This window comes from Theobroma umbraticum, unplaced genomic scaffold (assembly GCF_002168275.2).
Source record: "Theobroma umbraticum cultivar Fairchild unplaced genomic scaffold, ASM216827v3 scaffold_44.0, whole genome shotgun sequence".
NCBI classification, from domain to species: Eukaryota; Viridiplantae; Streptophyta; class Magnoliopsida; order Malvales; family Malvaceae; genus Theobroma; species Theobroma umbraticum.
Window position 1 is genome coordinate 2,148,626 of NW_018397255.1, and position 62,003 is coordinate 2,210,628.

A 62,003-nucleotide genomic window follows, 5' to 3' on the forward strand; every position below is an offset into this window, starting at 1 on the left:
TATTTTTAAAAATTATTTTTTAAAATATCTCTTTTTTTTATGAAGAATTGATCAAGTTGGCATTAGTAAAATCACAAAACACGTGATCGCAAGTTGTTTAATGTATTTTTACAATTTTTGTTTGGAGCAAACATGACTACCCACTGCAACTCGATCCCTCTCCTCTGGAGGAGTCTGTCACAATGAAGAAGAATTGGAAGCCACAACTATTTGTCCTTTAGTTGTCGGGGCTTGGTATAATTTTAAAACTGACGAACATCGAGCATTAGCTAGCTGCTAGAGTCTTTTGCGACCCAAAATTCTATAAGGCTTTGTTTTCCCCTCAACTAATAAAAGAAAATCTACGGACTTAGCTTTAGACCATGATCCTCAACCACAGCAGTTAGAGACTGCTAAAAGCCTAAAAGGGTCGCACATGCAGAAGTTTTTGACCGTTAATCCAACTCCTGCGAGCTATCTCCTTAATGGCCTTGGCCTGAGCCTCCAGATTCCCTTGGTCTTCTGACAACTTGTCCGATGTCCTACTCCTAAAGGGTTGTTAAGGACGATAACATAATTTTATCACTGCTTATTTCTTTGCTCAATAATCGAGGAATCTTTGCCAACAAATGGTTAGGGTACAAGATTCTATGGGAATCTGCCCTTCAAAAGATTTGCGGCTGCTTCCAAGCAATAAAATAAATCTACTTTTGCGCAGCCAGTGGCTGTTTACGCATGCGCGATGATGAACCTCGGCGGCGGTCGCTTGTTGGTTTACGTCGCTTTCGTCGAGCAAATTAACAGGACAGCTAGGCTATTTAGGGTTGGACTGGACAGCTTGTTAACGAGAAAAAAAACATTTTTTTATAACCCTCACTTAATTGTAAGAAAATTTTATGGATAACAAAAGTCCAAATAAGTGTTTAACTCAAGTCACTTTTTTTGTTTTTGCTTAGTCAATTTGAGTTTAGATAGTTCAGAGAGAGAATACCCTTAAAAAACTTGTAATTAGTTTAGCTCGTTAGAGTACTCCCTTAACATATATATTGCTTCAACAATATATATTATATACATTATATTTGAATTTGTTTTCATTAGGAAACTTGTAGCAAGTGAATATAGCCTTGCGAAAATGGTTGAAAAGAAAAACTTGCTGTCTTTTCAAGGCTTGGGGAGTCTTTTGGATAGCCATCTTGAAATTTCATTGATCACGAAAGGGAGAAATTACATGAGCAGTTATTACGTACAAAACAGAGGATTGAAAATCCAACCAGACAGGGGAATTCATGTACAGGGGAAGGTGTATGTCTGTATGTGCTCGATTGGAAATTGCTGGGATTTTGAGGATTTATACCCAGATTCAAAGTGTGGGCTTAAGCTTCAGAATCTCATGCTTCTTGTAAGATTTTGCATGATGGCTTCGAGGAGAACTCTTCTTCTCCCCGGCTTTAATGAAACTCCAAATTTTCAAAAGAAAGAAAATCTAACCAGACAGAAAATGGAGTTACCTTGGTGCAAACTAGCGAAACCCAACACAGAACACCAACACTGATGCCTGTACTCTCCAAATTGATGCAGTTCATTTAGTTGAACCAACTAATTTTGTGTCCTAATTGATGAATTTGTGAGTTAACAAAGAAATATAAAAGTACTACTAATATATATAATCAGAGTTCTGGTAAAGATGTCTTATAAAGAAATTGGGAGAATGAGATTTGACCTTCAAGCAGTAACGCATGCTTTATAATTTATTAATTTTTGGTTATGGCCTACTTTATAGTTAATAAATAACTTTTAATCTAAAAGCTTTGTTCTCTTTATTCTCCTTGGGTTAAATATAATAAACTAAAATATATATCTTAGGGACAATTTTATTTTAGTCATTTTGGAAAATAACTTTTTTTTAATTTTAATTGTTTTTAATTAAGAGAAAAGATTTTTAGATGAAATTATTTTTAATAAAACTTCCTCATATTCAAGCGTACGTGTTGAAGAAAATATTATTACATGTCATGTTGAAAAAAAATTATTACACATCATATTTAAAGGATTAAACCCCAAGAGTTTATATCTTAGTGAAATATAAGGATAAAGACCAAACTACACTTTATGTTTAAAAAATATTATTATTACAAGTTATATTTAAAAAAATATTGTCACACACAATGTTAAAAACAAAAATTATTACATATCATGCTTAATATGTTTAATTTCAAGAGTTTATATTTTTATAAAATACAAATATAGAAACTAAGTTATACTCCAAGTTAAAAAAAATGTTACTGGTCATGTTTAAGGTGTTTAACTCTAAGAGTTTATTTTATTAATGAAATACAAAGATAAAGATCAAGTTACACGTCATATTAAAAAAAAAGTTATTATACATCGTGTGTGAATTGCATGGATAGAGATTAAATTACATGTTATGTTTAAACCATGCCATATTTAATAGATTGTTACATTTTTTTTATTTAGGGGAAGGGGGATTCGAACCCTGCTTTTTAAGAAAGGAGATCATGCACCAACTAATGAGTCAAAGTTCAGGTACAATAGATTTGTTACATGTTAGAGATCATGCACCAACCAATGAGTCAAAGTTCAAGTACAATAGATTTGTTACATGTTAAATGTATTGGAGTTGTTATATGCAGACATAATGTGTAACAATTTTGAACAGTGTTCTAATTTATAGATTTCATTTATAACTTCAAACCATCAACTTTGGTATTATGTGAAGGTAAACTGATAGCATACATTGTCTCTACTCTTTGGTTTGTAAATCAATGATAATATGACGAGAAATACATAGAGAAATGACAATGGTGGTAAAATTAGAAAAAACTAGATGACGTAAGAGAGAAATCTTGAGCATAGCAGACGGATGTGGAAGAGAAAAATCAATAAACTTAGAGAGAGTTGGATGGCAAGAGAGAAATCGAGAGCACAATAGATGGATGCAAAAGAGAAATCAAAAGAAAAAATTGTGATAAATAGTTTAATTTGTCTAAAATGACTTCAATAATATTTTTGTCAAGTCATAACAAAATTTAGATAAAAACAATTAATTTTATATTTGAAGTTTTTTTTTGATAAAATATTAGAGATCATTTTTAAATCATCTTATAAAGTTAATCATTTCTCACAATTTTCTCTATATCTTAAGGTGACTTTTACCTATTTAGAATGTATTATACTAAATCATCCTAATAAATTAATTGGAGCCCTTTTTTCTTTTATATCTTGAACATAAATTTAATACTAAGTTGATGAAAATAAAGAGTAAGGAGTTAGTTAACTTTTGGCATTCTTTTCCCTTAATGATTACTTTAGGCACACTCTTTGAGCCATTTTTCATCTCCCTTCTCCTTAGAATATTATCAAGAAAAAGTGCTTGATTGGCTCTTCTTCCGGGGACCCTTTTCATCTCCATTTCTTATAACACTATTGAATTTCCAAATATATGTTAGCTTGCATACTTTCTTGGATTTCATTAATCTATGTATCTTTAGGGTTGTTCTGGCCCCAAATGGAAAAGCTTTATTTACTTTATTGATGGTCCTTATACACCCGTGCACTCATGTATATATATATATACATAAAATTATTTTGAAATTAAGTACATGCAAAAAGGTATTAAAGCCGTTTTATTGTTTCTTTTAATAGTTTAGTTAAATTAATTAATGCTGATCATATGCAGGACCACAGGAGGAAAAGAAAGAGAGGGAAAAGAGTTTAGTTGATTAAACAAGATGCAAGCTCTGAAAGTAATTAAGATTAAAAATGGCGGCTGCTCCACATGGGTGGTGGTGCTCGATCTTACTTTCTTTTTTTTTTTTTTAATATCAGAAACAATTTATTAAGATGATTGAAAGAAGAAGACAATGCAAAGAGTAGTATACACATGATCACATGGTGGCATACACAGGGATATGATCACTAGATAGTTACAAACATCAAACAGGTTGCTTTAGGGGCAATTATTTTTTTACAGCTGAATTCGAATCTCTTGTTTTTAGACCTAGGACTCATGCAAGTCCTACGTGAATGTAATACATAACAGTAACAGACTAACAGGTTCTTTCTGATCCAATTATTTCAATTTAGGAGATTGAGGAAATATACCTAAATCAATGTAACTGTGGAGGGGCATTAATTTACATGTCTATGGATTTGTTTCTGAATTTTTGCTTAGAAAAACATGACCAACTCCAGGGCTGTGTCCCGGGTTGGTAGGTCGGAAATCTTCTTTACCTCCTGCACTTCCTGATTTTTGCTCAACGTCTTCATCATCTTCTACGAACTTATGTCCAACTCCAGGGCTGTTCCCTGGTGTGGTAGGTCGGAAATCATCCTTGTACCCAGCAAGTGAATCACCAAAATCTGAGCTCTTAGTTGGTATAGCGGGTGGCAATACTTCCTTCTTTCCTGATACTGAATGGTGGGAAACATTAGGAATGTAACTTGGGGCTGCTGGTTGATGATCTTCATTGTGCATGGCAGAGTTGTCAGTCTGGCTGCTTTGCTTTAACTCCTTTTTGTTCACTAATTTTAGCTGTCTTCCCTCGACCGAGAGAACTAAATGGCAGGCAATTAGTGCAAGAAGAAAAACAGCACATTTATGCATGGCTCGGAATTCCATAAGTAGCAAATAAACTTGAACGTCTAGCTCAAGGAAATTTGATCAAACTGCCAGAGATAGGATCAAGAGATGAGAGGGCAGATGGTAGAACTAAGCACAATGAAGTGAGCTCTGATCTCCCTGGAATTTATAATGTCAGGAATTAGGGCCCTTTTAGGATCCTAACCGCTAATTATTCATCACCTAAGTGGGTGGTGTGGCATCCATTGCAATAATGGACGGTTTGAATTCTAGAAATTAACTTTAAAAGATCCTCTTTTTCTCAAGAACATTTTTTTAAACAATAATGTGGAAATGTGTTGCCTCTCTTGAAGATCATCCTCCATTGCATATCTCTCACAAGTATTCTTCTATGTCCCACCAAATGCATTATTTGCCTCTCCTTGAAGACTATATCTTCCATATTTTTGCATAACTGTGGTCTTCTTCTCTGTGCCCCACTTGTTCTGCTCTTATTATATAAAAATTTCGTAAGAGTGAAGTATGACTTCCTCAACACTTCTTTCCTTTTATTTTTTCAAGAACAATGCTATCTGATGAAGCTTGAAGCTCCATCCTTGACCTTTCATAGTGCTGAAATGTTATCTTATCGTTTGAATTGTGTAAGGACGGCAATCTATTTAATCAAAATTTCTAGTGACAGACATACATCAGAAGCTAACCGTGTTGGTCTGTAAACCCTATTCCCTAGGAATAGCAATATTTGGGAAATGGCCTTCCCCACCACCGAAATGCACCGCCAAAAGGTAGGGATTCCCCCCAGTACTTGCCACTTTGCAAAATGCATAAATAGTATTATATACTGATGGCTGTTGTGCAAGCTTAGAACTCTTTTGGTCGACAAATTCAAGTGAAACACATCTGTCCTAGCTCTTTTGTTGAACCTCCATTGTTTATGGTAGTTATTGCAGACTTTCAATTTAATGGGTGGAATGATTGCTTGGCTGCTGAATGTTGAAGGTTCCCTGGTGGTGGAAACCATAAATAATAAGAAGACCTCTCTTTGAATATGAAGTTAATTTCTTGAATCCCCTGCAGAGATTTTCCAGTTAATTCTGGGGTGCATTTATAAGCTTATTGATTGGGCATCAAAATATGAGTCATCAAAATATGAGTGACAGCTTCAATATTTTGATTTTTATTAGAAAGAGCAAGATCTCATCATATGACTGGTTGAACCAAATATCCTCTCCTACTTGTGCCACTAGGTGTTCAAATCGAATTTCTCAATATTTTGCTTTGCTGGTGTTACTATTTGCAAGATGAAATCATAAGACTTCAGCAACTTCGGAAAAATAAATTAATTGGAATGAGAGGACAGCATTATCTCTCCAACTTTACTTTTCAAAAAAAATATATCTCTCCAACTTTACCATTTTTTTATACCTAAACTTTCGCTTTCCAACCAATATTCCTCAAGTTAAGAATATAGTCAAAACTCAAAAGTATCAATTAGTATAAACCAAAGGCAGTAGGTTTACTCCCCTGGTAACAACACCAGCAATCTAAAAGTGCTGATTAGCATCTCTTATATACTCAGAAATTGCATTTGAAGAATAAAAACGGGCATCTGGTTTAGCAGTAAATTTTAAATTGCACATTAGCACCAACAGAATATGTAGTTTCAGAACCTAAGAACCTTAACTATACTAAGGCCAGCCTAAACAATAATTAATGCAACAGTAGTGAAAGCACTATAGTCATAGTAAATGTTTTAATTAAGAAAACTGGGTTCTAATTGGCTTCCACTAATGGAAATAAGTGTCACGGGGATCATAATGGATGGTTCATACAACAGCCGGAATTTGACCAAAAATCAGTGTCATAAGTTGATATTGATATGAATCTTGCTTTTTGAGGTTTCTAAATGCAAAAAATTTGACCGTTCAATGCTTTCATGGAATTTGAACTATAGCTTTGACTCTCTCTCTCTCTCCAGGGGGGTGGGAGCTCATTCTTTATCAAATTCAAGGACATGTCATGCCATCAAAAAAAATCAAGGCATGTCACATCAACAATCGAGATCCGTCCACTATCGGAAAAGCAAGGCTGTTCTGCTAGGTACCTTAAACAAAATCATACAGTACTAAAGACAACCCTTGAGTGAGACAGTTTTTTGTATAGTTTAATTATACTAGGGAATACTCCACTCAACTTTTACAGTGGCTGGAGCTCTCTGGAATTGATTATTCAAATAATCCACTCTCAATAACTATTTGGCAACATAATTACTCTTGGACATGAAACTTAGTTTCTGCAAAACAATCAACTGAGGATCTTCCTCAACCTATCCCAGAGATTAAAATATCACAACAACTTGAAGCTGCAACCAGAATACGAAAATTTGAATTCATTGTGGTTTAATTTGCAGAAAAACAGAATGTTCAAACTCGTCATTACATATAGTGATCATACTCCATTAGTAAATATCTATATGCATAGTTGATGCTTTTGTAAGAAACAGATACTCTTGGTATTTGGTGTGATCGATTGTTTGTCTATAGTTGATGCTTTTGTAAGAAACAGATACTCTTGGTATTTGGTGTGATCGATTGTTTGTCTTGCTCTTACCTGTTAGCATGCTTATAATTTGTTTTTTAGGTTAAGTATCAGCATGCTCATAATTAATCAAAAAGTCAAGAGCACCAACCAAAGAGAGGTCCCCTCCACTTACAATTATCACTAAAGAAACCATTTTTTTTTTGTCTGGATCGATCAAGGTCAAATGAAGCAAGGCTCCAATTCGCAGTCCCTCAACCCTCTTCTCCCCCTCCATTATGAATTTAAGAATCTTGCGAAAAGGGCTTTTTGTTGGTTGGTTCCTGCATCTGAGGAAGTCCCCAGCCTCTGGCAGTCAACGTTTAACAGTGTTTTTATATACAGAAAATTTGAGACTGGTAGTAACTTTTTTACCCTCATAAAGTCACAACTGGGGAGCAAAGACATTTTGATTCTCTAATTAACGTGCTAGGCTGTATTGCAACTGCAGTCGTTAAAAGTTAAAAGGTTATAACATAAACTGTAACAACGTGCATTTGAATTGTGTTCGAGTAAAAGGAATCTCCCATGGATATCTTTTGATCCCTAGCTCTTCCAGGCACTTCAATTCTTTAACTATGTCCAGGTTCATTGTACAGAGTGTTGCAGTACATATACATAGGGTATGCTCTGTTTACTACAGAGTTACCATCCTCTATTCTTTTGACTTCCTTTCTCATCGATCATGTCAAATCAAAATGTTCATATTTTTCTTAAATTACACGACTTACAGTAAACGTGAAACCCCAAAATGCATGAACTTAGAAGAGTTAGACATTTTAAGTGGAATAAATTAAGGATAAGAAGTAACTACGGTTCAAACTTGTCTTGAGGGAGTGCCTTTGGATCTTTACCAGAATGTCCAGATTCGCCCATCCATAAACATGTCCACATTCATCCAAATTGAGCCATCAACAAGTGAGGACTCTCGTGATCATGTAGAATTTTATACCCAAGTGGCGTAATTTTATTAATTACGACATTTCTTCTTCCTCTTTCTTCTTCTTTTTTCTAAGGAGTACTGCGCTGCATTCATGCTCGAGAAATGGATCTTCTGTTGACTAATGATCACACTTCTGTCGAATATTTGTTCGAGATATATAGCTGACCGGGTCTTATTATTATTTTATTGAAAGTATATATATATTAATCGCAGCATTAATAGTTACGGATTGGATCAAGATGTCTAGTCTCTGTGTCATTAAGCTGCATCTGATTCATGGAATTTGACAGTGATCCATCAGTTAAATGGAAAAATACATGTACTTCATCTGTGTTATTTCCCCCTTTATAATACAAACTTGGATGAACTACAAAATATTTATCAGATATAACATAAATGAAAGGTGATATCACTTGTTCTTCAATCTTTTGAATTTCAAATTTTATTAAATTTTAGATAGATATTCAACATAAAATTATTTGACAATAAATAAAGAGCTCTTTATTATATTTAAAATTTCAAAATACCATTCAATACTCTCTGTCATATGTAATAATAATGGATCTATCATGTGTCAACTTACATACAAATACCTACTATGGTAGTTTACATATTATATTTTTAAAAATGAATATTTAATTTAAAATCAATTGATTATAGGTAAAAGGTTTCTTATTATATTTATATTTCCAAAATACCTCCAATTTAACTGATTGTGTAATTTTTTTTTAAACCACTTATTTGCCCTGAGAAGCCAATTTTAGGAGCAACGGAATACTAATGAAACAAGTTATTTTTTTTATAAAGGTAAATACTAATGAAACAAGTTATATATATTTTAAAATTTGAGTAATAAGATGCTAATAAAGCCACAGTACGCAAAGGACTAGCTATAAAAACCAATGAATTTCATTGGTTCATTGCATTGACCAATAATTATTATTACAAACACTAAATAGGGACATAACAATTAAAACAGCAATTTTTTTTTTTGGTCTTGGACTACACAACAGTGAGAGGTAGTCTCTCTCGTTCCATAATCCCAGTCCTTTCTTTTCAAGATTCCTGCTTAATTTATCTACATCACACAAATGATTATTTGCCCCACGCCAAACCATACTTAAACCTAAGGAACCTCAAACTGAAATTGAAATCGAGACAAATATTAGAGAAACCACAGCTGAAGCCTTTCCGACAATATAGTACCATGCAGCACATTGTAAGAAGCTTTTGCCCTAGTTTTGAATGGAATGGCCGACACCAGGACTGTGTCCAGGAGCTGTGGGCCTGAAGTCGTCTACGGGTTTTGGAGGCGGGGCCTGGGATGCTCCTACAACCACATTTGGTGGTGAAGGTGGAGACTGCGTGCTGGCGTCAGCTGCGTTAATGTTAACACCATGCAAGTTAACCTTGCCATCAAGAATAGCCTCTGTTTCCTTCGCTAGGACTCTACCGTGAGTTTGGACCTTCTGGAATTTGGGTTTTTGGTCCAATATCAAAGGCCTTCCTGCAATGCACTGCATTTCCTGGAAGAAAACAAGCAAAAGGAGAACAAGAATGGAGAGTAGTTTGTTTTGGGCCATAACGATCGCTCTCCAAGTTTCGGATGATGCCTACCTGTATATAAGAGTGTGAGAAAGGAAGGGAATGTAGCTAAGCAATACTACGCAAAGCTTGACTTAAGTATGAAAAACAGGGAAGAAAGACACCTAGATAGCAATTTGCATATGGACCTCTTCCTCCGCAGGGTGCTATTTATAGGGGAAGAGAGCTCCTGAGCTAGCCATGGAGGTGTCAAAAAATACAACAGTTACTACTAACAAATAGGATTTCTTTGTGTGACAATGTACTGAAATTAAATAAAAAGGGGTTAAAAAGTTCCCACATCTTTCTCACATGCGCCCACAACATAGCTTATGGTCGCACTCTCAGTTTGCATGGGCCATGCAACTGTTCATTATATATTTAATCTCCTTTTCGTTTCTTCTTAACAATTAAAGAGTGATCTAGTGCGAATCACCCTTGCAGTTTCTGGTGTGGACTAATTACTACAACCAACAGTCTATTCAATGCTGAGATGATTAAGGTTATGACGGGAAAATTAAATATTAAGATTTATTAGAGTTGTATTTAAATACTTAGACTGCAAGTTTTTTCTTTTTGGGTGATAGACTGTGGAGAAGTAATGTGTGCTTAGTCCCCAGTAGGCACCATTAAGGTTTATAAAAACATTTAGTGTCTAGAATCTTTTATTGTTTTGTTGGTGTACCACGCACATTTTCGTTCAGACAAGATGATCAGCTTTCCAACTGGAAATCCTAGCTGTGCTTTGTAACCCCAGTCTCTCTCTCTATAGGTATCTTTGTAGCTTTAAAAAGTGAAACTCTCTAGGTTTTTAGAAGCCCAAAACCCACTTGCAACGCAAGTTGGTTTTGCTTTATGCAATGTGTGTCTTGCTGTCGGCAGAAGATAATCTGGGTTTTACATTATAGCTTTCAATAGTATTTGTCACAACCACAACCTCGCCGGCCGGCTTTTCTTACTCGTTGAATATTTCAGCCTAGCGAATCTGGCCCGGAATTTCATTTAGGAAAATTGGAAAAAAAATTGTTGGATACTTTTGATCTCCTCTCCTTAATTCCACAATAAATTGGGCTTGTGGCCTGCTTAAAATCGTTGCTTCGTCATACTGGCCCAACATCAAAATATAAATGTTTGCTTCTTGTCTTGAACATGTTTAGAGAAATAATATTCCCTTCTTCCTGTTGACAGGATTTATATTTTGATTAAATTGAAAATATCTATTCGGGTCTTTAGGTGGAAGGTCTGTTCAGAATAACATGCTTCTTGTTTTCCCTACGAATTGAAACTAAAGTTCTTGTTGACTATTACCCTATTAGTAGTTAATTTTCTGGAACATGTTAATGGGTGTCTATTAATACGAGTTAAAATAATATTTATGGAAAAAAATATAATTAATATGTATATATTTTTTTAATTTGACAAAAATAATATATTAAATAAAAATTTAAAATATTATTTTAATTATAATTTTGTTGATGAGAGCCCTAACTTATTAGGAAAAACCCTTTTAATTATTCTTAATAAGTGTTATTTATAAATTTTTGAAATCCATCGTTAGAGAAAAAATAAGGCAAAGGACATTGACAAGTGGAATGAAAAGAAAAAGACAAAGCCTTCTGAATGGATTTTTTTTTATAATTAGAGAAGAGAGATTCGAACCTTATTCTTTAAATAGAGAGATTATACACCAACCAATAAATTAAATACTCAGATGTATTAATTGCTTTTATTTGGTTCCATCACTTGACAGAACTTCATGGCTGGCAATGAGACCAAGAACAGCAACACATTTCCATACTGCTTTAAAATCCATAATGTAAGGAAGAAATAGCTCAATTTGCAACGGCAGTTAGATAGAACTGAGCACAATAAAGCAATTAAGCTCTCTGCTCTTCCAATCGTTGTTGTTTATAGGCTCATGGAATAGACGGTAGACCCTAAGAGGATCATGACCATTTGATTATTTCAAAGTATGTGATTGGGCATTCATTAATTAAGTACAAACTATCTTTCTATATGCATGCCGCCTGCTCGTAAATATCAAATTCTATATCAATTACTAACGCATGCTTTATAATTTTTTAATTTTTGGTTAAGGCCTAATTGATAGTTTATGTATAACTTTGAATCAAAAGTTCTCCTCTCTTTATTCGCATCGAGTTGAATGTAAAGAACTAAGATATACATGTTAAGGTGACTTTTACCTTCTTTCATATGTATTTTATTAAATTATCATGATAATTTAATTAGAGTCTTTTTTTTATATATATGGAACATAAATTTAATATTAAGTTTATGGAAATGAAGAGTAAGAAGTTTGTTCGCTTTTGGCCTTCGTTTGCACAAAGTCACTTTCGGCACACTCTTACTGGATATATCGTCTCCCTTTCTCCTTAGTATATAATCAAGAAAAGTGCTTGATTGGCTAATCTATCTGTACTCATGGATATATGCACATATATACATACATGGGAAAAGGTATTAAAGCCATGTTATTGTTCCTTTCTCTTTCCCTTTTTTTTTTTTTGGTTTTTGTTGATACTGATATTTGCAGTGAAGAACATAGCTACCTCAATATGTTATTGTTCTTGTCATTCTGTTTTTGTATTGTTCTATCAGGTTGCAAGTTGTTATGTCAGTGTCTCAGCAGCATGCATAGACTAGAAATCTGCCTTCTGCTTTTGGTTAGTGTAATGCAGAAGAAAGATAATGTTTTAATGTGTCATTTGCTTCATTTGCTTGGTAGTTTTTAAACTGTTATTGCAATGAAATGAGTTAGATCCTGTTCTTCCTTTTCAATGCTACTTTGCTCGCATTCACTGCATACTGGAGTTTCCAATAATGCATTGATTCATTCTCTTAAAAGCTCAACAGTTTTCAAATATCAGAAACAATCTATTAGATGATTGAAAGAAGTAGACGTTGCAGAGAGTAGTACACACAGGATCACATGGATAAAATAACTAGTTACAAGCATCAAACCAGTTGCTTTCGGGACAATTATTTTTGTACAACTAAATTCAAATCTCTCTGTCCATAGACCTAGGACTCATGCAAGTCCTCCATGAATGTAATCCATAACAGTAACAGATGTTTCTGAGCCAATTATTACAATTTAGGAGATTAAGGAAATATATCTATTTCAATGCACCTCTCGGGCCGGGCCATTAATTTACATGTCTATGGCTTTGGTTCCGAACTTAGAAAAGTATGACCAACTCCAGCGCTCTGTCCTGGTTTGGTAAGTTGGAAATCTTGTTTACCTCCTGCAGTAGAATGCCTGTCATTACTCCAGCTAATGCTTCCTGATTTTTGTATATTAACTTTGCCATCAGGAAAAATCCCCATTTCCCTCGCCTGGATTCTACCGTGAGTTTGGACCTTCTGGAATTTGTGTTTTTGGTCCAATATCAAATGCCTTCCTACAATGCACTGCGTATCCTGGAAGAAAACAAGCAAAAGGAGAACCAGAATCGAAAGTAGTTTGTTTTGGGCCATAACGAGCGCACACCAAGTTTCGAATGATGCCTGCCTCTATGTATGAGTGTGAGAAAGGGACGGAAGATCGCTAAGTAATACTAAGCAAAGCTTGATTTAAGTAGTGGAAAACAGGGGAAGAAAGACACCTAGTTAGCAACTTGCTTATGGACCTCTTCCCTCCCCAGGGTGCTATTTATAGAGGAAGAGAGCTCCTGAGATAGCCATGGAGGTGTCAAAAATACTACAGTTACTACTAACAAATAGGATTTCTTTGTGTGACAATGTGGGAAAATTAAATAAAAAGGCGTTAAAACTTCCCATATCTTTCTCCACATGCGCGCACAACATAGCTTATGGTCACACTCTCAGTTTGCATGGGCCATGCAACTGTTCATCATATATTTAATCTCCTTTCGTTTCTTTTTAACAATTAAAGAGCGATGTAGTGAGAATCACCCTCAAAGTTTCTCGTGCGGACTAATTACTACAACCAACAATCTATTCCATGGTCAGATGATTAAGGTTATGACGGGAAATTAAATATTAAGATTTATTAGAGTTATATTTAAATACTTACTCTGTGTAGAAGTTTTTTCTTTTATGGTGATAGACTGTCGAGAAGTAATGGTGTACTTAACATAGCCAAGTCGCTAAGGTTTATAATAACATTTGGTGTCTAGAATCTTTTATTCTTTTGATGTGCACCATGTACATTTTCGTTCAGACAAGGTGATCAGTTTTCCAACTGGAAATCTTAGCTGTGCTTTTAACCCCACTCTCTCTCTTTTGTAGCTTTGTAGCTTTATCGTCGAATATTTCAGCCTAGTGAATCTGGCCCGGAAATTGATTTAGGAAATTTGGAAGAAAAATGGTTGGTTACTTTTGATCTCCTCGCCTTTGCTTCTTGTACTTGTAGTTTTCAAACTGTTATTGCCATGAAATGAGTTAGTTCCTGTTCATCCTTTTCAATGCTTCTTTGCTCTCATTCACTGCATAGTGCAGTTTCCATTAATACTTCTTTTTTCCTGATACTGAATGCTGGGCAACATTAGGAATGTAACTTGGGGCTGATGCTTGATGATCTTTATTGTGCATCGCAGAGTTGTCAATCTGTTTTCAATCCTTTTTGTTCATTAATTTTACTTGTCTGAAGTAAATGGCAGGCAATTAGAGCAGGAAGAAAATGTGCTTGCATGGCTTGGAATTCCAGAAGTAGGAAATAAACTTGAATGTCACTTGTAAAGTGAGTTCTGATCTTCCCTGGTAATTTGATAACGTCAAGGATCCTAACCGCTAATTATTCAAATATTAAATGGGTGGTGTGGCATCAATTGCATTAATGGACGATTTGAATTGTTTTTTATGGGCGCACTTTCTTCCTCGTTTTCTCCCTTTTCTCCCCGGATTTAGGGACTCAGAAACAGGTTTGATTATAAAACCAAAGCTACCAAATGAAAGTCGGCAGACCTCTCCAACACCGAATTGCACCAAAAAGATATAGGGATTCCCCTGTTCTCCACTTCACTCATGGACGTATTATCATATATTGATGGCTCTTGTCCAAGTAACTTAGAGCTCCTTTTCATCGACAAGTTCAAGTGAAACACGCATCTAATCTCACTCTTTCACACAATTTTAGACATATCCAATGTTGTTTATAGGTGGTGCTTATATTGCAAACTTTAAATAAGTTGAATGATCACAATTGACTGCTCAAAAGTAATGATTCCTAGCTAGGTTACGAAGAAACCACATGCTAACGATTCTTGATTAAAAGAAGGCGAAAAACAGAAAAATTCGTATTACTAGAAGACTGGTTGGAATCACAACAATAAACATGGACTTTCTGATCAATGTCGATAACATGCAGTAATGCATTATAATTATGACACTAGCTAATAGGATTAAGAAGATGCATGAGCTGATTTTTATACCAATTTGGCCTAATTAATATTCTTAATGAATCTTGCTTTTGACGTTTTTTTTTATTCAAGATTTTCATCCTTTTCTCCTATGGAATCTGGTCTTGTATAAAGATGTGTAGCTTTGACTCAGGTTGTTTCTTCGGAAACAAGGCAAACCGCAAATTCACTCTAAATAGTGCCAAAAGTCTAATTAGGTTTGTGTTGGTAAAATATATTATAATACTTAAAAGAAGCTCATGAGTTTATAATTGAAAAGGCAATGTATAGGGATACCAAAAATGGAGGAAGAGAAAGGTCATTCCTTATGACTAATTAATAAGGATTTCTTGTAAAAGTACTGGGCATGGATCGGGTCTCCTACTTCGTTGAAGCCATCGAACCTTAGTGTCCTCCCACTAATGACTAATTGACTGATTTAGCTATGCCACTAAGCAATATGTATGTGTATTCATTATGCAAAATGCATGGTACTGAAGTCAACACTAAAAAGGTCGAATTGTCGAGAAAAACTACATAAGAAGCCAAAGTTATAATGACCGAGATGTAATTAGCATGTGGAAATTTTCCCTAAAAAGGAGGTTTTTTTATTCCAATCCTCACTCTTATTAGGAAGGGCGTGTTTATAAAAATGCATAGTATTAGAAAAAATTCTTGAATTATTAAAAAATTTTAAATAAATTCTTTTTTATTACATTCAATTAAAGTTTTATTTTTTAAAATAAAATAAATTTTTATAATTAATAGTTGATTTAATTAAAGTATCACTTATTATTTTATATCATATGACATTGATGTGAATAGGTAAAAAATCACATTACCATGTCATAAAGCTATATTAAAATGCCGGATAACATATTTACATTTTACGTTAATATCAACGTAATATAGAATAATAAATAATATTTTAATAAAATTAATCATAAAGCTTATGTGACTTAAAATAAAATTTATTTAATTTTTAAAAAATAATTTAAAAGTTTTTTAAGTTTAGTGACTTATAAAAGCTTCCCTCTCTGATTTTTTCCCACGGATGTTTTTGTAATTTATCCGAAAGAAACAAATAGAAAAAGAATTGGGTCAATGCCTAAACGAAAGAGCCCATTCAATTGGGTGAAAAAAGTTAGTCCATAAACGCTAAGTTTACAGGACTGCTGCCCAGGATTAAACCCACAGCCTAGTTTCTACCTTCTTTACCTTCAGATAGGACCATGCTTGTGAGAAACAGAAAGGCCAGAAGAGAACAGCCTTCTCTCTCTCTCTCTCTCTCTCTCTGTGTCTTCTTTTTCTCTTTTCCTTTCTCCCCATGAGTTAAGAGTGTTGAAGAAGGGTTGATAACTGGCACCAATGGGCAATAAGAAACACTGACAAAGGGAAGAAAGGAGAAAGAGAAGAAAAACCATACCCAAGGCCAGCTTTAAAGAGTTTCTTTTTCTGAGTGTGAGAGACTTTCAATCGATGCCATGTCCATGTATATATACTACAAAATAACAAGCAACATGAGTGTAGACTTGCTCACGCTCATCACATCTATTTCATTTGGTTATGATCAAAACTTAGGCACGGATGACAACTGATATTAGCGCTTGCAATAACCTTTGAAAAGAAATCTTCAAGAGTTTTCTCTCCAAGCCCAGTTCCACAAGTCTTGTGCTCTTGGTTTGTGAGTGTGGCACACCAAGGGAACAGGAAATGTAAAAATCAAAGCCTGATGGAGATAAAGGGATAAAAACACTATTTTGAGGATGAACAATTGATTCACCCAAATTTTCATTAGCTCAATATACAAGCTGTCTATATGATCAATTCAAATAAATCAAAACAAGAAATGGTACATGGCTCAATGCAGCATCGATCACCTGCATCAACGGGGTGTTGATCACCTGAGTGTTGCCAGCATGGAGAACATCATGCCTTCATGGCAGCCAAAATTTTGAAACAGGGTGAATGTCTGGTCAGCTTCAGTAATAAAAATTAGTTGAAGATGGTATCCACACCATTTTTTTGTTAGCAATGCAGTCATTCTTAATAGTCAGCACGGAGGAAACTCTCATATTCTGTTCCATTTAATGTCTTGTTCACATCATCCCAGTTCTTCACAAAATCAGATAATGAACCTTTGTGTATTTTAACCTGGCGACTGGTTAATTTCATCCGTGGAAGGCCTAGAAACTCTTGAACATCTTTTAGTTTCTGGAACAAGTATAACATGGAGCGAAGGCACACATTAGTTAAGAAGGCTTACATGAACATGCCATTAGCATAGATACACAGTTGATGAAATATAGGGAAAAAGTAATGCATCTAAGTTCCAAGTGAAATTTATTATATCTAACTTAGCCCACAAAAGTCTAAGAATTCAATTTAATCCCTTTTATGAATTCTAATAAAAAATCATTGAAAAAAATTATAAAACAAATGGTATTTGGTTATGGGGGTGGCAAATCATTTAGGAGAGAAGATACATATGCTAGGATTTTGGTATCTTGGCAATTTATACATTAATAAAAGTTGTTTAGCAATCAGGAACTATTTTAAATATTTAATGAAAACTTGGCATTATCCTTACCGTATGATTTGTGACAAGATCCTCATAGTACAAAACCATGTGACGGGTGCTATTGAAGTATTCTAAAGCCTTGACAGCAGCCATCTCCACATCTTTCAGATCACTTATTAATGATGTAGAATTGATCATTGGCTTGTAACTTGAAAGAGCAGCAGCCTACATCAAGTGATTAGCAATAAGTTCAAGATTTTGTGAGTGGGAAAAAGCAAACAAATGGGTGAATGAGTGACTCTGATAGAAAGCAGGGGGAGAAGGTGGGGTAGGGAGAGAGACCTCGTCCTGTGAATGAACATGAGACTTATGGGTTCCATTTAATAGCTTAGCATAGCGATCATACGAATTGGCAAGCACTGAAACCATCCTTCGAAGCAAATTTCTTCGGAAGAGAAATATGGCAGAAACACCCCGATGATTGAAGTATTCTACTATTTCTTTATGGTGCTGCATCAATCCCTGGAGAAAAATACATCAAGCAGTTAGCTATAGAACGCCAGGCAGCTCCTTAAATGCAAATAATTTTGATCCATCACATAGAATTGCCACCATCTCAATTTAAAAGTTCTATCGCATGGTTGCTTCTATGGCTAATCATGGTACAGAGTTTGAGGACATGAAAATCAGATATCTAGAAAAAAGTCCAACTTTCTCAGCTAATCCTGATAGATAAAACATACAAAGATTAGTAAACCAGAACTGCACACCCTTTAACAAGATTTTACCTGAAATTACGTAAAGATAAGAGAATTGAGATCTACTAACCACAACCTTATCAATTCACTTCTTTTAGGAAGGGAATTCATTAAAACCTTTTTATATATTAAAAAAAATAATACATGACAGAACTAACAGGAAGATACATCATGCTAACACCAAATAGACCATTAGCTTCAATCCTTCCTCACTCAATTCCAGCAAATTGACAATGAACTAATACTTCTCTCACTTGGACTTCATAAATCACTTGGGTAAGACTAAAAGGAAAATAAGAAAAATATGAACCTACAATCTAAATGAATCAAATTTCAAAGTTATAAGGCAGTTTGACAGTTGGTGTACACCTGCAATAGCTAAGCCTCTGACTACAAACAACGTGTGGGGGCAAGAAAAATGGAAGAGAGCATCAACTGCTAATAATGATATTAGAGCCAGGAATGAACGAAAGTAAAGTCTTAACCACATATCTGCTCTATAGTGATGACTGCAACAGTTTCAAATACAATCATAGTGGAAAATTCAACTACGTTTTTTACCTGATTCAACATCCACTTGAAGCCAACTGCAGCAGAGCACTCATTCTTGGAAGCACTAGTAAACCAGTCTAAATTATAAACTTTCTCCAAAGTCTGTATAATAGTCGAAATATTTTTCCTTCTATCCATTACAGAGAATATCTCCCCATTTGAGCTTACATTAATATGACTATTTAGCAAAGTCTCAAACCATCCACTTCCTGACCTTTGCATTGACAATATGGCAAAGAAACGCACCGGATTCTGTGTGCATTCACCCCTGGCAAAGTATCAATAGCAAAACTTAAGCAAATTTGACAAAACCCAAAATCCCATAAAAAAATTCAAAATACAAGTATTCTTGCTTACCTGCTAAAGGTTTCAGGTTTAGGATAATGCAAGGTAGGAATTTGAGCTTCTAGTTCTGTAATTATGATACTATCTGGAGATGGCCTCTCAATGACTTGGATGTTCTGAAATTTGATCTTGGTGACGGTACCTATCTGCTTTAAACAGATTGTACAGATATAAACACCACACACCATAGCAAACAGCAAAACTATTGTCCTTAAGAAACATGGAGATTTCTTAGGAGGCTTTATAATTAGAGTATCCTGCATGGAAAAGAGAACATATGAAACCCAAATTATCGTCAAGAAGGAGATAACAAGAAGAGGTTAAAAAATTGGCATGCGAGCAAACACTTTTAGTAGAAAATAAGGGGAAAATACTAAGAGACATAATTCAAACTAACGTAAACTAGGCAAGCGAAAAGGTAAAGGTGCCTGGAAAAGAAAAAGAAACAATACAATAGAAGAGTAAAGTTAAATCAGTAGCAAATTGAGTAATTCTACACTAAAAAAATAAACTAAAAACAGTCCTTTAACAGAAAAAATAAATGAAATACTGGTTTTAAACAGGTAGATAATAGTTACACATAAAACTCCAAATTTAAGTATGCAAACAAGCATGAAACCAGTGAAAAGAAAACCCAGATCCAAATATGCAGAGAGTTAAATAAAGCATTATCCTTCAAACCCAGCAAGATGTTATTTATAAAGCTGAAATATTAACTTCAAATAAATAACAAAGAAAAAGCTTGAATAGGAAATAAAGAAAAATCGAACATTTTCCTCAAGAAAAAAAAAAATTGAGCTTTAACACCAACCGACACAATCCAGGGCCATTCAACAAAAATTTGAGTCTTCGTTAAGCATTACAAAAGAACCCCACTTCTTCTTAGAAAACAAAAGGCATATTACTAACCCAACAAAGCAAAAAAAAAAAAACCCAGAAAGAAAATAAGTGAAAAATAAAGGGTACCTTGTTAACTAAATAGATATACTCAGCCATTGCTATTTTGCAGAAGCTGAAGCAATCCCTGAAGAAAAAAGCAAGAGATTACAGTATATATAATCACAAAGCCGAAGAAAAAGAGGCTTCATTGGTACCATCCATCTGCTTTTCCTTCGTATTCTCAGCTACTAAAACAATCCCAAGGAAACAAAAAAAAAAAACACCGGAAGAATGGAAAGAGAAGAAGAAGCCAAAGAGAAAAGGTAAAATCCTTGTTATGTTTGGACTTGTGGAACAAAGTAACGCCTTTTTTTTTTCTTCCCTTGTTTGGTTTTGCCTCGTGGAAGACAACGACATGAAAGTGAAACAGCTGTTTTTTACTTGTTTTCTTAGTTTTTATCTACAAACTTTTTTCTTGTTTATTGTTCGTACAGATTTAACAGAAATAATTCATGTGTAAATACTAAATAGTAATAAATAATTTAAAAGAAAAAACACATTTTTGTACGAAATAAACAGATGCCTGAAATCTGGCTAACGTCCCAGCATGAAACTGGAATCTAACTAAAGCGCACGGCCTCAAGCCGTGTCAAGTGGAGGTTGCAGAGTCTTCCTTGACTTTTGACTTTTATTTATTGATTATGATAATTAATTACTTTATTTTTAATTTTGTAATCTAATTAAAACTGAACTTTTCTTCTTCTTTTTTTAAGTAGACGTAATAGTATTTTAATTAATTAATTTATTTATGTTCTCTATGCTGCGATGTGCACTTTCTAAATATTTTTATAATAAAATTGATGGCAACTGGTTGAAATAATGTAATTAGATAGTAGGCATGATATATACAATGTTAGTATTTTTTTTTTAATGATTTCATCGATGCTTTCTACTTTTGATATAAAGGGTTAGAACTTAGGTTTATTTTACTGATGCTAAAATATTATAATACATGGTACTACATTTGTATAAAACTTATACCCGTTTCATCAATGCTTTCTACTATTGATATTGAGGGTTAAAACTTAAGTTCATTCTATCAATCTTAAAATGTTATAATACATGACCATACATTTGTATAAAAGTTATACTTGAGCATACGCAATGGAGCTGTATACAATTAAGTGAACTCTAATTCCATAAAATAATTTGATTTATAAATAACATGATCGTGATAAAAGATCATAATGTTAAAGAAATTACTATTGCAAGATATAGTGAGGTAGGTCATGAGCCTCTATAGTCTATACTATAAATCGATTTTTAACGAAATAAAAAAGACGTACATTGTAAAATCGTAAGCATAGAATATGATTTGAATTGAAATGTATACATTTATCTCATACATTGTAGGATGGTAAAAATAGCAAAAATTAATTTAATTTTTGTTGTTTTTCTTAATTTCTCTTAATAAGATTTGAGTATTTTATTTGTATTATACAAACAATAACCACCCATAGAAAGTAATTTTAGTATGAAGTTATTTGATGTTTATTACTTCATTAGAATATTACTAATTATAGCAAAAAAAATCACTCTATTTTAGGTAACAAGATCTCATCAGAAAATATAATTTATTGATTTTTCCATAAAATTAATTGCTGACTAATTAAGGGTAGGAATTTATATATTTGTTGTCACCATCTTCATAAGCAGTGGAAATTTCAAAGCTTTGAATGTTTCCATTTGTCACGGATAAAAGCAAACGAAAATCCTCTTTCCATTCAACCAAATTTCCAAAGCCTATTTAATGTCAAAACCAAAACCAAGTTGCCTAAGCAACAATTTTGTTTGGAAAAGAATTCGTCTGGTTGGTGGATATGTCTTGATCATCCATGAGAGTTCTCGCTCCGAGCAAGTACGAAATCATGACTTGACTTCTTCTTAACTATCATTTCCTTCTTCCCTTTTTTTCTTTTCCCTTTTCTCTCACCAAATTCTTTGAGTAATTCTTTATGGATTAAGTTTATTATAATGGATGGAAGGAAATTAATTTCGAACTGTTTAGCCTGGGGTCGAGTTTGCATTTAATTGTAATCATCAAATTTAATCAGAAATACAATATTAAATTAAACACTAAATTTCAATTACAATAAATTCGTACTTAACTAATCGCAAAACTAGATAATTCCCAATGATATCGGTTTCTTAATTATAAGATCAAGTATCATTTTAATCATGTAAAGTATAAGATGAAGATCTGAAAGTCGAGAGATGGCTGCTAGCTAATTTCCAAATCTTTGTTTGCTTTCTTAGCAATGATAAGGTCAACTGGTCACAGATTCACAGGATAACAATGGAGGGCTGGGTAAAATAATGGGATTAACATTTATGGAAAATAAATGCCTTCAGTAATCATTTTACTTAAAGAAATAATTGCTTTGACTTGGTTATATAGGAGCCCCCATGCAGATATCGTCACTTCTTCCCGCCCAGATAGTGGACGAAAGATTAAACTAAAAATTTGAATAACTAATATACGTGTCTTTGAAAAGACATTTATTATCTTCTGCAAGATTTACATTTATTACTGTATTTAAAAACAATAATCTTACATGTTACATCATGAACATGATATGATTTAATTTATTAAAACATGTGCAGAAAGAGCAGGCAGCTGTTATAGTGTCGGAGGATTAGTAAGAGATTAGCTATCGCTTCGAATGCTTCTTGCTGAATTATGAGCACATTTTGATCTTGGTCAAACAATTAAGACTTAAGTTTTGTCTAAGCTTAATCTCTATTTCGTATGATTATAAGAATGTAATTTTTTTTATTGATTTAATACATTCAAAATTTACCTTATTTTGATTTATCTAAAAAATAAAAAAAAAATCTCTTCTATTCCACCATTGGACTAACTCGTGTAGTGGCTATGATTCAAACACATTTAAGAATATAGCCACAGCCTCAAATTTTGAAAGAATATGAAAGAGTGATGGAAATCCTTTTGCAGCGGCGTGCATCATGGACTCAAACTCATGGTATTAAATTATTGATGAGGACAAGCCAGACGCGCAGTACTCTACCCAACACCTAAAACTGAGCATGGCTTGCTTAAATTGGTCCCATTCCATCCCTCCAAAGAGACCGTCTACCTCAATTGTTAATTAATTAATTAATTAATTCCTTGACTTTAATACTCACCGGGCATCAATTCCATGAAACCTAATCTAGTCTATTTTTTCCTTTTTAGTAAAACATAATGTTTAAAGCAAATTCTTACTTACATAGTGACATTATAACAAACCCACCCGAATTCATCAAAACCAATGGCAAAGATTAAGGGAGGTTAATAAAGTTATCTATCTATATATACAAATTATGCTATTGGCATCCATGGTGTCACGCATGGCAGCATGGCCATCATTAATGACAGTGAGTTGTCCTTCAACCTTTTTCCATAAAGGAATTTTGATGATTGATGAATGGAAAGGGTGCATGTTCATGACTTAGATGAATAATTCTTTGCCAACACCTTTTTTTTTTTTTTCAATTAGCAAAGAAGAAGAAGTGGGGAAGAGAAGAGAACAAAGTCAGCATCTGTGAAAGGGTTAAGGTTTCATACAGATTTCTATAAAGTTGCGTTTCTATCACGGACATTGAAAGTTTAGACCCTTTTCAAGGAAGTTAAGGTTTTCTTGCTACATGTGTCTCTAGTTGATGTAACATTAATCTCTCCCATTAGTGAAATATAATGAGAAAACGATTTATTTTGACTTGTAGTGGATGGAAGACTTTTCTTAATTTCTCTGTACTTGTAAGAGAAATTTTCCTTTAGTGTATGAGACTAATCTAATTTAATAAGATCTTAGGCTTGGTAATTATGAATATGACATGAAAAAATATAAAATTATATAAAATAAGATTTATTTTTTTGTATTTTATGTGTTAATCATGCTGAGATGTTTAATTTGATTTAACTCTTTTTCATAAAAAATTGTCAGACAAATAAAAATTTTTACATAAAAAGCTCACATGTACGCATATATTTTCTTAAGGAAAAAAAAGGTACATTTTTTCAGAGAATTTATCTACTTGGTTTAGGGGGTCAACCCCCTAATGTAGGATTAGAAATTTAAACCCTAAATTAACAACTCGTATTAACTTTTCTCCTTACAAAAAGCAATTGTATAGTTGTAAGCTGAGCAGTGTCTTTTTCTCCCTCGCAGCTCATGGAGCATATAGTGGCAGCTAGCACCGACAAAAGCATTTCTCGGAATGAAAACAATTATTATAACTTGACCAACACTCGAAAAGTATGGTCCTTTGGCCTCCAGCCAGCGCCTCGTCTAAGCAAACGCAGTGGTCTTATTTTTTGTTTTTTTTTTTTGACAGCCTATCCGATTCATATGTTTTTTCCAACCCTTTTCCTTGAATTTGAAGTTTCAAAGAAAGGATCCAAAATAATCACAAAAGCCCAAAAAAGGAAAATCATTAAAGATTTAGATATCTCATGTCCGCCGACGTGAACCCCACGCCGGTGTGTATTTGTGGCATCTAGGCAAGTTTAAACATTTGATTTTTATATATTGTGGGAAGTCATTGATGACCAGAAATAAAATAGGAAACATAATCTATCATGGACGTCTTTGTTTTTTGGTTGGGGTGGGGTTTCGGGGAGGGACGAAGGAGGTTGTGGGAAATTAATAACATTCTTAACAAAAAACAAAACATAATTAAGGAGTGTTTATTGGGAGTTTAACAATCATTAAGAACTGCTGTTGGAGATTCCGTCCAAAATTATTGTCCCACATGGGACATGGCTTGCGTTTGAAACCGTCTATCAAGCATGACACATTTTAACACTTGTCAGAGTAAAAAGAGAAATAAAAAAAAAATATTTGTAGGTTTTGATTGTGTCGGTGAAATGCAGTTCTATGGTGAAAGAAGAGATGAGCTGGACTTGCAGACGTGACATTTAAGTGATTCTAATCTCTCTTTTTTAATATGATCAGATATATACTACTGTTTTTTATTGTTCCATAAATTTAGAAAACTTTATTAAGGTGTAAGCTATCCCTTTTTATAAAGAGAAAAAAAGCAAAATTTTGGGTATAAATAGCTTGAAATGTGAATTATAAGAAATATGTTAGAAAAGTATTTGGTACAAAGACAAATGGAGAGAAAAAGAAAAGTGTTCAGATGTTTTATAGGTAGAATGAAGGAGGGAGAATAGAACCAAAGAAGGAAAAAATTTTAACAAAAGATATTAAAGACAAGAAAAAATGAATTATAAAAAAAATGAGATTATCACATGATTATTTTGTAATATCATATTATTGTTATTTATTGTAATAAATTAATATATTATATCAATATCACATGATATTAAATGATAAATATTATTTTAATTAATTATAGTTAACTAATTTTTAATTATAAATTTTGTTTAAATATAATAAATAAGAATTTATTTGTAAAATTGTAAATAATTTTAAATTTTTTAATGTATTATTCCAAAAACATAAAAAAAAAGAAAGGCACTTGATTAAAGGCACTTGATGAGACCGAAAGGAAACCTAGGGCAGCGTAGTAATGGACCTTGAAGCCGCCCATGGAGTTAATGGGCTTTCCTAAGAGGTAATCTAGGCCTACAAAAAATAAGCACTAAACAGCAGTTTTCTTTGGTCCATTTTAAAGTACAATGGGCCTTGGTAGAGAGCCCATAACATTGGATTTTCTTCTTCATTGCCATGGATCTTACACTAGAAAAATAAGACTTCTAATCCGACTCAGCTGCGATTAATTATAAAACAAAGAAGAATAAAATAAAATAAAAAATGGGTCAAGGCATGAAGCGTTCATATTCTTTAAGGGATAATAGAGAAATTTTAGTTTCTAAAGATATTGAACTTGATTGATCAAATCTTATAAATTCAAAACTTCCATCTTCAAAAGTCAATTATATTTTTATTTTGAAGAGTCAAGAGTAAGAAACAAGAAACCTATTTTCTAATTTTTCATTACGAAAACATTCCAATCTCTCTCTCCTTATTATATTTTATTTTAATCATTTAATAATGCGGTTCAAGTTCTCATGTATATCCTAGTTTATCTATAATCTTAGTTTAGAATTTATTAATTAGAATATAAACAGGGAACTAAACCAATTCAACAAACCCTATATTATTTTTGAGAGAATTGAAGGTTTAGTCATAATCTAATCACAAAAAATTTTGCATTAAATTAACTACTCAAATTGTGCAAAGCATGACTATGATAATCATGTAATTAATTAATCGTACCACCCACATTATCCTTAATTCCTTTGCTTGCCGACATGTGACTTGCATCCATGTAGTGTAGCCCATCTTGTCATAATCCAAATTAGAGGAATATTAATTCATGCTATACCTTTCTTTTTTCTTTCTTTTCGTTTTGGCATGTAATTAAAGAAGTTTATGGAGTTACTTGCTAAAAGAACTAGCTTAATTACTCTTGATATATTGATGGATTATAGGTAGTTGTTACCGGTAAATCATAGGCAGTGCTGCCATTAATTATGCACATGCAAGAAGTAATCTACATACGTTCACATAATTTCTTTATGCAAATAATAAACGTCCCCAGCTAAATTTCCCATGGAGAAAAGTAATTTCTAAACACAAAGAAGTCAAAGCAGCGCATGGTTAATTAGCTTAAATAATTATTACAGTGGAAGATTTTACGTGAGGAAAATGATTGAACAAATTAGACAAGCATTTATTTCATTATAATAACCTAATGATTATTAGTATATATTTATTTGGTGACAACCCTTTTGATAAGTATTGAAAATTCTCCAGGTGGAATGGTAGATGAGTGAAGGAAGTAAGCATGGGGACGGAATTGAAGTCAATTAATTAAGAAAGAAAATGGCGTGCGGGAGGGAAACGAAGATTTCATCACTCTTGTATTTAATTATTATAGGATTAAGCAACAAGTTTAACATAAGGAAGACACTCCTTTTGTTTGAATAGATTCAAAGCTTGACGGCTCTAAATATTAGTGAGCATGATGAAAGAGTCTAGATATGGCATTGACAATAAACTCTCCATGTGTTTTTACTCTTTAATCTTACCCTTGCTTTGTTTAATCCTAACATGACTAGAGCATGTACTATCATCCCTTCTCATAAACTACAAACCTCAATAATAAATCTGTTGGATATTTGACCTCTAAGAGTTGCATCAGTCCATATTCCCACTGCAAATGGAGAAAAGTACATTCCACCAAGAACTTCAAATGAGCATTCTCCAAGAATCATGGCTTCGAGTTGATCTTGATTCGACCAGATCATTAGGCAAAGGTTTTCCATCTTTATTTCTAGTTTTTCTTTTTGACCAACAAGCTGGATCTAGCTAATATGTAGATTGAGGAGCAAGGCGACCATTTGATAAACTGGAGAGAGTACTGAAAAGGTTTGAATGTTTAAATATCATATCATAGTACATTGAAGAATATATAATAGATTTTTAAATAAAAAAAAATAAGTGTTGAATTAATCCTTTACACAATGTTTATTACTGTACATGAAAGTAAAAGTACATTAAAGTAAGTACAAGTTATCAAGATTATCTATATCTCAACTAGTATTAAAATGTACATCATTTTCCATATAATTAGTACTGAACCAGTGATATTTTTTGTATGAAGATAACAACATGATGGTAACATATCAATTGATTACACTACGGGTTCTAGAACAGGGCTCCTAGCTAGGTGACAAGAGATCATGGACGACAAGCTTGGATTTCCTTTTCCCTTGCACTTTTTCTCCATTCAAATTAAAATAAATTTGAAAGTACAATACTTGATTCAGTAACGTTTTGTCTTAGGGTTAAACTAAGCATTTGGAGTAGAATTCTAATTTCCAAATTAAAATTATGAGGAGAGTGAAGAATAATCTTTATCAATTGACTATCTATATCACATGACTAGAACTTCATATTAAGAAAAACATTATTTTCTGAATGGCCAAATTATGTACGAATATGAAGGTTACATTCCAAGTTTGAAACTGAATCTTTCTAATTTGGCCAAGTAGCTAGCTAGGAATGGTGGAATGTGACTCAATCATGGTATATATTAATGCTATACAAAATAAAAATACAATTTTCATATATACGAGAGCATGGTGATTTTGGTTTAAAAGGCCAACTTCAGGTATCTCTTAGGTTAGCTTAGTAGTACACCCTAAGCATAGTAATTTTGGTTTTGACCAGGATTTCTTTTTCATCTTACTTATGAGACGGTCATTTTCTATGATTCATTAATGGAAGTCTTCTTCTTTTACTTAAAAAACTAGATTAAGAAATGTGAACCTCAACCCGAACTCAATTGGTCCAGGTCAGCTTTGTGTCATTTTTTAAGCACTGGCAAGCCAGGTTGCGGGCCGAGATTGCACGCCAACGCTTAAAGGTTTCGAAGTTCACCAACTCGCCAAATTTTTGGATATTCAAATCAAATTCCATTCACCAGCTAAGCGGTCGACAAAATATGCAATCTCTCTATAAATACATTTGTGTTTGCTGATAATTTCAATCATCTGCTCTTCTTTAAGTTGCCTGAATACAAAATATAAGTTATCCTTTCTCGCAAATCTGTTTCCTTTTAACATTTTTCAGGTCCTGATTTGATTTCCAAGTTGCCGAAGAAACAAAACCATGGAGAGAAGATTATCCTCTTTAAAAATCCAACCACCAACGTATGGAAATCTTATCACTATACTCAGTATTGATGGAGGGGGTGTAAGAGGAATCATTCCTGGAGTTGTTCTTGCTAAACTCGAATCCGAACTTCAGGTAACAAATTAACATGTCACCATATATACACATATCCAACCAGAATTCATAGCCAAAATTATGCACTACCGTCAGTCATTTTGTTTGTTAATTTGGTTCTGACTCTGAGGCTTTCATTGTGATGAAAAACAGAATATCGATGGTGCGGATGCTAGGCTTGTAGATTATTTCGACATGATTGCAGGAACTAGTACTGGTGGTCTCATAACAACCATGGTAGCTGCCCCAAATGAAAAAGGCCGTCCTCTATATGCTGCCAAAGATATAGTGCCTTTTTACCTTGAAAACAGCCCTAAAATTTTTCCACAGATAAGGTAACCAAAGGAAGAACATATAAATACCTCGGTGCATTTTAGTAACTTTGAAATTAAACGTACACTAATTTTTCTTTCTCTTGTTTTCAATTCCGGTAAGCAATTTAAGCTGTTCTTTTATTCATATTCCTGGCTCTTCGATGACACAGTGGGGTGCTGGGTTCGGTTGTAAAGCTATTAAAAGTTCTAACAGGACCAAGGTACGACGGGAAGTATCTTCACAAGCTGATAAGAGGCATCCTGGGGACGACAAAACTGCATCAAACCTTGACCAGTGTTGCTATCCCTACTTTTGACATCAAGAAACTCCAGCCTACAATCTTTTCCACTTACCAGGTTGTTAATTTCCCATGCCTGCAGACCTTCTCAATTTCTAGTTGTTTGCGCTGTAATTTGCAAAGGGAAGTTAAGCTTTCCTTTTCGTTTTGATCACTTGCTAATTGATTCTTTAATATTTATACCTGTTTAGACCCTTCTGTGTTTTTTCAAATTCAGGAGTGAATAATTGTTCCGATCTTTTCCAATTTGAGCAGTATAACCTTTTTCTGTGGGTTGAAGAAGGGTTTAGTTAATTAGATATTAAATTTTTTGCGTGGTCAACACTATAAGCTCAGCAATAACAAAGTTGAGAATTTGGCCATGCAGATTCCTATCAATCCAGACATGGACGCTCCCTTAGCAGACGTATGCATAGGCACGTCTGCAGCACCAACTTATTTCCCTCCTTATTATTTCAAGAACAACGAAGAAGAATTCAACCTTATCGACGGAGGCATTGCAGCTAACAATCCCGTAAGTAAAATATTTTAGATTCCAAAGTAAATAGCAGAAACATAAATCAAACGGAGTTTCGACAGTCCGATCAATGGACTGACAACCTATTGGCCTTTGATCTCAGACATTGGTTGCCATCCGAGAAGTGACCAAACAGATAATGAACGAGAATCCTAATTTTTCCGGTATGGATCCCTTGGACTATAAACGCTTCCTTGTGATCTCATTAGGGGGAGGCTCGAACAGACTTGAAAAGAAATACAACGCTAAAGAAGCCTCCAAATGGGGTGTAATAAGTTGGTTATTTGAAAACAATAACACTCCAATAATAGATTGTTATAGCGAAGCAAGCAAGGATATGGTTGACTACCATAACTCTGTGGTTTTCCAAGCCCTCCACTCAGAGGACAAGTATCTCCGGATCGATGTAAGCTTCCACTTTTGTATTCTTTTATCCAAATATAATCAAAGTACAATTAGCAATACATGGTAAATAACTTTATCCCAAATCTCACTGTCCTAGAATAAGAATATCCAATGTTTTTTTTTTTTTAATTTTGTTCTTATAAATGGAAAACCAGGATGACACGCTACGTGGTGAGTTGGCCTCCGTTGATGTAGCTACGAAGAAGAATATGGACAACCTTGTAAAAGTAGGTGAGGACTTGCTCAAGAAAACTGTTACTCGCGTTAATCTGGACACCGGTCTATATGACCCAGTTGAGAATGGAGGCACCAATGAGGAAGCTCTGCGAAGGTATGAATCATCCTAGCTACTGCCCAATATCTTTCCTGTTTTTTTGTCTCTCCTGGTAGATCTTACGGAGTCAAAAATGACTTCAGACTAAATCATCAAATACTTTCTAGGTTTGCGAAGCTACTCTCGGATGAAAGGAAAGTGAGAGAGTCAAAATCCCCGCAGGCCAACACTTCTACTTAGCGTTTGATATTTTACTTTGTAAATCAATTTGTTTCTGACCGTTGAGACATTTTATTTTTTACTTACTATTTCAATAGTTTGTCAATTTGCAAGATCCAATAAGAGCTATTACTGTATTCGCCTTTCTGTTAATTATTGTCAACAAAATTATTCCTGATTAATCTTATTCCGCGTAGCTAAAAATGTTGCATGCAATCAAGCATCATCGTCAGAAGATCATGATATAAAACAAAGAAGCTCCATCTGATTGAGTTATATTTATATTTTTCATTTTTATCCTTTTTTTATAAAAGATTAAAAAAGAATTAAAAATATATTTGGATTTTTCTAAATCCCATGGACATGCAAATAGAAATTGGATGAAAACATATGGGCACGCCCACTATTGAGGACCACTTTAATAGGAAATTCGATTTATTACCTCTCCAATCCAATAGTTCAATTCAATAAGGCTGAGCCATTTTTCACGAAAACAATGGTAACTTGTGCTCTAGCTAGTGTATAAAATCTCCATAACAACTTGATCCTTTTTGAAAATTCGTTTATATATCTACAACAAATTTGAATAAAATAATATTATTCAAATAATTAATAAACAAATAAAATAAGATTTCACTACTGTTCTACATGTAAATCTATGCAAATATTTGCTGGATTACTGTCTCAGCATTTCCGTTGTATTGTGCAAGGAGATGGATAGCATCAGCCCTTGGCAAAGCAAGAAATTCCTGCATCAACCAAAAACATAGTATTGAGATAGGTTAAGCAGCCAGAATCCTTGTTTGCATACCAGTAAAAGTAACTTTTGTAATTACTGTACATCCTAAAAATAGAGGAGCTAATTTTGCCACAAGCTTTGACAGCAAGAGAATGGCATAGGTTAAATATTTAAAAGATGAGACCAATTATGAGCCATTGTTAAACTCAAGTTTTAAGAGAGTACTGGTCAAGAGAACAGCAACATGAAAACAGAGTAACAGACTATTCACCATCTCTGGCAAGAATCCAAGTTACTTCCTTGGTATCAGTAGTAGGAGAGGAGATGATCAAAGGTTTTTTTTTTTTTTTTTTTGTGAAATAGTATTTGATTGGTCATGCATAAGAGGAACATAGTTAACTTACCATTACTTTAAGTATTGCATTCTCATCACAAATAACATCTCTTGATGAGGCTTGATTAGGACTACTACCATCATCTGATATACGGGTAGTTGATGAGATAGTAACTTGTGAAGACCCAAGGGTGCAACTATCGGTGTTTGACTTTGATGTGGCCAAAGAAGTTAGCACAGGAGCATTATTTTCCTTCAAAGAATCAATTCTCAAGAGACTTTCAAAACGATCTTTACACATTTGAAGTTTGAACCATTCAGTATGTGTGTGAAGAGTTGCTCTCATTATCCTCATAAGTTGAGGCTCCTCAATACCAAGCCTCTTGCCAAAAGCAACCTAACCAAGATAAAAAAACCATATATTAATGATTTATGAAGAATACGTGTACATATATATATATATGTATATGTGATTAACCACTGATCCAGAGATAACAAAGTAATTAAAAACAACACAGGGCAGTGACAAGTATATATATGTATATATGTATCTACTAAATTTCAAACATCAGTGTACCTGAAGTGAAGTTGCAAGAGCATGTAAAGGCAAGCCTGTCACAAGTGCATCTTCATTTGGCCGAAGCAGTGACAACAAAGTCTCCTTCAAGGGCTTAAGCAAATTGGGGTCACTGGCCGCTAAGGGACCTAAATGGGAGCTCGCAACCCTTAGAGCACCAGAATGATCATCCAAGCCAACCAGTTTTAGAAATTCAACCTAAAACAAACAGAACAGTAAAATAACATTCTTTGTATGCTCATTGGCAATTTGAACAGAAATTCACCCTTAATGTTTTACTTAATAAAGCCACTGCCAGTGTAAATCAACTGACCTGCTTGAGTTGGAATAGCAAAACAGGATTTTGCACAAAGAAGTTTGGATCCAATGCATTAATTTCCTCCACAACCTCAGCAGCCATTCCTCTGCTAGCTAGTTCCCTCATCCCCAGAACAATTTCATATTTTTCTTCCCCATTGATTTTCTCCACTCCCTGCAGAACAAAGCTACATTATTATTTATCTATTTATCATTAAAATAGTACCATAAGTAAGAATTCCCAAATATACCTGTTGTGTCTTTGGTAAATGTGTGCTGTCAACTTGCATTGCAGTGCTCACCTCTTGCTTCCCGCATCGGTTAGAATGGATATCAGAAATATCTAGTTCATCATGTCTTCCCCTCCATCGCTTGCGTTTACTTCTTTCACCAGCAACATGGCTTCTGTTCCTCAGGAGCCTTGAATTTTCAGACTGATTTGACCCGCTGGTGCTACAATCTTCAAGGTTGTTGGCTGGCTCAGAAGCATATCTTAATTCAGCATCAGTTCCTTGCATGGTACTCGTATCTGTAGTAGCAGAAGATTCACTATTTGAACGCTTAGCACTGCTATAATCCACATCAAGAGAACAGTCTTGTGATGAACAATTCCTAGACTCTTGTTGGTTCACTTTGAAAGGTTCAGAAAGTGTCTGCATTCCTGAAAAAGGACAAGTTAATCAGCATTCGCAGATGGTAAAGAAGAATATAGTGAGCACACATTAATGATAGAGTTTCACAACATAGGATGAAATTACCAGATTCCACAATTCCCCTATAAATACAGTACTCATGAACAAGTTCATCAAGCATGGCAGCATCCAATCTCATTCGACATATTTCATTCTGCATACATAGTCAAAATTAACAATCAATAACTAAAAAACCAACAAATGAAGGGGACTCTAGGCCCAGACCACAGAAAGATTAAGTGGATGGATCCTTGTGAGAAAGAGTATCTTCAGAATGTGAAATATTAAATGGACATCCTCATGATCCAGCGTAACTGTGCAGATATTGGTCGGACAATTACTAAAAGGAAGGCACATATTGCCATGGGCCTTCAGATTTGAAGTTAAAACCTACTTTAAGTATTGATTTATCAAATGAAAAATCCTAGTACTCTTTTGATACTCATCTCAGATTTATGGGGAAAACAGGAATCACCACTGATTGAAGTATAGAGACCATGCAAAACCCCAACTTCAATAAACTAAGGAATCAGGGAGAGGGGGGCGGGATTGATAAATGTTTCAACAAACCTGAAATGCCTGAAACAGATCACCCTTTGCAAATCTCAAGCTATCAACAGCCCCTTGTCTTGTAAGCTCTACAGCATGTGCAAGAGCTTGTATATCCACCTGATTTTCAAAACCAACACTTAAATATGCAACATATAAGAGGCATCCATGTAACATAACAAATAAACATAGAGCATTGCAAATTCATGCATCAACTCATATCGATATATGAGTCATTTTATCCCCAAAAAAATCTAAAAACACCCTAGCTCGGAAAAATACACACCTCATCAAAAGGAGGTGCCTCATAAAAACTCTCCTGAGGTATTGCAGGGGGGTCACGTTCCTCAAGAAGCAATCTCTCAGTAAGATCTGAAATGGGTGATGAAATTCCTTGTCGAAAGCAAAAACCTTTATGTATGCTGAAAATGTAGGGAAACCATTGCAAACTTATCAGAATCAATATAAATGAGCCCACTATCTCACAGAAAGTATTCCAGGAAATAACATCTATAGAGAGTTGCAGTAATACCTTATCAAATACCTCATCGTCATTGAAAAGATTGGATTATATGCATGTAAATGAGCTCTTAAAACAGAAGACAATAATCCAGCAATCTCATACCTCCTCTTCTCATCCCACTGCGCACATATATCACAAGATTCCTTAAACACAAGATTCTTCTCAGCAATCACAGAAAGAGTTGCTTATAAGAACAAATCCCAACTCACCTCATTTGCCACTGGGGAAGTTTGATCATCTTTGTCATATATAAAGGCAAGAAGAACATGCTTGAATTCCTCATACGCTTCCTTAATGACAGATGCAAAAATCTATCAGAACCCCCAAGTGAACAGAATTGTTTGAACACAATTAATTGTTTTCCACGTACAAATCACAGGCATTAAACCAATTCCAAAATAAACCTATAAGCAGCAGTTAGAGTAGACTGCCAAAACAACCAAAAAACCAAGGTTACCAACTCCAATGACAGTATACTTGCAACACAACGCACAAATTTGGATCTCATTATCCCTTGAAGTGGAAACATATCTTGGAAGTAATTCTACAATATCCATTGTCTAAAGGTTTGGACAAGTCATGCCTCCAAATCTCAAGAAAGGAATTAATAGAACACAAGCATATAAGATGACTGGAAGACAATTTAGGACAATTACTATTAAAAAGGATTCTCTTTGCAGATTATTAAATGCCAATTTAAAATGAATTTTCAACATCATAAGTCATAACAGCACATATCTCACAATTCCTCTTTATCCATTATTTCCTCGAATCAAATAACAACCCACTTCTAAAGAATAGCACAAAAACTTTTCAGGCAGTTTAAGCATTTATCGTTGACACAAGTATTTGAGTTGACAACAAGATGCCACTTATTAAATGAATCTTTAAAGATCATACCATACACGGAGTAACTTATTATTCCTCTTTCTTCATGATTTCTCCAAATTCAACTAAAACAAAACCATAATCTGCTCCATTTATCCACATTTTTTATTATCAACTCCATTTTGAACTAGTTCCATAACATAAATTCAAATAGAAAAAATGCCAACAAATAAATCAATAATAATAGTTCAAGGTTCGCAATTCAAAAATTAGCATTGCAGGCGTCTAAGTAGTAGTTATTAATACCATATTAATGCCAAAGTCTAAAAGTGAATAAAAATTTAACAAAAAAGATGAAATTTTATAGAAAAGCCATTAAAAAGCAGATGTTAAACTTACCGGATAGGCATTGAGAGCACAAGGAGCAAGAGAGGTCCTCAAGTAATCAATTGCAAAGCCACGATCCTCCTTTGTTCCATTCCTCAATAACTCAATAAATTTCTTCAAAAGAAAAAAACATAAAATGAAAAAGAAAAGTTCAATCACCGATGCAAATTCAAACTCCAAAAACAAAATAACTAATTCCACGTAAGCACATTTCTATTAATGAAAAATAGGGAGGACTAGAAGATTAACCTGTTTTTGTAACCGAAAAAGGAAGCGATGATCGTCGAGGATAAAAGGAGCATGAGCTCGGAGGAGATCGATAGCGGCGTCAATGTCACCAGCCTCTAACAAACGCCTGATCTCGCGAATGATTAACCTCGAACGATAAGAAGAGGAAGATAGAGAAGGAGAGGAAGGAGAGGTGAGGGAAGGCGAAGACGGTGGCGAAGAGTCCTCGATCAAGTTTTCTGATTTGGCGAAATCGATGATGAGAGCGTCGAGTGCTTCCCAGTTGACAGGCGAAGAGTCCATGTGCTTGGTTAATTTTCTCGGGAAAGTTTTGGAGAGAGAGAAAGTGATGGAAAGTGTAAAACTCTGGTTCTGTTTATTAAATTTTCCGTGTGTAATTTGGGGGTCTTTTGCATTTGGGAAGGGGAAATCGGACATTCCTCGAAAGCTAAAAAGGCGGCGATAAGAGGTTAAAAAAAAAAAGGGGAATTGGGGGGTTACATAGGTGCCAGGTGTCAGGTAATTTTAATGTGTTTCGTCAATGTTATCCCTGGGTAAAAACCTGCCACGTCACTGACGTCAACGTGGATTCTATCTAATAAAGTTTTAACATCATTTCCTTTTTCTTCTTGGTCTTATTTGTTAAGGAAAAAAGATTCCTAAATTTTTATAGGAAGTGAGGCTCCACCCTAACCCTGTCAAAGTGTTTGTTTTAGGTTAAGAAATGGGTTCATGTAGACCATGAGACAACCTTAAACAGAACCTGTAATACTCTATAGTCTATACACAAACAAATGGGTGTCCGTATGATTCTTCTGGCTCGAACTGCTGCATTGTTTAAACAATGTTCCTCCAGAGTAAATAAATACAGAGGTTTTCAGGCATGCCGAGTCAATACAATTTGACTAAGTGCTGTCTACCAAGAATAAGTACACTACAGCAATTGTACACTTCTGTGAGATCCTACTTCAGAATATGGAAATGCCAAAAACAGCGACATACACGTCACTGAGGCAGTGCTGCAAATGAAATACATGTGGTGCATCGGCTGGCAATAACATTTCAGAGCTCTTAAACATGTTGGTGCTCTGCACGTGTAATCCTTCTTATTGATAGTAATAACAGTTCAGCGCTCTTCATTGGTGAATTAAGTGAGCAAGAAATTTTTCACAACCCCAATCAGCTACAAAACGTTGAGAGGTTTGACCTTGTGATATTCTCATATAACCTTAAACAGATCACGAAATGAGAATTTGCTCCTCAGTCAGCATCATCGGTCCTCTCATTGTTCTCTGCTTTGGAAAACCAGAATCATACTTATAATCCTGTCATCTTCAGATATTCCTTGAGAAGATCATTAGACGTTAATGAAGTTCACTTAGTGTTTATCAGCTCCCACTTGCAATCCAACTTTGTCCTGATGGCTTTGCCAATCCTTTTTCTTCCATTTGCTTCCTTACTCGTACAGCATCATTCCATCTTCCAGTCTTCGCATATATATTTGACAGGGTGATGTAGTGTCCAGCTTGCTCAGGTTCCAAGCAAATTAAATGTTCAGCAGCTACCTTTGCAACGTCAACATTTTGATAAGCTCGACAGGCAGCAAGTAGAGCCCCCCAAGTGCACTTGTCAGGCTTTAGAGGCATTTTCTCAATAACATTAATTGCATCTTCAAGCCGACCAGCACGTGATAGCATATCAACAACACAAGCAAAGTGTTCCATGCTTGGGCTCAAGTGAAAGTCTCGGGTCATACTGTTGAAGACGTTAAGCCCCTCATCCACAAGACCCGAGTGATTACAAGCTGACAATGCTGAAGTTAAGGTCACAGGACTAGGGCAAACACCTAAATAATTCATCTCTTTCAGAAGCTGAAGAGCAGCTTCGCCAAGTCCATGAAGTGCAAACCCTCCAATCATTGTGTTCCATGACACTAAATCTCTGGCAACCATGTTAGAGAACACAGAGTATGCAGATCCAATGCACCCACACTTTGAGTACATGTGAACCAATGCATTCCAAATTGGACAAATAGAATCAGAATACCGTCTCCTAATATAGGCATGTAATTGTTTCCCATGTCTCAACTCGCACACAGGCAAAACAGTGCATATCGTTGTTTGATCATTCTTAATTTCCATTCTTTGCATCTCACCAAAACAGTCAACTGCCATATGTCCCAATCCCAGATCAACAAAACCAAGAATCATTGCATTCCAGGTAACAGTATCGGACTTGTCCATTACCTCAAATATGTTCCCAGCATCACGACTCCGGTCACACTTTGAATACAGTGTCAATAAGGCAGGCCCAGCTGAACCATAAAATGAACGACCAATCACCATTTTAATCCCAAAACCATGGATCTCTTTCCCACTCAACAAAGCACCAAGATGCCTACAAGATACAAGTGCACTAGACAGACAATACAAATCAGGCAGAACAACTCCCTTATTCAGCATATCCTTAAAAATCCTCAATGATGATTCATGTTGTCCGATCCTTGAATAGCCCGATATCAAAGTAGTCCATGAGATAATATTAGGCTCTTTAATATATTTAAAAATTTTCAAAGCCTCATCACATTTTCCCATTCTACAATAACCATCCATTACCATATTCCATGTAACAACGTCAGGTTCAAAACCATCTAATCTCATACAATTCAAAATCTCCAAACCCAATTCTAACATCCCATTACCCACATAGCCTGAAATCATCAAATTCCATGACAACAAATCTCTTTCCACCATCTCATTAAAAACCTGCCTCGCGCTCGTTAAATCCCCGCATCTCCCATACATATCAATCAAGGAATTACAAACCTCTAAATAAAACTCACACCCGCAAACAATTACATCCTTATGCACACAAATTCCAGTTTCCAAACACAACCCCTCCACAGACGCCCTCAGGACCTTAGGAAACACGTAACCATCAGGCAAGACACCTGACATTTTCATTTCACAGTAACTTTCAATGCATTTCTTGTACATTCCGTGCTTTGAATAGAAGGCAAGGATGGCGGTCCAGGAGAACACGTTTGGTTGAGGCAGTCTGTCGAACAGTTTGTTGGCGGACACCAAATCGTCGCAATCTGCATACATTTGGACCAATTTGGTGATTATGAAAGTGTTCTGGTGTGACCCATTTGAGATTATCTGTGGGTGAATTTGTTTGCCTTGGTTCAGTGACTTTGATTTGCTGCAGAGGTGAAGGAGATTGTTGAGTTGGGAAAGAGAGATGCGGGGTTTGGATAGAGTTGAGAGTGCTCCTTGTGAGCGCCATACATTCATTTCATTTCACAGAAAATCGAGTTGGAATTAATACTAAACAGAGTGCTCATAGAAAGATGAGAGCTTGACGGTGATTCCCGTTACCACTTTGGAACTTTATTTGTAGAAAGAAATGCTTAGATAAATAAAAGGCAGAAAATGTTTAGATTGCCCAATATGGCCATTTAATTGTTTTCAGCCTTCAACTTTTTGATAGTTTTATTTTATTTTTCTCCCAATAGGTCGCAATTTTATGTCCATCAATGAATCAATTATTTTTTTTCTAATTAATATTAATTAAAAAATTTCTCAGCATTTATGTCTTTTCACTTATGGGTAATCAGATAATTAAATATTTTAACATCTTAAATTCCTATTAATTAAACTATGTACTTAATGAGATTGATTAAATAACAAAAAAACATAATATTTAAAAAAATCTCTTTAGTTCGAAACTAGAAAGCTATTCATCATCTTCGATGCTTTTATTCAAGAGTTTATTATCATCAAATTCAAGAGAACAATGTAAAATTAAGATACACATTTTTGTTTTTACTTACAGTACACACGATGTTTAAGATTTGCCTAATTGATTTGTTCCAACAAAGTGAATTGAATGGTTTAACATGAAGGTTGCAGGTAGCCTAAGAACTTGCAGTATCAGGTTTCGGAAACATGGTGGTCATCTGGGCCAGAACTCCTTGTGGCAAGCTGCTTTGCAATCTCTGCCCGACGCAGCTTCCTCTCCTCGGACAGAAGTTTTGCAAATCTGCACTGATCAAATATAGCTCAATAACCCCGTATAATATACTATAGCCATTGTTCCTGGAAATTTTCAAAGTAAACAAATAGAGAGGGTTTTGATTACAACCTGGAGAGAGCTTCTTCATTGGTTCCTTCAGTGTCAACTGGTTCAAAAATTCCACTGTCGAGATTCATCCTTGAAACAGGTTTCTGCAAGAGCCTTTCACCAATCTCTACGAGATTCTTCATGTTCTTTTGAGTAGCTTTATCAGTCGATGATGCATCCCCACTTAACTTGTCATCCTGATTCAATCAAATTAAATAACCCATCATTTAGTTCATCCTTCCAAACACACTATTCTGATTAATAAGCTAATCAATGAGGATTGTGATTGGAAATGGGTACCTGGATACGAAGATAGTTTTGCTCACATTTAATAGACCTGAAAATCAATGACATGTGAAGGTCAACCATATCTGCTCCAGCAAAAGTGAATGCATCAACTAATGGAGAACTTCCTTCACTGTAAAGCCATCCAAGGATGCCCCATTTTGCTGCCATTTTCGCGGTGTATTTCTTTTCCATCTTGGAAGTCCCTGTGCCTAGTGAAATAATCAAATAATTCTCATAGTTGAGGGCTCGTCCCAGCGAAACTTCTTGATCACCTGGAAAAGCTGGCCCTGTTGGCTTCAGTGCTAGCAGTGCCTTCAAAATTAATGAAAAACACAGATAGTTTTGCTCTCTAGTTTGAGACAACCAAAGACAAAACGTTGAATAGAATATCGAATTGTTCCTTACTGGGTTGTTTGCTGCTATCCCTCCATCAACAAGGTGAAATTCCCTGTCATTTCCTTTCGTGTCTTTGGTTTTAAACGTATATGCTGGAAAATACGTCGGGGCTGAAGAAGTACTAATACAAATATCTGATAGCAAAGCATCTTTAGAAGTGTCTATCTTCGCCTGCATCATTTCCAAAAGTTTCACTCTCAACATCGTAACACAGATGAATATTCTGGCAGATACATGCGTGGAATTGAATAAGTGAATTCCACCTCAAACGTTGAGAAAACAGTGGGTTGAAGCAATTTGATGTCAAACGTGGGTATAACAACACGGGTCAAAGTCTCGTGAAGCCTTCGATTTCCTAGTACCTTGCAAATAATCTTCCTTAGATACTTGCCATTGTATTTTGGCCTCATTAGAGCATTCATTTTCATTGTCATCCTCCTGAAAAAGCACCACAGACAGAGCTGTTATATCCAGTATGGTACGCGGTGTAAGAAAGAAAGAAATTGATGCTGCTATTGCTATGTATGTGAAGACTAGTACTTGTAGTTGCTGCGAGGAAATATTTTAGGGCCATGCTTGAGATAGAATGGAGCAATGTCTTTCCCTTTAAAAAGAGGACGCCCATTTTCGTCAGGAGTTGTTAACATGGCTGTCATCAGACCCCCTGTGCTAGTTCCTGCTATCACGTCAAAATAATCTGCAATCCGAGCATTTTCCCCATCTAGTTCCTGAAAAAGAACCAAGATTATTTCATTCACTGCATCATCAATTCTACTTTTCAACAAATGTTATCTGCTTGCATGTTTTCACTTTACTGATTATAGAGTTCTGTTTACTTTGTTAAACAAAAATAATAAAAGAAAAAGAAGAAAATAACGACTAGTCTGCGTACTTGTAACTTCAGTTCAAGGAAACTCAAGATGGTTGCTGGTATAATGCCCCTAATTCCACCCCCATCAATGCTTAAAACTGTGATTCTTTGACCATAGGTTGATAGCATGACTGCACGACTTTCCATGGTGTAAAAAACTAAAAATGCTTCAAGTATTCAATCAATTATTTGTCGTGATTACAATAAATGGAAGCTTGACCTTGTCAAGTCGTGATTAAATAGCTTCTCTTGCAGTCACATATTTGAGGTTGGGCAAGGTTGGCCTTTGCTTACAATTCAAAGATAAAATTAGGCACAAACGTATAAATTATTAGGCAAAAATTTGCTTTGTACTCGTAGAAACGCAACTTCTATCTAGGATCTATCCTTCCAAACTGAATTGTTATTTTACCATATAGCAGTTACTTAACTTACCTCTCTCTCCCTCTCTGTTTGCGGACCTCGACAGCATTGGCGGTTTCTTGCACCTTAAACAAAACAAGTGAGACGTCTTTTTCCAACATTAATTTCCCCTGGCACTTCATTGTCTAGAGCTACCCATGTCTTTGTTATGTGCTCGTCTTTTATCTGTTTCAGTTTAACTGATCAATCAACAGATTGCTATCCATCCCATACTTCTTTTGAAGATGGGAATGCCATTTCGCTATTCATTTAGTTATCTCCTGGCCTAAGCAAAATCATTTCTTGTATCATTATGTACTCTTAATTTGCCTAAAACCAGACAATTGAACGGTTGGGAAAGAAAGCCAGAACATAGTCAGCATCGACCCATTTTTCTTTCTTATACTCTTTAGGGTCATTAGCCATTCATTAATGAATAAGGACCAAATGATATAAATGGTTATCCAAACTAAAAACGTTTTGCATATTGAAACACTACCATCTCAGCTAAGCTAAAAGAAAGATAGACGGAAGAGAAAACAAAACAACAGCTCCAGCATAAGCTTGTGGTCGTTATCTCCTTTCTGAATGGTCATATTGTAGATAAATACATGATGGAATCTTTGATGAGAACAAGCTTTTGGTCGTTATCTCTTTACTTTAAAAGATCAAATTGTAGTTAACACATGATTGAGTATTTGATAAGAACCAAGATACATTTGATATCCCACAAAAACTATAATCACTTGAGAGGTTGATTTCATTGATAAATCATGAAAAGAGAATAAATAGTTGGTTGATTTGCAGTTGTATTCATCAAGAGTTTTTAACTGAATAAACAGGAAATATAATATAAATTACATCACAAAGCCAAGTACTTGGCAATGATGAAATTAATTTTTCATCTGCAGCCTAATAAAGGAAGATAAAAATTACCTTGTAGAAGATGATATTGCATATGCATGTCACAGTTTTAACAACACAACAACGGAGTCCCTTCTCCTGTGCGAAAATTTTGGTTTGGAAGAGGCACGTCAAGCAAATGTGGATGGTAAAAATTCCAAAATGGATGGATGTGCCGGTGCTTGCTGCATGGTGCAATATCAATTCAATCTTCACAGTGGGTCAATATTTCAGCCCCGTCTTCGGTTATAAGAATAGTGTGCTCAAACTGTGCTGACAGGCTCCCATCTGATGTGACCACCGTCCAGTTATCATCCCACATTTCTGGATTAATGCTGCCTATCGTTAGCATTGGTTCTGCAAAAAGTGAAAATAAAAGAATCAATAACCTAGTGATACCATATGATAATATAAAGTGTATACCATTCATTCCAGTTTATATATCTACTTCAAACTATAGTCAAAAGATAGTTGTGTTAGCCTGTTAGGCCAACTCAGCACCCAGGACCACAAGCATGAATGTTAATCAACCATCACTTTAGTAGAACTTAAATTCAAGGATGAATACATTACCGATAGTGAAAGTCTGGTTCAAGACCATGCATCCACCATCATTGTTCCCTAAAATTAAAAAGAAATATTATTCAGTTACATATTGTGGGCTTCCAGTAGAAAATGCTCATGTATGTATGCACAAGTAGAGAGAGAGTGGGACCATCTTGAGGATAAAAGTTTCCCTTCCCACAGGCCACAGAAGAAAAGTTGTTATGATATCAAGGTACATGTTTCTATAACTATTCAGCAGTGGAACTACTTCTGCCAGTGCTTAATTTTGAAAAAGTCTTATCTGAAAATTGCTATACTACCAATTTTACCAACAACCTGAAATGACTTAAGAAACAAGTACAGTTGAAGCATTTATTTCTAACATTTGACATATTGACCTTCTCATATCATTTCCGAAAGTATGAGCTTACCACTAACTTAATTGCCCAAAATATCAAACATAATAGATCTAAAAATCCCCCTTCTCCCACCTTCCATGAGAATTCTAAAAGGCAACTCCATTGTGAGAAAGATAAATAGAAGTCAATAGAAATATAAAATCATAGTCTAGAATCAAATAGCAAAGGTAAAAAGATCGAGGTTAGCATAGTTACTGAAGTGTAGAACAACAGGATCAGCGTGAAAAACCCGTCCAACCCCATGGCCAACAAATTGCCTGACAACGCCATAACGAAATTTATCTGCATGGTCACTTAAAAATTTATAAATTACAAGTGAGCATCAAAAAGAGTGGTAACAGATATATATTTATACAGAAAGCGAAAAAAGCTAAAGTCTTCTTAAGCTGAAATGGATGTAACAAAAGATAAATGAATTCTTCAATTAAAAGAATGGGACAAAAAACATCAGCAGTAATCTTCAAGTTTTCACCGTAACAAGACACACACCACACTCTCCATATATAATCAAAGCTTGAAGTATCAAGATTTAGATTGACTGTACTGTCAAATTCAAACATCCTCTATATTTCTCAAATATTTATAACTTGCACATGGAAAGGTAAGAAAAGCAAGTTATGAGCTACGATATTCACCACAACCAGAAAAAAAAATGCAAACATGAAAAGTATAATGAGCCTAAAATTAGTATATTCCCACAGCATTTTGCTGTTAAAGAATGCAGATGATACAGAATTTGAAAACAGACACACAAAGACCATATCAAGTGCCTTACTGAATTGTTTTGCCGATTTTCTTGAACTCCACTCCAGGTGCACATATTGATATTGCTTTATCCAGGCATTCTTTGGTTACCTACTCATGCATCCAACCAAAATTTCTAGTAACACGTAACTGGGGCAGAAAACCATAGGTCAAACAGACTATTAACTTCTAAACTTAGGTCAGAAGAAATACCATTTCAAAATGAAAATCCAAAACACTCAAGTACAAAAAGAAACACTTGAAATTTCAAACTGTAATAAACAGAATTCATTCAAGATAATTAACAATTAATGGCCAAGTCAAAGACAAAGGATCAATAAGTTCAGCAAAAAGGCAAAGCCTAGTTTCAACAACAAAAAGAGCTAAACCAGGCAAAATCATAGATACCCTCAGCTTGCTCAATCAGATAAGCAAAATGGACATTTATTGTACATCTTAGCCTTGGTTTCAGGACGAAATTTTCTTCTTTGACAACAATGAGACATACATACATACATACATACATACATATATACATATGTGTGTGTGTGTGTGTGTGTATAAGGTCATTTGCAGAAGGACAACCCCCTGTAGAATTGCAACTATTGACCAAACCTGATACGGTGTCTTGAGGAGCTTAAATCTTTTCGCAGATCAGATCACAAATAAGCTGATTACATCTCTAAAGATGAAAATGACTGTTTTATTACTTCAATTATATTCAATCATCAACAGTCATAATCTTGTTCTATATTTTCAAACAAATAAATCATGTGGATGAGGAACAAGTTTATGCATCTAGTCAACCATGACAAGTAAATCATCATATTACTCTTAGAGGTTAAACTAAAGAAAGTTACCTTCACAAGGTTACTTGCTTCCTCATCAACATCTCCACAAAGGAAAGTTGCTGATGTATCACCATGACAACCCTGCAAACCTCTGTCCCATTAATGAATGCTCCAAAACATAAAGATCAGAAGTTGCAGCATTGCAGTGAACAATTATCAGAAAAAAAATGAGTTTAACATATGTTAATGTGTCAATGGCCACTTTGGGATGATCTCCAATACTCAAACCATAGAAAAATCAACATAGAAATATGTGGTCAGACATAATCTGCAGGAGAATTCCAAAAATTACTAGTAGAAAACGTTACTTACATTTAGATACACTGTGACATCAATATTGATTATATCACCATCCTGCAAATGAAACATGTACTAGTGATTTTCTATATTCAAACAAACAACAACATAGAATACAGGAAGCAGTTTAAGAACCTAAATAGAAAGGACCTCAAGTGGACGAGAATCTGGTATTCCATGGCAAATGCATTCATTCACTGATGTGCAAACACTTTTTGGAAATCCACCATAGCCAAGAGGTGAAGGATATGCTCCATTATCGATAATCATTTGATGAACAGCTTGGTCAATTTCATCAGTCGTTATGCCTGGCTGCCAACAGAAGTAAACATCCAAATCTTTGAGACAAACCACCAACCTTCTATGCAATTCATGCATAACTGCAGCCGTCCAACTGTCTATTAAGTAAACTAACAACAGAAGAAGAATGATGAAATGCAAGGCTGCTTTGTACCATGAATGCAGCTTAATAAAAATAGAATTTTACAAGTAAAACTGAAAGACTGGTTAGAAGGACATGCAGGCCTTAAGAAATACAATATTACCTTCACTAAAGTCCCAGCATAATTGAGAACCTGTGCTGCAAGCCTTCCCGAAGCTCTCATGCATTCTATGCCCTTTAGATCATGCACTTCAGGTCCACTGGCAATTCCAGGCGCCATCCGAGTTTTGACATAAGGTGGCCTTTGTATATGATTTGGAACAAGTCGACGAGGAGATAACTTGCCAGGTCTCAGACATTTGCGCTTGCTGTTTGGCACTTCCTCCAAATTGCTCCTAATTATAACCATTAAACTGTCAAATGTGTACGTATGCATGTGCATGTTCCTGCTTATGCATGCTGCTTAGTATGCTATTAGGGAAACTTTCTTATAGAGTTATAGATGCAATTAGCAAACCATATAGATTACCAAGGAGCAAGCTGCAAGGTACCCAAGATGCATTTCCTCCCACATATCACTTTGTAATACATCAAATATGAGAATATCTTTCCCCAGTAGAACCTTTTAATAAATGAAATATGAGAAACAAAAGGAAGATAGAGAGACAGTTTCCTCTGCGCAACGAGATTTGTAAACAGCAGAAACATATAGCAAGCACTACATAAAGCTTTATATTATCATACCAAAAGAATATTGATGAAAATATAGAATCTAAGGGGAAAAAGTGAGGCTCTGTTTCTTGCATCTGTGTCTCAAATAGCAAACATGTTCAATCAGAAAGTTGTCTATCATACCTTCTATTGAACAAGAGATTGGTTAAGCCAGAGAACGTTCTAGATAATTGCATTGACCCATGCTGACAACCTGTGAAAGCAAATAAAGACAATAGGAACAAAAACGAATAAATGGTCAATGACGAACCATCTTTATCTAATCACCATATCACAACATAGGTACAGTAACATAACACTAAGCCTATGCTTGGTAGAAGGGACAGAGGGAGGAAGGCAAAGGAGTGGAGGAATAGTGTTTCTTTCCTTCTCAGTTCCCTTCCTTTGGTAAGAGGGAAATAGGAGGGGGGGAACGAATATCAATGGAATTGCACATTTTCATTCCCTCCAAATTTAATCCTTTCAAATTGGGAGGAAAACACTCTTTCTACTTAATAATTTCATTTTCAATTTTACCCATAGTCTCTTTCTTCCCTCTATGTTCTATCTTCGTACCAAAGGAAAATGAGAAAACTTCCTTCCTCCCCTTTATTTTTTCTTTCCTCGCCTTTTTCCCTTCCTTCCTACCAAACATAGTGTAAGTTTTGTCATACAAATGCAACAATTCAATCGTACATTAACTATCTGTATTCCAGCAAAAGCATGCCTTTTCAGGATCATGGTGTAGCTTAACAACGACAGAAGTCACTGCTCCCAGAGAACCTAAAAATATCAAATAGACCTTGCTCAGACACTTTCAAATAGTTCAATACTGCATAATTCAACAAATCCTGTTTGGGCCCTAAAATCCCAAAACCTGTTTATTTGCACTACTATACTTAAAATCATCATTTTATGCTCAGAGCAGTCCACTTCCCACCAAACACCATTAACTCCATCCGGGTTTTAAACATCTCAACTTACTCTCAACTAGAAAACATAAAATTTCAAGCTTTGGGTCCATAGAAAAAAAGAAAGTGGCTACTAAACACTGCAATATATAAAATGAAAGCAGAACCTACAGTAAAAAAAAAAAAGCTGAACAAAGTATTACAACAACAAAAACAAAACCTGGGTTGTAATTAAATAGTTGAGAAAGAGGTTGTCTTGATTGAACTAAACGATCACCAACAAAAGAAGAGATCATTCTCGGTTGCAGAGAAGAAGCCCCCACCATTTTTCTTTCTTTCACACTTTTTTTTTCCTGTCCTCTCCCGCTTTGTTATCTGTGTTTTTTGTAACCCATCTTTATTTCCCCTACATTTTTTCTCATTTCATGGGAGTTTTTCTGGGAAAAGCCCAATCTTATATTTGGGCTTTACCCTGGATTTAAATGAATTGGACCCATTCCCGCATTAAAGATTGGATTGCTTTAGGACTTGGGTTGTTGGACTAACTGATTGATGACTCACATTAAGTCCACGACTTTGTCATTTAAATTGTTAGAAAGAGAAGGAGAGAGCTTTTCTTTTGTTTTTTTGGATATGAAGGTCCCAAGTTTAAGTTTGGAAATTGATAGAGTAAATGAAAATGTGGAATAAATTTACCTCTCTCTCTCTATCTATAGTCTAAACCTAGTATGGGTCCAATAACCTTGACCTAGTAAATGAATAAAATTAAAAAAAAGGGGGGAAAACCAATTAAAATTGAAGAGCTAGGAAAGAGTATTCTTGGGCACATATCACCATGTGCATTTAAATTTTTTATATATAACATATGAGGTAGCAAATGTACAAGTTGACACATATTTAAGAATGTTCAATATTCACCGAAATCCAAATTTAATTCCAGTTGAAATTTCTGCCTACCCCAATCTCCAACTTGATTCAACTCAAATTCTTTCATTGTTGGGTCGTGTTTTAAGTACCATTCAGGACGTTCCCTTACATCACATCTATCTTTTATTCATGCTTGAGTTTCGGACTGATTAAAATTCAAAATTTTAATTTATCTATAACATGACTACTGTTTTAAACTTTTTATTTTATATTGAATCTTAATTGTATTATATTTTGTACTTTTATATTATAAAAGTGGGTATGATGAGTTAATGCTCCTAAGAGATCAAGATAAGGTGAACTTGTAATTCTAATGGAGTTAAAGTGAGTAAGTGTTTTTGTGAGATTGTTGAAAGGTATGTATACAAAATATCTCTGGATTGGTTTGATAAGTTATTAAAGAAATCTATAATTTTTTAGAAATAAAAAAAAATTGTTTTACTCTATGAATGTGGATAAATTATCGAATCACATCAACTTTTGTATTTTTTTATTTTTTTAATTTATCTAAGTATTATCTTTGATATTTTTTAGATAATTTTCATAACACTAAGCAAAAAGTAAGGAATGAAATTACGCAGGCTTTATCTATGCGCATTTCTTGAATCTCAGTTCTTTAATTTGAATGTTACTTAAATTTACTTAATGAAATATGTTTCTCCTAAAAAAGAAATATATTTGACAATTGTTATTTTTCTTTAAGAATTATAAAATATAAATTTCGAATTCCCTTTTTTTCTTAAAGTAAATAAAAAACATGCACCTTATTGCGTTATCTTTTACCATTTAGAGACAATTTATGATTAATATTTTTTTCCTAATAAGCATCAATAGCTACCCTTCATATTCAATCTAGAAATTCCATCGAAATTTCTCATTATCTAAATCCACCGTGCTTTCACATGGTTGGACATTACAAAACAAAAAATCCTTCGATTATTTTTTTTTATTTTTGATTTTTTTTTTGTCTTAAAGCGAAAAAACAAAGGAAAGAGCAGCTCGAATAGCGAGAAGACAAAACACAAGAAAAAGAAAGGGAATGATTCGGAGCATCATCCCCGATCTTACTTGCAAGCACTATTATAATAATATAAAGAGAAAAACAAAATATTATTTTATCTGTATTTGTATAAGCGACGGCCAGCCCGCATAAACTGCGGTGATGTCCACGCCACGACGACCTGTCGTTTTTAAGAGCCCTCTCTCCACGACAAATTTGCGGAATCCAATGCTCTTATGCAGATACTCTTCGGGTTTTGGTCAGCCCCTCTTCACTGACAATGGCCTACGGCCCCATGTCGTGGCCCCTACTTTTCTTCCCTTCTTCTTTTGCATTCTTGTCCATATTTTTAAACAATTAGAAAACAAATTACTTATCCTTTTTTTTACGCATACAATTAATGAGTTAAAAACAACAGAAAGAAATAATTTTCGTTTTATAATTTTCATAAATTTAAATCAAGCAAAATGAAGAGAATGTTGAGGGCCACACCACGTGTTAGAATGTGAGAGAGTCTTGCAGTGACGTCCCCGTGGAATGCTTATCCATGAAAATAAATATAGATGTAGAGCCTGGTTAAGTTAAGGGACGTGCGAGAAAGGTAGAATGGGAAAGTGTCAAATGTGGTGGAAAATGTGCACATCCTCAAAGAGGAGAAAGAATATCAGCAGCAATGCTTTCTATATGTTTGTCAGAGAGAAAACAGTGATTTAACTAGAACAAAAAATTATACTAGAGATTACAGAAGTACCATTTTAACTCTTACATTGAAAAACATATGTAGTTGTAGTTGTTTTATTTGATGATCTTGGCAAAGTTAAGTTTAGACGACAAATTGAAAAGGAATCCTAGTAACCTTATCCATGTAGAAAAATAAGCAAATGTCCCTAGATTAGGCAGGGCCGCAGGCAGCCCCTAGGCCCACCCTTAACGACTGTGTTACCAGCAGTTATTTAAGCCATTTCCCCCCGGCAGAAAGAAGGCAAATTGTTGGTGGACACACCAAAGGACCTGACTCAATGCTGTTCTTATGTAAGTTCGTAAGTTGTTTATTTTTATTTTATTTTTTTCACGGGCCCAATCTGATAATTACAAGGACCTGGCTCTTAACGCCATGCTAGGGTGGGTTGTTAAATTTCTAAGGACCCCCCAGGTTTTAAGAGGTACAATGTCCTATCAGAGAAAGAGAGAAACAAAACAATGTTTGGCGAGAATTGTTATGCCCCCCAAAAAGCAGATATTTCGTCGAAGTTTAGTCAGAGGCTGAGCAGGGATTTTGAACGGCCCCATAATCATTAGGGTACCCCTTGTCAGTCGGTTGCTCATGGGGTTCTGATTTTGAATGAATATTAATGAATGTGAATCCCAGCAGATTCCTCACACAAGAAAAAAAAAATTTAAGGCCCACCACGTGAACCAACTTAATTCTACAATGGAATTTGAAGTGTATCTAGAAAGGAAGAGATGAGAAGTTCATGGAAACGAAAATTTCGGTCGTTTAAAGTTTGGATAACAATGTTCTTGTCCACGTTGTTGAGTTACGATCACATTGCTCGATCCCAATCTGCAAAGGGGATAAGGGAAACGAGAAATAAAGAAGTGGCGGTGGCGAAGCATATACATGGAAGACAATCAGATTTGAATCAAACACTACAAATAATTGTAGCATTATTTTCTTTTGGAAGAAAGAGTTCAACTTCCATGGTGGTCCTCGAGTTTAGGAAAAAGTGGAATTAACCAATAGAAAAGTACATCTAAAACGATGGTTGGTGGCAAGCACTGTACAATATGATGCTTCTATATTGTTTTGGGGCAGAGTATTGGGAAAACGCGGTTGGTCGGCATTGAGGTTAAATTGAGCAAACAAGGGAGAGTTATCTCCATCTCTCTTTGTTCAATTCCATTTAACATTTAGGGTATCTGACCATTTTCTTTTTTGTAAATTTTTTCCTCTCCAATATATTGGACCACTATTAACAAAGACTTTCAAATATCGGACACACTTCCATTGAAGTATTTTCCTTTGGGTTGCTGCAAGTTTCAATGGAAAAAAAAAAACCCCTTTTGTTTAAATTTTCTTTTTTCACAACTCTCTCTACTTTATCTTAGACAAATGTGGATAAGGTTTCTCAAGTTGGGTGATAAAGTGCTTTTTGCACAATGTTCAAAACGCCTGATTCAGCTGGCAGGATTGGTATCAAAGCATCAACTATGGATTGGCTTCCGTATGAGTGAAGCAGGAGCTTTGTGTTTTGTCCTGGTGTTTGGATAAAAGAAAAAGATCTATAACAGGTTGTGAACAATGCAATCATTCTAAAGAATTCATCATTACTTATTTGAAAAGATTATAATCATTAGTTTATTGAAAGTGCTTTTATAGGGACTTTTTTAATTTTATTATTTGTTCAGAGATTCTTATTTACTGTATGTTCACACAAACTCTATGCTAAGTGTTTTTTTTTCTTTCTCTTTCTATTGAACCAAACAATTAAAAGTTACTTGCTCGAAAACAACAAAGAAAATCATTGACTGTATTATTTTCTCTTTCTTTATCTTCCAAGGCCATTGTCCTTAGTTTCTGCTTTTTCCCTTGCCGGTTCGATTGTCCTTTTATATGGACAAAACTCTGTGTTACTTTGATGATGGAAAGCCCTTTCAAATATTTACAAGTACATCAACGAAGTCAGTAAAATTGATTTCACTACTTATAAACAGGTACATTTATTCCTCTCTCTCTCTTCTTTCAAGACAAATGGGTGCTTTCTTATCTTGTCCAATTGCCATTTGCCGTTGTTTTGTCCAAATCGATCATGCCAAACCCTTTCCCTTGACCATTTGGCTACAGCGCCCCCACTAGGCCACCAATTCACTAACCAAATTGGAGCATCCCAACCCCATTCTCATGACAGAAACGTGGCGGTTTTCCAGAGGCAAGAAACTAGGCCTCGATCAAGTTAAGATTTATTCAGAGGGCTTTCAAATAAAAATCCCCATGTAAAAGAAAAGAATGTTGTACCAGTCCCACTCAATATTGTCCATGAAGCCTTAATGTTTTCGTATGACTTGAAAAAGAAGCAAAAGGCGTAAGCCGCAAACGTCTTACTTTTAAAAGGAAAAATAAGAGAGAGTGAGGGGTCCTGAAAAAATGTCTGATACAAAGCTGAAAGGCCCGACCTCGGAAAGGAAAAAGGGCTGCTTTTGGGAATTGAGAGGACCCAAATTTCTCCCTTTTTTTTTTCTTCTCACGAGCAACAATAATCATAATTCAAAAGAGAGGATCGACGTGTTGTCTTTGGACATGAAAGGAATCCATAGTTCGCATTTTTTGAAAGCTCAAATCAAAGGATTTGATTTATGATTTTGCATCCATTGCTTCCATTTTACGCCTACATGCCTTGAGATTCTTCATCTTGCTTTTTCACTTGCTTTCTTTTCCCTCCCATATCAGTATCACTCTTCCTTTTCGCAGGTCTTTGCATTCAAAATCTTTTCCCCACTGTTTAGTGCCATAAAGAGACAGTAAAACCTAAAGTTCTTTATTGATCCTTTTGCATGGTTGAAAGCCATAACCCCGTGAAAATTGCAAAAGTATGCACCAATTATAGCCTTTCATCACTACCCTTTCTTTTATATATATTTTTTTCATCCCACCCCCATTGGATCCACCATCATTTAATAGTTTTGACCTGATTGGACTGCCTTATGGGGGAGAGTGGCTCTTTATTGTATGTTTTTTTCCAAGTAATTCCCCTTCGGATATATGGGTTTCCGAGCATTCTCAATCATTGTTGATTGGAATCAATGCGGTTTTGTTAGAAATATTCCCACAAGCACCACTCTTCCTAGACACTGCTTACAACTTTCAACTTTTAACTCTCTCTATATGTTTTTAAACCGTATATGCTAAAAGCACCACTAGTTAATCTACTATATTAAAGGAAAAAGTAATTGCGCCAGTCAAACTAGGACTCTCCTCGTTAAGGCCAAATCAAGTAGTGCTTGCTTTATTGAGCTTAGAAAAGGAAATAGTAGTATTTATGTTCCCACCTCCTTCCTCTTCTTTCTTGCACTGTCAAATTTAAGATTATGAAGAATTTTTTGTGTTCAATTCTTAAGTCAATGGCAAATTTGATTATATTTCATAATTGAAAATTAATTATGAATTATATAAGAGTAAAAGAACGAGAAAATTCAACTTAATTGCATACCATCCAATAAAATAATCTACAGGGCTTCCTAGTCATCAAGTTATTGCATCAATCTTAGATCTTAATTAATTAAAATCATTAAGCCCCTTAAACATGGTTACTTTAGGATAACCAAAGGAAAACAATGTGCGCATTTTACAAGGTAGCTAGGGTTAGTTGGGAATAATTAGTGAGAATCACCCATAATTAATCATTCAATCAACTTTTAACTGATTATATAAGCAAAGGTTCAACTAAAGTAAGGCCAAAAAGCACTTTGAGATTAAAGTTAAAAATCTTAGCCGTAGGAGAGGGGCGGAGATACTCACTCTTTACGTGACAGCCGCCCCAAAGCTTTTAATTAGGCGGGCAAAATCTCTTCTAGTTTTCCGTGCCCACCCTTACTTAGGGTCCATGTGCCCTTGTCTATCCTCCCCTCCCCCCCACGCCCCTTTTTAATGATCTTACCAAAGGAATTTCTCTTTGTATTTTTCATCTTAATTTGATTAATCTACAGTTTAATTAACCGAAGGAGGGCTAAATTATTTCATACATTTATTACTAAAATAGTAGCAAGTAGATAGAAATGATTACATTTCTATTTTCTCTAAAGAGGGGCCTTATTTTCTAGTGAGTCGTAATGAGGACCTTTATATATTACGTATTAAAGACTTAACCTCACATTTAGTTAGGACATCATGTCACATTAGCTCAAAAGTAATGATTAGGGTTATGTAGTTGGAGGGTCATGAATCAATCAGCTCAGTCATTTGGTTCAAAAATTCTCTTTTTGTGATCATAACATTCTAAAAGTCGTTCATATCACTGGAATTAAATACCAATTTGATTGAAAAATACTTGAGAGAGTTTCCAGAACAAGCAGATGATTATCTTCCGGTACTATTTTGGAGTATTTTTTTTCCACATTTATATGATGTTAAGACCCACCAAATGATAAAGAAAATGTTTGAAATCAGTAAGGAAGAAGTAAATCAACCTCTCTCTCTCTCTCTTTCTTTTTTTTTTCTTTCTTTCTTTTAAAGAATTTTATGCATAACATAATGCAATCATCCACTAGAAAACATCATTCCATTGTACTTGCACACTGTTCAGCATGGACAGGTACGAAGTTTCATGGACCCCCTCAGCAATCTAGAAAAAATTCTTATATTACTCCATAGATGGGGCAGGCTTGAGCGGTCACGCACTCTAAAAGATTACTAGAAAATATGATGGCAAGAAATATGATTCCATCCCAACCAGCTTTCCCATTGCATGAGAATATAAGGATATAGGCCACTACTAATTCTATGCAAGTGCATTTTGTACCTGTAGCCAATCTGATCATCATCGTCAAATTTTATCTTAACCTAATTATGTTTTGATTTGAAAATCTATTGCCAGCTTTCTATTGATTGTACACGTACTTAGATCGATGGATCCTCATCAGATTCTCGTTTCATTAGAGATGGAAGATATATGAGAAAACGAAGAGAGTTATTCCTTCTTCTTGTATTTTATAACTCTAACTATTATATAAAAGAAAGAGACATGCTTTGACTTAAAATAGGTAACTATTTCAATCAGTTAACAGTACTTAGAACTGGTATTATATTCATATAAAATGAGCTTTGAGATATTGATGGATCGCCAAATATCAATGACAGTACTATAGCTGGAAACAATGAATATTTCTTGGAGAGTGGTCCATGTTGCCTTCCTTGGGACCCGACGAGCCCCACGTGTGAAGAGACTACACACACACACATATATATATATATATATGCATGCGTGACATGCAAATCTCAATGTCAATGGCAATAACTGATCATCAGCATGTACGATATATATGTATAGTTGCATACTTATATCGTCATCGTCCCCCACGTTTCAGCATTCATTTCTGTATTACCTAACTGTTATGCTCTTGTCGCCCTTAATTAAATGACCATGTGTGCTACGTCTCCTAGCTCGATCGAACGTTCAAGAAGGGAATAGCTTTCTAGTAGTAGCTAGGTAGCTCATCTCTCAAAGGCCAGACCATTTCCGGGGTCACGTTTGCCGGCTGCATCTAAAAAAATGCAACGCCATCACGTTGAGAGATGACCCTAGTGGGATCATCCCTAGGCTCTATGTAGACAAAACTGGCAATTTAAAGGCTCTATCAGTTGATTGTTTGAATCAAGCAGGCGCAACATTCGCTGCAAATTCCCGCTCGATTTCTTTAGGCTGGAAACTGCTGGTCTTTCAGGCTTTCTACTCTATGTTTATGTGGTTAATTTGATATTATCAATATCAATTCATAACTGATTGAAATTAAAAAAGGGAATAAGTAGTACAAAAACAATGACTAATTGATTGAGTAAAAGTTCTTGTTATGAAAATTACCCAATGATAAATTCAGAAAAATCAATCCAATAAAAAAATTTAAAAATTTACTTAATTCAACTTCTTGTTTATGTTTACGAAGGTCTAACATATTAAGAAATTAGAATATAATAAAACTTTTTTTTTAAAAACCCTTTCTACACCCTCTCTTAATTTTTTTTTTAAAAAAATACTACCTAAACAGTATTTATTCTCGAGGACTCTCAAAGTCATTATTTTACTTTTAAAACTTAAAAATTCATTTTTATAATATAAAAACTTAAAGTAGATTATGATTAAAACACAAGACGTTTAAAATTGTACAACAACTCAATATTGTATATAACAAAAATTCTAATCAATTAAGATTTTAACTTTTAATCAAACCAAAACTCAACAATTCTAATAATTTTGCTTTATTTTTCTTTCTAATAAACACCTAACATAATTGTACCGTATGAAAACAAAACCATGCATTTAGTTGTTAATTAATTGTTGCTTTTATAAGTTCAAAACGTAAAACAAAAATAACAATCAAATGGTATTTGTAAAGAAAAAAAAACCAAACATTTTAATTCACACTTACATAATTTTCAAGTATATATTAGAGTAGCAGTGGAAAACTACTTAAAAAAAAGAAAAATAAAAAAAGAATAGGAAAATTACTTTGGTTGCATTATTTTTTATTTTAAAAAAGGAGAATTACCTTGAAAACAGAATTTAAGACATTCGATGGACCATCTAGATTACACTCATTGTAGACCAACTTACCATGCGTTAGTTGAGATTTTCTCGGATTGGTGGAACTTCTTTTACAGCTTCCAACAGGCATCAGTATGTTAGTACACTACTTTTCACATGAGTTAGTTTAATTCGTGAGAAACAAAAATTCTCTTTTTTTAGTCTACTATTATTAAATTATACTTTTAAGGTTGCTAGTAAAGAAAATTAAATTCAGATCAAATTTGAAAATAGTTTGATTGTATAAAAGAACTAACACATTAGTAACACGTGTCTCTTTTGCCTGTACCTCTTTTAATAAAAATGCAAAAGAAATTACATTCTCAATAGCATAGAATAATAACTCATCACTCAAATTTTAGTTTGAAAACCATTTATGGAAAGGAATAAATCAACAATGGCTAATTGACGGCATACCCAATTGCTATCAGTAATAATTATAAGGTTACAATTGTACTTTCATCAGCTAAACAATAATTACGCCTAAGGCTAATGTTACAGACCAGTGCCTGAAGCCTGTGACACTAAAACCTTCTTCTCTACTTCCCAAACGGACTGTCCCGATACATTACCGTCCTGTCATTCAAAGTCCGTACCACCATTGGGGCATTAACCTACGTGGCATTGCCTAATTAGTCAAAACTTCGGCGCATTTCCCTAGCAGCTACCTGACCCGCGTTACGGCGCCGTCAAACTTCCCCGTTACAGATTCCCCGTCGCTGTTAATGGACCACCATCACCCACACCCACCCCTTTAAAACCGCAAAATGAATCCTCACCGTTTAACGTACCCTCCACTCTCATCATCATCGTCATCATCTTAAACTAACAAAAACCAGAAAACGAACGCTCAAAACCAATCAAAACGAATTTTCTCGCTCTCAAATAGAAACAAAAAAAGATCAAGAATTTTTACTTATTCTAAATTACGGGGAGAAAGTGTAGAGCAATTGGAGAAATTGCAGTTATGGAGATAGCTAACGTCGGAGTTCGAACGAGAGCCATGGCGGCAACTGAAATAGTTAAGAAGAAGCGCGGAAGGTTTCACGACGACGAAGAAGCTCAAGTTAAGGTAACTTCCTCAACGACATCGTATATCCAGTTGAGAAGCCGGAGAATTTTGGTGGATCATCGTCGGAAGGAAAATCGGCGTTCGAGCCATAACTCGGATCATGATGATGACGTGTCATGTTGTTCAAGCAATATCGGATCGAGCGAGAAAAGGATTATCGAATTGCCAGATCTGGAGGTGAATTTCGAACTTATTCGTCAAAAAAAAAAATAGCTTTGTCTTTATGGATTCTAAGAATTTCGGTTTGTCCAGCTTTAATTGCTGCTATTAAATTCGAAGAATTTTCAAAATTTTTGCAGGATGAGAGTATCGAAGTTGAAACGTCTCCGTATTTTAGTAGCAGAGAGAGGTCTGTATAATATTTTCCCATAATAATTAAATGTATAAATTTATTTATTTTTTATTTTAATATTTAAGTTACTGTAATTTGTTTCAAAAGTAGCCTTTTTATAATAATTATTCGTATAAATTTTTTTTATTTTAATATTTAAGTTATTGTAATTCACTTGATCACATCTTTTGAATTCGAATTTCAAAAGAAGTCAATCATTTAAATTTTTTTTATAACAATTATACGTATGATTTATTTATTTTTATTTGAATATATAAATTACTGTAATTTATTTGGTCACATCTCTTGAATTTGAATTTCAAAAGGAGTAGATCATTTAAATTTTCTTAAAATAATTATACGTATAAATTAATATTTTTTAATATTTAAGTTACTGTAACTTACTAGCTCACATCTCTTGAATTCGATCATTTAAATTTTCTTTTTCGTTATAAAATCTCTTTCTTTATATAATCGTTTCTCTGAAATTCTCTATCAGTTCGATGAATTCTAGCAGGAGAGAAACGACGCCATCGAGTGAGCTCCGAGCTGAGCCAGAAGACCAGGATTCAATGTCGAAGCCATCAGAGGTGAACTCTCACCGTAGATCAACGGTGGAGAATATCAATCCAATCCAAGCTGAAATCGAAGAATTCTTTGCTTCTGCTGAGAAAGATCTTCAAAAACATTTTACTGAAAAGTATGTTCATGCACATTCTATTAGAAAACCTAGATTTTCTTTCCTGTCGTTACAGTTCCTTAGCAACCAACCGGAAATTTGAAACTAAAAAAAATCTTTTCTTGTTTTTGTTTACCTGTTTAGGTATAACTTCGATTTTGTCAAGGAAGAACCGTTGGAAGGACGTTACGAGTGGGTTCGACTAAAGCCATTAGGAAAAAGCCAAAACGAAAAAATAGAGGAAAAAAGCAACGAATAATTTATTTAGAAGAAGAAGAAGAAGAAGAAAAAGATCAACATGGCGATTTCTCTTAGGTACTAGTAATTTTATTTATTTTTTTCGCACTTTTCTAGGGTTTTCTTTTATGTACAGAATTAGAAGAAGAAAGAAGAAGGGAGGTTGGTCTGATGATATTTATATGTGGAGAGAGAATGAGAGAGGGAAGGCTTTTTCGGAAAAGAAAAATGGGGGAAAATCAGCTTAGGGAGGAACAAAGAGAATTGAAAACGGTTATTTGAATAACGAAATTCTGTTCGGAGTCTACTTTGCTGGTTTTAGGAAATTTTTAGCCCCTAAAATTCGTGTCTGTTTCTTCTGCTGAAGTCTGTCTGCTGCTGCTCTTTCTCTTCTCTCTTTCTGGTACCGTGTCAGTTGCAGTAATTCTCAGTAGCTTGTAGTAATTTTTTTGGCTGCATTTATTTAATTCAATAAAATTTAATAATACATTTATTTATTTATGTCCTTTTCTGTTCCTTTTTTTCAATTATATAATCTGCGATTTTCTCTTTCTTTGTGATATTGTTGCAATATCATCAAATGTAAAAATATCACCTTAATTCAACCAAAAAAAAAAAGGAGAGAGAAAGAGAGAGTGATCAGATGACGTGAACGGCAATTACACGCGCCATGCCGGGCAAGTTACGGACACGGGATTAGTATTGGAATGCTGATCTTATCCCAATAACGTGCCAGTCGATTTCATTCTCGACCTTTTTTTTTTCTTTTTATTTCCATGTCGTGCTTTATTTTTCCTGGTTTATTTCTATGGAAGCAGAATATTTGTTAGAACGTCTTTCTTTTTACTTCGGATTACAATGCTTTATTTCTTTATTTAGTCAGAAGGAATTGTATAGGAGATTGCAATCCGTTTTCCTTCGACCATAACATATAAGTTAAAAAATCACAATTACCAGTGTAGTAATTGGATAAAGATTTCAATTTAACTATAAACATGGAAATCGGCCTTCCTGTACAGTTCATCATATCAAGGTCCCTTAGTTTTGTACCTTATATATATATATATATGATAATATTCTATTAAGCGAAAATATGTAATGCCGTTAATTACAAATAATGGGACAATTAAGTACATTAATAATCTTTATGTTCAGTGAGACAGATCGCAATGTTGATTAATGCTTGGATCATGTAAACTAGATATACTTTTCATGAATAAAGAAAAACAAGATTACTTGATTTATATATGTATCCTTAATGATATATCTAACAACTGTGATGAGACTTGTTAAAAAAAATATATTATTCAAAGTGTTTCACGCGTGCAAGAATGAGATTATAATTCTATAATAATTGAATATAATAATTAAAATCTTGATTGAGGTTTGAACTTAATTTAAAAAATATTTATAAAGTTTATGCATGTTGTTAATAAACTTGGCACTGTCCTTTCATCATTACAATGTGCGATAAGTAAATGAACAGTTGGTCTATAAAAAACTTTAATATAAAATTAACCGAAAGGCTGATTGACACAATATGACAAGCAAGTTAAAATGATAAGTGATAGGGAGAATGTAGACCTCTGCCACCACTTTCCGAGACATGGAATCAGCTACCAAACTTATATTCCGTCTTTTTATGTCATGTTATTTAGAGCTACTAATAAACAAATTACACCAAATCACATTATGCTGTCATGTCAACAAATTCATCACTACCAATCGCTAGCAGTTAACGAAATGCCAATTTGCTATGACAAGACTATGATAGAGAACTAGGAACGGAACGTAATGGTTTAATTAAGCAATGCATTTATCAATTTAATGTATATTTTTAAAAATATTTAAATGTTAAACTTGAGCAAACAAAACAACAAAAAAAAAATTCCCTAGAAATATGCATCCGTAATATGTATAGGTATAATTTAATTTCTAGAAAAGTAAACACGACGAGATAATGTTTCCTCCTAAGGCAAGCACATCAGCATGGAGAGAGTTCAGTGTAAGAGTGTTATTTTGAATTCTACTGTGAACTGTCTTCTCGCCAAAATGGCCAAGTACACTAACAGTATTAACCCACAAGCAGCCATGAAAGCGCACACATTGCCTGACGCTGGAAAGAAAAAGCACATCCGAAAGATTACAAGAGTTATTTAAAATAAGTGTTTTTAATAAATTTATTTATTAAATAATAATGTATATAAAATCTATATAATAATACGATAAATATAAGTCCCGTAGGGAGGGTTTAAAATTAATGGGAGGAAGAGTGAAGTTCCAGCAAACGTGGGAAATAGCGGCGGTCGTGGAATTTCGTGCAGTTTATTTGATTTCCCCTTTCCGAATGGGTGAATTAATTGAGGGTGACTAACGTATTACGCTACCATTCTTCTTGATCTGGTGCGGCCCCCCTCCGGGGACACAATCCATTTGCTGCCTTGTTGGATCCCATCTCGCCATAAATTGTTGACTTTTTCAGACTCCCTG

At 34.6% G+C, this 62,003-nt stretch overlaps 9 protein-coding genes across 13 annotated transcripts; 2 read left to right on the forward strand and 7 right to left on the reverse strand.

Annotated features, from left to right (window-relative positions):
- Positions 1 to 4,141: 4,141 nt before the first annotated feature.
- LOC149527593 (uncharacterized) lies at positions 4,142 to 4,618 on the reverse strand. Its single transcript, XM_089782521.1, has one exon. The coding sequence runs from the start codon at positions 4,616 to 4,618 to the stop codon at positions 4,142 to 4,144; it is 477 nt and encodes a 158-aa protein (XP_089638647.1).
- Positions 4,619 to 9,334: 4,716 nt separating this feature from the next.
- Positions 9,335 to 9,682, reverse strand: LOC110410083 (precursor of CEP5). Its single transcript, XM_021419669.1, has one exon. The coding sequence runs from the start codon at positions 9,680 to 9,682 to the stop codon at positions 9,335 to 9,337; it is 348 nt and encodes a 115-aa protein (XP_021275344.1).
- A 6,981-nt stretch (positions 9,683 to 16,663) lies between these two features.
- On the reverse strand, positions 16,664 to 20,555 carry LOC110408959 (P-loop containing nucleoside triphosphate hydrolases superfamily protein). Of its 2 annotated transcripts, XM_021418123.2 has the most exons (7): positions 20,335 to 20,555; positions 20,207 to 20,264; positions 19,253 to 19,497; positions 18,905 to 19,163; positions 17,928 to 18,107; positions 17,655 to 17,810; positions 16,664 to 17,278 (listed from the first exon to the last, which is right to left on the reverse strand). In XM_021418123.2, the coding sequence occupies exons 2-7, from the start codon at positions 20,234 to 20,236 to the stop codon at positions 17,111 to 17,113; spliced, it is 1,038 nt and encodes a 345-aa protein (XP_021273798.1). In that variant the 5' UTR covers positions 20,237 to 20,264; positions 20,335 to 20,555; the 3' UTR covers positions 16,664 to 17,110. The 2 variants fall into 2 exon arrangements, with proteins under 2 accessions (XP_021273798.1, XP_021273797.1); XM_021418122.2 differs by having other exon boundaries at positions 16,667 to 17,278; positions 20,207 to 20,554.
- An 8,066-nt stretch (positions 20,556 to 28,621) lies between these two features.
- Positions 28,622 to 31,119, forward strand: LOC110409248 (patatin-like protein 1). The gene is made up of 7 exons (XM_021418536.2): positions 28,622 to 28,965; positions 29,098 to 29,279; positions 29,429 to 29,615; positions 29,925 to 30,071; positions 30,178 to 30,480; positions 30,635 to 30,810; positions 30,921 to 31,119. The coding sequence occupies exons 1-7, from the start codon at positions 28,828 to 28,830 to the stop codon at positions 30,991 to 30,993; spliced, it is 1,206 nt and encodes a 401-aa protein (XP_021274211.1). The 5' UTR covers positions 28,622 to 28,827; the 3' UTR covers positions 30,994 to 31,119.
- A 334-nt stretch (positions 31,120 to 31,453) lies between these two features.
- Positions 31,454 to 36,553, reverse strand: LOC110409247 (Ran-binding protein in the microtubule-organising centre protein). The gene is made up of 12 exons (XM_021418535.2): positions 36,148 to 36,553; positions 35,911 to 36,012; positions 34,893 to 34,973; positions 34,693 to 34,802; positions 34,447 to 34,582; positions 34,182 to 34,280; positions 33,678 to 33,765; positions 33,171 to 33,580; positions 32,936 to 33,094; positions 32,623 to 32,820; positions 32,116 to 32,442; positions 31,454 to 31,721 (listed from the first exon to the last, which is right to left on the reverse strand). The coding sequence occupies exons 1-12, from the start codon at positions 36,427 to 36,429 to the stop codon at positions 31,629 to 31,631; spliced, it is 2,085 nt and encodes a 694-aa protein (XP_021274210.1). The 5' UTR covers positions 36,430 to 36,553; the 3' UTR covers positions 31,454 to 31,628.
- Positions 36,554 to 36,923: 370 nt separating this feature from the next.
- LOC110409366 (pentatricopeptide repeat-containing protein DOT4, chloroplastic-like) lies at positions 36,924 to 39,569 on the reverse strand. Its single transcript, XM_021418684.1, has one exon. It carries the CDS (start codon positions 39,420 to 39,422, stop codon positions 37,515 to 37,517), a length of 1,908 nt encoding a protein of 635 aa, XP_021274359.1. The 5' UTR covers positions 39,423 to 39,569; the 3' UTR covers positions 36,924 to 37,514.
- A 304-nt stretch (positions 39,570 to 39,873) lies between these two features.
- Positions 39,874 to 41,993, reverse strand: LOC110409355 (patatin-like protein 1). Of its 3 annotated transcripts, XM_021418666.1 has the most exons (7): positions 41,828 to 41,993; positions 41,476 to 41,663; positions 41,199 to 41,373; positions 40,945 to 41,106; positions 40,552 to 40,851; positions 40,273 to 40,448; positions 39,874 to 40,170 (listed from the first exon to the last, which is right to left on the reverse strand). In XM_021418666.1, exons 1-7 carry the CDS (start codon positions 41,951 to 41,953, stop codon positions 40,062 to 40,064), a joined length of 1,236 nt encoding a protein of 411 aa, XP_021274341.1. In that variant the 5' UTR covers positions 41,954 to 41,993; the 3' UTR covers positions 39,874 to 40,061. The 3 variants fall into 3 exon arrangements, with proteins under 3 accessions (XP_021274341.1, XP_089638543.1, XP_089638544.1); XM_089782417.1 differs by having other exon boundaries at positions 40,552 to 41,106; XM_089782418.1 differs by lacking the exon at positions 41,828 to 41,993 and adding an exon at positions 41,751 to 41,768 and having other exon boundaries at positions 40,552 to 41,106.
- A 949-nt stretch (positions 41,994 to 42,942) lies between these two features.
- MAP1D (methionine aminopeptidase 1D) lies at positions 42,943 to 48,352 on the reverse strand. Of its 2 annotated transcripts, XM_021419314.2 has the most exons (11): positions 48,193 to 48,331; positions 47,758 to 47,844; positions 47,206 to 47,275; positions 46,514 to 46,745; positions 46,119 to 46,280; positions 45,984 to 46,025; positions 45,681 to 45,752; positions 44,852 to 44,931; positions 44,272 to 44,369; positions 43,685 to 43,732; positions 42,943 to 43,468 (listed from the first exon to the last, which is right to left on the reverse strand). In XM_021419314.2, exons 3-11 carry the CDS (start codon positions 47,256 to 47,258, stop codon positions 43,317 to 43,319), a joined length of 939 nt encoding a protein of 312 aa, XP_021274989.1. In that variant the 5' UTR covers positions 47,259 to 47,275; positions 47,758 to 47,844; positions 48,193 to 48,331; the 3' UTR covers positions 42,943 to 43,316. The 2 variants fall into 2 exon arrangements, with proteins under 2 accessions (XP_021274989.1, XP_021274988.1); XM_021419313.1 differs by lacking the exon at positions 47,758 to 47,844 and having other exon boundaries at positions 48,193 to 48,352.
- Positions 48,353 to 57,992: 9,640 nt separating this feature from the next.
- LOC110409269 (cyclin-dependent kinase inhibitor 3-like) lies at positions 57,993 to 60,006 on the forward strand. Its single transcript, XM_021418562.1, has 4 exons — positions 57,993 to 58,443; positions 58,566 to 58,615; positions 59,097 to 59,297; positions 59,421 to 60,006. The coding sequence occupies exons 1-4, from the start codon at positions 58,162 to 58,164 to the stop codon at positions 59,533 to 59,535; spliced, it is 648 nt and encodes a 215-aa protein (XP_021274237.1). The 5' UTR covers positions 57,993 to 58,161; the 3' UTR covers positions 59,536 to 60,006.
- Positions 60,007 to 62,003: the final 1,997 nt, after the last annotated feature.

Excerpts from the sequence above, each read along its gene's own strand:
- LOC149527593 (XM_089782521.1), bottom strand. The coding sequence starts at position 4,618 with ATGGAATTCCGAGCCATGCATAAATGTGCTGTTTTTCTTCTTGCACTA.
- LOC110410083 (XM_021419669.1), bottom strand. The coding sequence starts at position 9,682 with ATGGCCCAAAACAAACTACTCTCCATTCTTGTTCTCCTTTTGCTTGTT.
- LOC110408959 (XM_021418123.2), bottom strand. The coding sequence starts at position 20,236 with ATGGCTGAGTATATCTATTTAGTTAACAAG. Across the intron at positions 18,108-18,904 it reads TCAAGTGGATGTTGAATCAG|GGATTGATGCAGCACCATAA; the intron begins GTAAAAAACGTA and ends ATTTTTCTCCAG. Across the intron at positions 17,279-17,654 it reads ATCTTGTCACAAATCATACG|AAACTAAAAGATGTTCAAGA; the intron begins GTAAGGATAATG and ends TACTTGTTCCAG.
- LOC110409248 (XM_021418536.2), top strand. The coding sequence starts at position 28,828 with ATGGAGAGAAGATTATCCTCTTTAAAAATCCAACCACCAACGTATGGA. Across the intron at positions 29,280-29,428 it reads AAAATTTTTCCACAGATAAG|TGGGGTGCTGGGTTCGGTTG; the intron begins GTAACCAAAGGA and ends TCGATGACACAG. Across the intron at positions 30,811-30,920 it reads AATGAGGAAGCTCTGCGAAG|GTTTGCGAAGCTACTCTCGG; the intron begins GTATGAATCATC and ends AATACTTTCTAG.
- LOC110409247 (XM_021418535.2), bottom strand. The coding sequence starts at position 36,429 with ATGGACTCTTCGCCTGTCAACTGGGAAGCACTCGACGCTCTCATCATC. Across the intron at positions 34,803-34,892 it reads CTTCCCCAGTGGCAAATGAG|TGGGATGAGAAGAGGAGGTA; the intron begins GTGAGTTGGGAT and ends ATATGTGCGCAG. Across the intron at positions 32,821-32,935 it reads TGCTATTCCAACTCAAGCAG|GTTGAATTTCTAAAACTGGT; the intron begins GTCAGTTGATTT and ends TGTTTGTTTTAG.
- LOC110409366 (XM_021418684.1), bottom strand. The coding sequence starts at position 39,422 with ATGAATGTATGGCGCTCACAAGGAGCACTCTCAACTCTATCCAAACCC.
- LOC110409355 (XM_089782417.1), bottom strand. The coding sequence starts at position 41,953 with ATGGAAAGTCGTGCAGTCATGCTATCAACCTATGGTCAAAGAATCACA. Across the intron at positions 41,107-41,198 it reads CTGTTTTCTCAACGTTTGAG|GCGAAGATAGACACTTCTAA; the intron begins GTGGAATTCACT and ends GAAATGATGCAG. Across the intron at positions 40,449-40,551 it reads AAAACTATCTTCGTATCCAG|GATGACAAGTTAAGTGGGGA; the intron begins GTACCCATTTCC and ends TGATTGAATCAG.
- MAP1D (XM_021419313.1), bottom strand. The coding sequence starts at position 48,298 with ATGGTGGGGGCTTCTTCTCTGCAACCGAGAATGATCTCTTCTTTTGTT. Across the intron at positions 44,370-44,851 it reads AAAATCGGCAAAACAATTCA|TGACCATGCAGATAAATTTC; the intron begins GTAAGGCACTTG and ends TAAATTTTTAAG. Across the intron at positions 43,733-44,271 it reads TCCTGTTGTTCTACACTTCA|GGAACAATGATGGTGGATGC; the intron begins GTAACTATGCTA and ends TTTTAATTTTAG.
- LOC110409269 (XM_021418562.1), top strand. The coding sequence starts at position 58,162 with ATGGAGATAGCTAACGTCGGAGTTCGAACGAGAGCCATGGCGGCAACT. Across the intron at positions 58,444-58,565 it reads TCGAATTGCCAGATCTGGAG|GATGAGAGTATCGAAGTTGA; the intron begins GTGAATTTCGAA and ends AAATTTTTGCAG. Across the intron at positions 58,616-59,096 it reads TATTTTAGTAGCAGAGAGAG|TTCGATGAATTCTAGCAGGA; the intron begins GTCTGTATAATA and ends ATTCTCTATCAG.